This window comes from Triticum aestivum, chromosome 6B (genome assembly GCF_018294505.1).
Source record: "Triticum aestivum cultivar Chinese Spring chromosome 6B, IWGSC CS RefSeq v2.1, whole genome shotgun sequence".
Taxonomy (NCBI): Eukaryota; Viridiplantae; Streptophyta; class Magnoliopsida; order Poales; family Poaceae; genus Triticum; species Triticum aestivum.
The window spans coordinates 445,396,971-445,469,059 of NC_057810.1; the positions used below are offsets into that span (position 1 = coordinate 445,396,971).

Below are 72,089 nucleotides of genomic sequence, written 5' to 3' on the forward strand. Positions count from 1 at the left end.
GCGGAGTCCCGAGGAATAAGCCAAAGGTTTCCATTCTGGTGCAACAAGACCAAGAGCGCCAAGACGGTAGGATAAAGGTCATCGACGAGCCCACCGCAGCGTCACGACCAGAGGCTTTTCGCAGGCGAAGACTACTTTTGTCAGGATAAGTTGTACTACTTGTCCCCTTTCAAATCCGGCTGTTGTAGGATCCCTTCCCAGCAACATTTGGGAAGAGGACCAAGGCCACTATAAATAGGACTAGCCACCACCATAGAGACGGGCCGAACTAGCCCACACCTCACCAACTCCCACAAGCTCAATAACACCTCTCCTCCTGAGGCCAGTTCATCCACTATACTAGTTCATCCTCAGCCCTCCGAGGCAATCCACCAAAACACTGGAGTAGGGTATTACACCTCAAGGTGGCCCGAACCAGGATAAACTACTTTGTCCCTTTGAGCTCGATGCGCTAGGCTTAGGAGGATCACGAGTAGGCAGACCGGGTAGGTTGGGATCTCTGCACGCACCCCAGAGTTTGAACCTCTCAAGGGATTGTGGATCCCTTAATCCGACAGACTCTCCACAACTTAATTGGAGTCTCCCAACACCACCATGAAGCTTCACCACAATAAAATGTGGATCTAAGGTGACCTTTTCAGTCTAGGGTGCCTAAACACCCAAGAGTAATAAGATCCACAAGGGATTAGTGGGGGAAATCAAACATCTCTTGGTCGAAATGTAGATTGAGGCGCTCTCTTCCTAACCCTAGAGAATCAACTAGTTTTGATGGCTAGGGAGAGAGATCGGGCGAAAATGAGCTTAGGGCAACAATGGAGATTTGGTGATGAGAGGTAAGTATTCTGGAGGAAAAATACCCCCTTTATATAGTGGGGCTCAAATCCAACCGTTATGCCCTCAGCCCGCACTCAAGTGCTACTACTACTCGAAGGAGTGGTACTACCCTTGGGCAGTAATTGCTTCCGTAGTAGGAGAGTACAGGAGTACAACAATAGTAGTGCTGTCGGAGTGGCACTACCGTCCCACTAAGCGGTACTACCGCCTCAGTTCTCAGGCCACAGAGGAACGATGGTATGACACAAAGCCAGAACGGAAGTACATCATGAGGCAGTACTACCGTGGAACTACCGTTCAACAACCGCTTATGCTGAACTGGGCAACAGAAGCTCAAAAACAAGCAGAAGTGGCAACGGTAGTATCAAGCGGCAGTACCGCATAAGTGTTACTATTGTGTTACTGCCGCTAAATGTCATAAGCTACAGAGAATTAGCGGTAGTGAGGCAGCACTAGCGTGGAAGTACCACACGAGCGATACTACCGTGCTACTACTGCCTAACTACTGTTAGTTATCCAAGAGACAACAAAAGCAAGTTCTCAAGTGGAAGTACCTGTGGCACTGGTCTGCAGAAGTACCACCTAAGTGGTACTACAGTGGGTCAGGGTTATACTACCGCCTGGGTGCTTCAAAGTTGCCCAAGCAGTATAATTTGGATCTTCCAAGTTGCGGGAATGCTATGTGGGTGCATAGAGTTGTGTACGTGCAAACTCCACCCAAATCTTTCCCAAGTGAATCCCTCTTAATAGTATGGATTTCCTATGACTTAGGTCCAAAGCAAAGTACTACTATGCATGCCCCTAGGGGGAGGTTGGTAGGAGTTAACAATCGTGCGCCCCCGACCTCTACGCAAATGAAGGCAATTAATAATAAATCATACTCCAACTTCATCGCATAATGAGAGACTATACGTGCATGCTTTGGGAATCACAAACCTTAACACCATTGTCTTACTAAACACGATCATCCACTAGTACCTCCCACAAATTATCATCTCTATATCGCAAAACTATTGCAAGGAATCAAACATATCTTATTCAGTGATTCACAAGTTTTATGTAGGCTTTTATGACTAACCATGCAATTGACCAATCCCTGTTGACTCTCTAAATAGATATAAGTGATGCATGAGTGTTTAATTCTTTCTACAAAAGACCATTTTCTATCTGAAGAGAAACAGGCAATCTAAACTTCAAATGATATAAGTGAAGCACATGAAGCATTCTATAAAGCCATACTCAAAAGATATAAGTGAAGTGTAATGAGCATTCTATAAATCAACCACGGACTGTCTCATACTAGCATGCTGCATAAAAGAAAAGTGAAAACTAAACACAAAAGACGCTCCAAGATTTTACGCATATCACGTGAAAGAAATGAAAACCGAAACACACCAATACTTGTTGAAGAAAGATGGGATGCCTTCTGGGGTATCCCCAAGCTTACACGCTTGAGTCTCCTTGAATATTTATCTGGGGTGCCTTGGGCATCCCCAAGCTTGAACCCTTGCCTCTCCTCCTTCTCCTCATGTCGAGACCTCCTCGATCTTTGACCACTTCACCCACACAAAACTTAACAGAAAACTCGGTGAGATCTGTTAGTATAGTAAGGCAAATAACTACTTTAAGTACTGTTGCAAACCCATCCATATTTTGTTTTTGCATTATAACTGTTGTATTATAACTTCTCCATGGCTTATACTACCAATATAATTGATAGTTTCATCAAAACAAGCAAAACAATGCATCAAAAACAGAATCTGCCAAAAACAGGACAATCTGTAGCAATTTGTACATTGACCATACTTATGTAACTCTAAAAATTCTGAAAAATAGGACAAAATAAACAGTTTTCATAGCAGTACTTTGTAAAATTTTCAAAAACTTTTGTCCTTCCAGTAAAAAGTGTAAATTCGTGCAGTACAACCAAAGTTTCTGTTTCTACATCGCACATACCAACAGGCAATCTAATCACCCTAAAGGCTAATATTGGCACATTATTTTTATAATACAATCAATTTGTACAAGGGGATAATTATTATTTTTGAAAATTTTCTGTAACTCAAGATTCACCAAGTTTCCATGAGCATGAACAAAGTTCAACGGTGCTCATCTTTCTTACTTTCACTTTTCTTTTTGAAAAATTTGAAGTTCCCCTCTATTTTTTTTGTTTTCAAACTTTATAAAAGCACATAACGGAATAGAATGACTCCTAAAACTTCCGGTTTGTCTCCCTGGCAACGCTTTCGTTAAAGCCATTAAGCTAGGCATAGAGTGCTCAAGTAATGGATCCACCCGGATCCCAAGGTATATCAAAGACAATTTTAATTAGCAATAATTTGTAATTTAGTAGTGACCACAAAGCAACATATATCATGCAATGACGAAGTAAAACTCTCTTCCTATGCATCGACATGTCATAAAAGAACAATTCATGCACATCAAGTAAAGGCCAATACATAGCATAAGCAGTTTCTTGCAATTTTATCGTGTTGGAAACATAGAGGCGGAGATGTAGTCCCTCTCTCATAATAATTGCAAGTAGGAGTAGAAAGCACCTGCATATTATATTCATCAAAATTATCATGTGAAATAGTAAAACGCAACCCATCAATATAGTCCTTAATAAGAGCAAACTTCCCCGATATAGTGTAGTTGTGAGAATTCAAAAAGATAATAGAACTATCATGTGTGAGTGCAATAGCAACAATTTCATTCGTAACATAAGGAACTATAGTAAGTTCATCTCCATAAGCATAATTCATATTGGCATCTTGGCCACAAGCATAGCAAGCATCAAGTTCATCAAAAAGGGATATTTCAAAAGAATCAATGGGATCATAGCAATCATAATAGAATTCATCCTTCAGTAAGCACGAAGAGAAATTAAACAATGTATGAGTTGAATAGTTACTCTCATTAGAAGGTGGGCACGAGTAGCTAATCCACTCTTCCTCCTTTTGTTCCCCGCTCTCCTCATCATATTTTTCATCTTATGAGCTCACAGTTTCATCAATTTCTTCTTCCATAGTTTCCAGCAAAATATTATTCTCTTCTTGGACAGTGGAGACTTTCTCAATAAAGTCATTAATATCGGCATAATATTCATAATTCTCATAGCAATATTTAAGTATAGCAAAAAATTTAGGTTTGTAAACAACATCATCATAATCCTCATACTTCTCAAACAGAGATTCAATTTCATAAGCACCCTTAAAAGCAAAAAATTCTTCTATTTGTTCCACATCACAGTAATTGTATCTACAATTAGCATAAGAAGCCAAGGTTTCAATACCATTAAATTCACATGAAAAAGGAAGGTGTCGATCCTTCATCCTAGAGCAACAAGTATAATCATATCTCGAGCATAAATTCCAAGCATACGATTGCAAATAATCAATTTGATCCTGAAAGAGAGTTCTCCTTTTTGAGTGAAGCAATAATCCATAAAGTATTCACGTTGATCCAACGTGTCTCCCATTACCAAGTTGAATGGGGTTTTCTAAGTATTATCAAAGTAGTGTTTAATATTTTTCACATAACGAGCATCTAGGGTTTTAGGTGGTCCCCCATCTCCATGAGTAGCAAGTACAACTAATTTTTTGGTATTTCATATTCCATACCCATAACTAAAGATAGAGAACAACTCACAATAGAAAATAAAATCTACTTAGTGATAAAGCAAACAAGCACACATGAGAATATTCACCCCACGCTATTGCTCCCTGGCAACGGTGCCACAAAAAGGTCTTGATAGCCCACAAGTATAGGAGGTCGTTTGTAGCCTTTTTAGATAAATAAGAGTGTCGAACCCAATGAGGAGCTAAAGGTAGAATAAATATTCTGTCAAGTTCTATCAACCATCGATACAACTCTACGCACACTTAACGTTTGCTTTACCTAAAACAAGAATAAAACTAGTTTTGTAGGTATGAAGGGATAAGGTTGCAAGATAATAAAGAATGTAAAAATAAAAAGTAGGTTCTATTCTAATTAAAGTACAATTAAATTAGTATAGCGAATATGGATTAGTAGTGGTAGGATTCGCGGAATTGTCCATAAGTAATTGACTACGTTACTAGACCGATAGCAAGTTTTTATGCTGGAGGGGCCACTGCTAGCATGTCATCCCTTACTTGGAATTCTATGCATTTATGATTGGAACGCAAGCATCCACAACTATTAACGTTCATTAAGTCAAACCCCAACTATAACATTAAGATATATATTGGCCCCCCCTCAATCCCGTATGCATCAAATTCTATGTTAGGAAGAAGCTTCTGTCCCTCTTGCCCTCCAATGCATAGTCCTATCAACATACAACTAACCCTATGGTGTGATCCACACGCGCACTCATATGATGGGCACCAAAGGACAACAACATAACCACAAGCAAATTAGACCAATCATAGCAATTCACAAATCACCCAATAGGACAAGAAAAATCTACTCAAGCATCATAGGATGGCAACATATCATTGGATAATAATATGAAGCATAAAGCACCATGTTCAAGTAGAGGGTGCAGTGGGTTGCGGGAGAGTGGGCCGCTGAATATAGATGGGGGAAGGTGATGGAGTTGTTGGTGAAGATGACAGAGTTCTTGGAGTAGATCGTCGTCACACGATGTCGGTGGGAAACGACACCTATGGCATCACAAGAATCCCTACTACGGTTGCGGGGCGCGGGGTTGTGAGGAGAGCAGGATTAGTCGTTGACATGGGGATCGTTTACCTAGGTTTGGGCCACGAGAATGTGTAAAACCATAGTCCTGCTTGGTGGATGTATTGAGTGTTCTTGAGCTCTCGAACTAGCTATGGATGCTGCGTGGTTCGAAAGAGCCGAATCCTTTCTCTGTATGCCATGGGCCTCCTTTTAAAGGCGAAAGGGGCTGCCACGGTGGCACACAGGAGGTGGAAAGGCTTACAGTAGTGTGAGCTTATCGCCTGTATTACAGGACAAGATGCATTTAACGCATGGCTTAGGTGCCCCTTCACTTTATCGGGGACGGGAGCGAGGCCCGTCCCGTCCGTCGCCGTTCCTCCTTGCTTCCACACGCGCCCTGGCCAGCGATGCATGTGGTGCCATGTAGGCAGGCAAGCAGCTGAGGTGGCGCGGTGGTGGAGCCTCCATGAAGATCTGCTTGCTGCCACGCAGGTGTGTGCTGAGTTGGCCTGGAAGCTGCATGTTGCCACACAGGCGCCTGGCCAGCTGGTTGGGCTGGTAGCTACATGCAAATGGCGGCGGGAAGTTGGTTGGTGCGGGCCTGGCAGTGGCCCTGCTGTCGCCTTTGTCAAGGGTCTTGTCGGGTGGCTCGGCAAGGATCCTGCCGGGTGGCCCGGCAAAGGTCTTGCCGTGGCGTGCTGGCGTCCCCGGCAAGGATCTTGCCGGGAGTCTTGTGGATTTCCTCGGTAAGGATCTTGACCGGGAGTGTTTCCCTTCAATCATCATCTGATCTTGAGCATTCTATGTCTTCACAAAGATCTGCATGCCACCATGGAGGTGCCTCCCGAGCCCTGGTCCAACGTGGTTGTTGACATTGGAAGCCGTGGGTCCAAGGGTGGCTCGCTCTGCTGGTGTGGGCGAGCTTCCTCGGCAAGGGGCTTGCCGGGGCCACTACAAAAAAGACACATCCGTGACATTTTGGGCCAAACGAATTTTTTTTCTATCATACATATGAAACTTCTATGACAATAATTGTGACAAAACCCGGTATCATCATAGATGTGGTGGGCTCCTACTTCTATGACAAAACATCATGACAGAAAATGGGCTTTTTGTCCTGGGCGGGCCGGAGACGCAGCTGCATGACATTCTTTGGGCCGTCCATGACGGAAAAAACCATGGTAGAAGCGAGGGAGAGGAAAATTTGGGGAGTTCCCGGTTACGGTGGGCGGTCGGGGGCCGAGCGATGCGCGTTTCTCTCGTACACGTACGCGCGTGTGTGCGAGGCGTTGGCTCTCACTGAACCCGAGCGAGGCGTTGGGTTCTAACTGAACCCGAGCGATTTCACTGCAGGCTACGCGTTACTGGACCCGAGCGATCGATCGATGGTTGTTAACTAAACCCGATCGAGCGATTCCTTCGCTACTGCTGCTAACTGAAGCTGATCGATGATGCCTCTCTGGATGAACAGTGAGCATTGCGGGGGGGGGGTGGGGGTTGGATGAATAGCGAGCGGTGGCATTGCCTCTGGATGAACAAGACCCCATGGTGTGGAGGGCTGGATGAACAGTAGATGGTGGAGGGGTGCCCGTGGAGGGGTGGTTGAACTATAGCCGGTGGAGTAGCGCACGGTGGGGCTGGATGAACAGGAGCCCGTGGAGGCTGGAGGAGGTCAACGGTAGCCCGTGGAGGCTGGAGGAGGTCGATGGTGGAGATGAACAGTATGCCGTGGAGTCCCGTTTTGCGGTACGCCACACCCATCCCGATGAACAGGACCCTTGTTTCGACCGTAGCGCTCCAACACAAGTCTGTTTCATCCGTTTTGCAGTACGCCACACCCCTCCCGATCAACAGGACCCTGTTTCGACCGTAGGAGGTCCGTTTCCTCCGTTTTGCGGTACGCCACACCCCTCCCGATCAACAGGACCCCCGTTTCAACCGTAGGAGGTCCGTTTCCTCGGTTTTGCGGTACGCCAGACCCCTCCCGATGAACAGGATCCTGTTTCGAACGTGGCCGGTCAAACACAAGGTCGTTTCTTCTGTTCTGCGGTACGCCAGGCCTCGTTTCAATCACTTGTTCCATCCAAGCCCTCCCGATGAACATGACGACGCATTCCGTTCCGACCCAGCCGGTTGGCTCCCCATGAACACGACAACGACGTAGTTTCTCCGTTCCGACCCAGCCATGTACACGAGCCCTGGCCGTACGTATGCGCGAGTAGGCGTTTGAGACCCTGCCCTTATGTACACATACGTGGCCGTATTTTCTTTCTTGCACCCTGGCCGTCGTACGTACGTGTACATGCTATGTGTGCGCCTCTACTACGACACGTGCGCGCCTCTACAACGACCAGTATGTACGTACATGTTCGCGACCAGAATGACAACGCTACATACGCTTCGACCAGGTGGGTCCTGACTGTCAGGCACTTCCTTGCCTAAGAAGATGTAGCTGGTGGGTCCCAGGAGTCAGGGGCGAATCGTTTTTTTTTTGCCCGGACGCACTTCCTTGCGTGCGAAGATGTAGCTGTTGGGTCCCAGCAGTCAGGGGGGCGAATTGTTTTTTTTTTTGCCCGGACGCACTTCCTTGCGAGCGAAGGTGTAGCTGGTGGGTCCCAGCAGTCAGGGGGGAAACATTTTTTTCGTGAAATACGGTGGCCCGTCCGGTGGGTTCCCGCTATCAGGTGGAGGAATAATTATTTTGTGCATAATAAGGAGGCACTTCCATGCTGCGGCCGTGGACCCAGCTGTCAGCCTCTCCACCTACAGTCGATGTTCGATGGAAGCCATTCCTTGACCATGTTGACCATGCCGCGCCGAGAGCACCAGGGCGGTGGACGACGACGAGGCTAGGATGGGGATGACACGGAGCCGGGGAAGACGCGGCAGTGGATGCCCACGCGTAGAGGGGTACGAGGGTTCACTGGTTCGCTGCGGTGTGAGGCTGCCGTTGCCGCAGAATAACAGGGGGTGTGGGTGAGTAAAGGGATGGCCTGGCCAGCGGTGGGAGTAGTAGGCGGCGGTGAGGCCTCCGCCGCATCGCAGCCGGCCACGGGAGGCAGGAGCATGAGGCACGACCGGCGCTGGTTTGGGCGGCTGGAGCAAGAAGACCAGAGGTTGAAGAAGCACTACGGCCGTTGGATGGACATCGTATGGTCAGTGGAGCTAGAATCGTACATATTGACTAAGTTGACAAAGCCCTCCGTCCCTGTCAACTTAGTAGGCCCACAAGTCTGCTTCCCACTATACTGGGTCCCAGCTAACAGGGGAGTATTCATTTTATTGTGCGTAATAAGGAGGCACTTCCTTGCGTGCGAAGATATAGCTGGTGGGTCCGAGTTGTCAGTGGTGGTAACTTTTTTTCGTGAAATACAGAGGCCCTTTCGGTGGGTCCCTGATGTGAGGTGGAGGAATCATTATTTTGCGTGTAATAAGGAGGCATTTCCTTGCGTGCGGCCTTGGACCCAGCTGTTAGCCTCTCCACATACAGTCCACTTCAGATGCATGTCGGTCGTTGACCATGTTGACCAGGCCGCGTCGAGAGCACTAGGGCGATGGACGACGGCAAGGCCTAGGAAGGGAATGACACGGAGGCAGGGAAGACTCAGCAGTTGTTTCCCACGCGGAGGGGAGTACGACTGTATGAGGGTTTACTGGTTCGTCTGCCGTCGCCGGAGAATAACAGCAGGTGTGGGTGAGTAGAGGGATGACTAGGCCAGCGATGGGAGCACAGAGGGGCGGTGAGGCCTGCGCGGCAGCACAGCCAGCCGCGGGGAGGAGGGAGCAGGCAGTCCCACCGGCGCTTGTTTGAGCGGTTGGAGCAGGAAGACCAGAGATTGAAGAAGCACGACGGCCGTTGGATGGACATCCAACAGTCACTGCTTGTGCGTCAACCTTTTTTTAGGAAAGCCTCAAATCTGTGGAAAACAGCATACATCCCATCTGCCATTATTTCTAATAATTTACAGCCCATTTGCTAATTCTTAAGGGTTTTTTTGGAGCCCATATTCTTTTTGTTAGCATTACAGCCCATATTGTGGCCACGGTTAAAAAATTATACGAAATTTTGCATATTTCGGTGTGGTCCGAACTGTTTTTAATCCCAAAATTTCGACTCACATTCAAATTGATTTTAAAAATAAATGTATATCAATATAAAATCCAACAAATTGTCCACACATAAAAATTAATGTAATTTAAAATCTCGAAATGAAATAAAGATATTTGAAACTAATTGCTGGTTTGATGTGTTTTGAAAATGTACAGCCCATTTCTCATTACTGATAGGCCATTTTCTCGGCCAGCCGAATGAAGCTCTCCTCGTCTTGAAAGATTTGCAGCCCAACAGGCCTGACAAAGAGACGTACTTGGCAAATCACAAAAAAACTAGGTTGTGGCCGTGGACCCAGCTGTCAGCCTCTCCATGTACAGTACTCTTCCGATGGAAGTCGGTCGTTGACCACATTGACCACGCCACGCCGAGAACCGAGAGCACCAAGGCGGTGGACGACGGTGAGGCCTAGGAAGGGGACGACGCGGAGCTGGGGAAGACGCGGCAGTGGATGCCCATGCGGAGAGGAGTACGAGGGTTCACTGGTTCGGCTGCGGCGTGAGGCTGCAATCGCCGCAGAATAACAGGGGGTGTAGGTGAGTAGAGGGATGCCATGGGCCAGTGGTAGGAGTAGTAGGGGGCGGTGAGGCCTCCGCGGCATCACAGCCGGCCAGGAGAGGCAGGAGCATGCGACACAACCGGCTCTGCATTGGGTGGCTGGAGCAAGAAGGCCAGAGGTTGAATAAGCACTATGGCCGTTAGATGGACATCGTATGGTCACTGGAGCTAGAATCGTTCATATTGACTAAGTTGACAAAGCCCTCCGTCCTCGTCAACTTAGTAGGCCCACAAGTCAGCCACCCACTATGGTGGGTCCCACCTAGCAGGGGGTATTCATTTTTTGTGAGTAATAAGGAGGCACTTTCTTGCGTGCGAAGATATAGCTGGTGGGTCCGACCTGTCAGTGGGGGGAATGTTTTTTTCGCGAAATACAGAAGCCCTTCCCACGTACAGTCCACGTACAGTGCATAATAAGGAGGAACTTTCCTTGTGTGCGACCGTGGACCTCGTGGGTCCCAGCCATCAGGCTCTCCACGTACAGTCCTCTTCCGATGACTCTCGTATGTTGACCACGCCACGCCGAGCGCACCGAGGCGGTGGACGATGGCGAGGCCCCAGACTGGAACGACCCGGAGATGGGGAAGATGCGGCAGTGGAGGCGTAGACGGAGAGGAGTGGGAAACTTGACTGGTTCGGGTGTGGGGTGGGCCTACACTCGGTAGAGAATAACAGGAGGTGTGGAGTGGAGGGATGGCCTGTCCATCGGCGGGGTAGCGTTTCGCTGAGGAGCGCAAAACAACGTCATTGGACGCCGAAGGCTGGAGCAGACGGTTCCGGCAGCGCTGGGGGAAGAAGACGAGAAATTGAAGAAGAATGCGGGCCGTTGGATGTAAATCCTACGCCTTCTTAGGCTTCAACCTACTGGCCCACATGTCAGCCAATCCATTTGTTTTTTTAGTCCATTATTCGGCTGGGTGAAACAATGATGTAGCATCTATGCAGCCCGTTTAAATCCCATTTGCATTTTTCTCGAAATCCACGGATTTGCTAGGCCGGGTGAAAATATCATGTTGGGCTAGACAGAGAAATGTTATAAAAACATAAACACATGATTGCACGTCTATTACTGCATTGGTCAGTAAAATCTTTGCAAGCTTATGTATGCAATCACTACGAGTTAACTTGCCAAGTTATATATAAACAATTATTATTATTATTTTTCAAGAACTTTCAACTTACGAAATAAAATATCATTTTAATTTGATGAGTTAGTAGTACGTGGGGTATTATTATTTTTAGGATAGACGTGGGACAGTTGAGTTGGTTCTAGGGAAAAGTACCGGGAGAAAACTCAGTTTACATCAAAAAACAAAGTGGGAGAAAATTCAGAGACCTGCTGGGTCCACCTGAGGAGGGGAATATGTTGGGAGGAAGGAGATTCAAAGCATGGCAGCTGAGTGAACTAGTTTTTCTAACAGACAAGTGAACTAGTTACATACATAAGCAAATAGCCACTAAAAAAGCAATCAGGTTAATGGGTTCTTAAAAGAAATATTTCAGAAAAAACAGATAATTACGACACATAGGCTAATGCATGAAACACTCAAATGATAATGGTGCTTATAAACAGATAACGTACAACATCTAGACCTTTCTGGCACGCTTGATCATGACGCTGCGGCTGTCCGTGTACTCGTCGGTTACGGGAAGTAGACACGCCCTCATGTCCAAGATCTTCCTGTACATGTCATAGCATGCGTATGAGTCCTTGGCCACGTAGGTTATGTAGGCTAGATTCAGAGGTAGCTCCCACGTGTTCAGGTCGTCTTCTTTCATGTTGGCGTATCAGGGATCGATGATGGCCTCAGCGAGGTCAACCATGGAGTCCTTCTCCTGCCCGTTGTTGATGATCTTGTATTGCTTCTGGATGTCGACAAGCTTGTTGCACCAGACAGCCGAATCGTCGCGTTCTTCCTTATCTCCACCATAACAAAGGTGCAGTCGGCGCTGCCAATGAAATGGGCGAATGCTCCAGAACCTGGTGCAGCCATAGGACTGAGGCGAGGCAGACCTTCACCGAGTATGTATCATTGGTGTACATCACATTCAACTTGGTGCAGCCATAGGACTGAACGGCGAACTCAAAGGGGAACTCCTTGCTGAAGTCCATATCCAGCAGGCTCACCCCTCGGATCACGATTGGAGTCTCTTCGAGTGAACGAGTGTGTAGGCGGTGGCAGCAGTTTGTTTTTCAACTCTTGGGGAACTGCATTAAACAGTAAGCTAAGTGTGTACAGGCAACAACAGTTACTACCCCTCCCTTGTCCAATGTATGCCCGGCAGAAGATGCACCCTCGGCGCATTCAAACGCCTCCATTAAGAAACCTACTCCGGCCACACGTCGGTTCATGAGCGGGTCTGTATTGGTACAGTAATGACAGGAGTTAGTGGTCACTTTACTTAAATTTAATTAGCTTTAATAAAAATTTATACTTAAAACAAGCAATGCATTGGCTCGTTCTATCACTGACACAGGATCAACATGCACAACAATTAGAATAATTATTCTCAGGACGCACACGATCATCACATTTGTCGCACTTTCACAAAGATAATACTACCAAGTTTGAACTGTTTGTTATGGTTGTTGTCCTCTGCTTCATCATGACGTGTTTCCCAGCTTGCAAGATTAAGAACCAACAAATAAGATCCAAATAATAAGTACAACAAAGATGCCTACACATCTCATTGATTCCCAGCTTGCAAGATTCAGAACCAACAAATAAGATCCAAATAATAAGTACAACAAAGATGCCTACACATCTCATTGATTCCCAGCTTACAAGATTCAGAACCAACAAATAAGATTCAAATAATAAGTACAACAAAGATGCCTACACATCTCATTGATTCCCAGCTTGCAAGATTCAGAACCAACCCATTAGAGCCTTTTGATAAAGTGAATATCGGGATTAAATCCATCTTGGCTATCCATGTCATACAATCGAAGAACTTGGCGAATGCTCTTGACCGTCACAACATCTGTAGTTGAGTATGTTGGGGAACGTAGCAGAAATTCAAAATTTTCCTACGTGTCACCAAGATCTATCTATTGAGAAACCAGCAACGCGGGGAAGGAGAGTGCATCTACATACCCTTGTAGATCGCTAAGCGGAAGCGTTCAAGAGAATGGGGTTGATGGAGTCGTACTCGTCGTGATTCAAATCACCGATGATCCTAGCGCCGAACGGACGGCACCTCCGCGTTCAACACACGTACGGAGCAGCGACGTCTCCTCCTTCTTGATCCAGCAAGGGGGGAGGAGAGGTTAATGGAGATCCAGCAGCACGACGGCGTGGTGGTGGAAGTAGCGGGATTCCAACAGGGCTTCGCTAAGCGCTGCGGGAGGAGGGAGATGTGTCACGGGAGGGAGAGGGAGGCGCCAGGCCTTAGGTATGGATGCCCTCCCTTCCCCCACTATATATAGGGTCAAGGGAGAGGGGGAGGGCGCCGCCTTGCCCCTTCCTCCAAGGAAAGGGTGCGGCCAAGGGGGGAGGAGGAGTCCATCCTCCCCAAGGCACCTCGGAGGTGCCTTCCCCCCTTAGGACTCTCCCCTCCTCTTGTCCCTTTGGCACATGGGCCTCTAGGGGCTGGTGCCCTTGGCCCATGTAGGCCAAGGCACACCCCCTACAGCCCATGTGGCCCCCCGGGGCAGGTGGCCCCACCCGGTGGACCCCCGGGACCCTTCTGGTGGTCCCGGTACAATACCGGTGACCCCGAAACTTGTCCCGATGGCCGAAATAGCACTTCCTATATATAATTCTTTACCTCCGGACCATTCCGGAACTCCTCGTGACGTCCGGGATCTCATCCGAGACTCCGAACAACATTCGGTAACCACATACAAACTTCCTTTATAACCCTAGCGTCATCGAACCTTAAGTGTGTAGACCCTACGGGTTCGGGAGACATGCAGACATGACCGAGACGTTCTCCGGTCAATAACCAACAGCGGGATCTGGATACCATGTTGGCTCCCACATGTTCCACGATGATCTCATCGGATGAACCACGATGTCAAGGACTTAATCGATCCCGTATACAATTCCCTTTGTCTAACGGTATTTGTACTTGCCCGAGATTTGATCGTCGGTATCCGGATACCTTGTTCAATCTCGTTACCGGCAAGTCTCTTTACTCGTTCCGTAACACATCATCCCGTGATCAACTCCTTGATCACATTGTGCACATTATGATGATGTCCTACCGAGTGGGCCCAGAGATACCTCTCCGTTTACACGGAGTGACAAATCCCAGTCTCGATTCGTGCCAACCCAACAGACACTTTCGGAGATACCTGTAGTGTACCTTTATAGCCACCCAGTTACGTTGTGACGTTTGGCACACCCAAAGCACTCCTACGGTATCCGGGAGTTGCACAATCTCATGGTCTAAGGAAATGATACTTGACATTAGAAAAGCTTTAGCATACGAACTACACGATCTAGTACTATGCTTAGGATTGGGTCTTGTCCATCACATCATTCTCCTAATGATGTGATCCCGTTATCAATGACATCCAATGTCCATGGTCAGGAAACCGTAACCATCTATTGATCAACGAGCTAGTCAACTAGAGGCTTACTAGGGACATGGTGTTGTCTATGTATCCACACATGTATCTGAGTTTCCTATCAATACAATTCTAGCATGGATAATAAACGATTATCATGAACAAGGAAATATAATAATAATAAATTTATTATTGCCTCTAGGGCATATTTCCAACAGTCTCCCACTTGCACTAGAGTCAATAATCCAGTTCACATCGATATGTGATTAACACTCAAGGTCACATCCCCATGTGACTAACACCCAAAGAGTTCACTAGAGTCAATAATCTAGTTCACATTTACCATGTGATTAACACTCGATGAGTTCTGGGTTTGATCATGTTATGCTTGTGAGAGAGGTTATAGTCAGCAGGTCTGAACCTTTCAGATCCGTGTGTGCTTTACAAATCTCTATGTCATCTCCTAGATGCAGCTACCACGTTCTATTTGGAGCTATTCCAAATAACTGTTCTACTTGGAGCTATTCTAAATTGTTGCTCCATTATACGTATCCGATATCTCTACTCAGAGCTATCCGGATAGGTGTTAAGCTTGCATCGACGTAACCCTTTACGATGAACTCTTTTACCACCTCCATAATCGAGAAAAATTCCTTAGTCCACTAGTTACTAAGGATAACTTTGACCGCTGTCATGTGATCCATTCTTGGATCACTCTTGTACCCCTTGACTAACTCATGGCAAGGCACACTTCAGGTGCGGTACACAGCACAGCATACTGTAGAGCCTATGTCTTAAGCATAGGGGACGACCTTCGTCCTTTCTCTCTATTCTGCTGTGGTCGAGCTTTAAGTCTTAACTTCATACCTTACAACTCAGGCAAGAACTCCTTCTTTGACTGATCCATCTTGAACACCTTCAAGATCATGTCAAGGTATGTGCTCATTTGAAAATACCATTAAGCGTTTTGATCTATCCTTATAGATCTTGATGCTCAATGTTCAAGTAGCTTAATCCAGGCTTTCCATTGAAAAATACTTTCCAAATAACCCTATATGCTTTCCAGAAATTCTACGTCATTTCTGATCAACAATATGTCAACATATACTTATCAGAAATTCTATAGTGCTCCCACTCACTTCTTTGGAAATACAAGTTTCTCATAAACTTTGTATACACCCAAAATCTTTGATCATCTCATCAAAGCATACATTCCAACTCCGAGATGCTTACTCCAGTCCTCAGAAGGATTGTTGGAGCTTTGCATACTTATTAGCATCTTTCAGGATTGACAAAACCTTCCGGTTGTATCACATACAACCTTTCCTCAAGAAAATCGTCGAGGAAACAATGTTTTGACATCTTATCTACAAGATTTCATAATAAAGCAGTAATCGCTAATATAATTCCAACAGACTCTTAGCATCGCTACGAGTGAGAAAGTCTCATCGTAGTCAACTCTTTGAACTTGTCGGAAAACATCTTAACGACAAGTCGAGCTTTCTTAATGGTGACATTTACCATCATTGTCTGTCTTCCTTTTAAAATCCATCTGCACTCAACAGCCTTATGACCATCGAGTTGTTCTGTCAAAGTCTACACTTTGTTTCCATACATGGATTCTCTCTCGGATTTTATGGCCTCGAGCCATTTATCGGAATCTGGGCCCACCATCGCTTCTCCATAGCTTGTAGGTTATTGTTGTCTAGCAACATGACTTCCAAGACAGGATTATGTACCACTCTGAAGTAGTATGCATCCTTGTCATCCCACGAGGTTTGGTAGTGACTTGATCTGAAGTTTCATGATCACTATCATAAGCTTCCACTTCAATTGGTGTAGGTGCCACAGGAACAACTTCCTGTGCCCTGCTATACACTAGTTGAAGTGACGGTTCAATAACCTCATCAAGTCTCCACCATCCTCCCACTCAATTCCTTCGAGAGAAAGCTTTCCTCGAGAAAGGACCCGATTCAAGAAACAATCCATATTGCTTTCGGATCTGAATTAGGAGGTATACCCAACTGTTTTTGGGTGTCCTATGAAGATGTATTTTATCCGCTTTGGGTTTGAGCTTATCAATCCTGAAACTTTTCACATAAGCGTCGCAGCCCCAAACCTTTAAGAAATGACAGCTTAGGTTTCTCTAAACCATAGTTCATACGGTGTCATCTCATCGGAATTAAGTGGTGCCCCTTTTAAAGTGAATGTGGTTGTCTCTAATGCCTAACCCATAAACTATCATGGTAATTCGATAAGAGACATCATGGTATGCATCATATCCAATAGGGTGCAGTTATGATGTTCGGACACACCATCACACTATGGTGTTCTAGGCTGTATTAGTTGTGAAACAATTTCCACAATGTCTTAATTCTGTGCCAAACTCGTAATTCAGATATTCATCTCTATGATCATATCATAGACATTTTATCCTCTTGTCACGACGATCTTTCAACTTCACCCTGAAATTACTTGAACCTTTCAATAATTCAGACTCGTGATTCATCAAGTAAATATACTCAACATCTACTCAAATCATCTGTGAAGTAAGAACATAACGATATCCACTACATGCCTCAGCACTCATTGGACTGCACACATCAAAATGTATTACTTCCAACAAGTTGCTTTCTAGTTCCATTTTACTGAAAACGAGGCTTTCAGTCATCTTGCCCATGTGGTATGATTTGCATGTCTCAAGTGATTCAAAATCAAGTGAGTTCAAACGGTCCATTTGCATGGAGTTTCATGCATATACACCAATAGACATGGTTTGCATGTCTCAAACTTTTCAAAAATGAGTGAGCCCAAAGATCCATCAACATGGAGCTTCTTCATGCGTTTTATACCGATATGACTTACGTGGCAGTGCCACAAGTAGGTGGTACTATCATTACTATCTTATATCTTTTGGCATGAACATGTGTATCACTATATATGATCGAGATTCAATGAACCATTCATTTTAGGTGCAAGACCATTGAAGGTATTATTCAAATAAATAGAGTAACCATTATTCTCCTTAAATGAATAACCGTATTGTGATAGACATAACCCAATCATGTCTATGCTCAACGCAAACACCAAATAACAATTATTTAGGTTTTAATACCAATCTCGATGGTAGAGGGAGCGTACGATATTTGATCAACCTTGGAAATACTTCCAACACATATCGTCATCTCACCTTTAGCTAGTCTCCGTTTATTTCGTAGCTTTTATTTCGAGTTACTAACACTTAGCAACTGAACCGGTATCTAATACCCTAGTGCTACTAGGAGTACTAGTAAAGTACACATTAACACAATGTATATCCAATATACTTCTATCGACCTTGCCAGCCTTCTCATCTACCAAGTATCTAGGGTAGTTCTGCTCCAGTGGCTGTTCCCCTTATTATAGAAGCACTCAGTCTCGGGTTTGGGTTCAACCTTGGGTTTCTTCACTAGAGCAGCAGCTGAATTGCCGTTTCATGAAGTATCCCTTTGTGCCCTTGCCCTTCTTGAAACTAGTGGTTTCACCAACCATCAACAATTGATGCTACTTCTTGATTTCTACTTTCGCGGTGTCAAACATTGCGAATATCTCAAGGATCATCATATATGTCCCTGATATATCATAGTTCATCACGAAGCTCTAGCAGCTTGGTGGTAATGACTTTGGAGAAACATCACTATCTCATTTGGAAGATCAACTCCCACTTGATTCAAGTGATTGTTGCACTCAGACAATCTGAGCACAAGCTCAACGATTGAGCTTTTCTCCCTTAGTTTGCAGGCTAAGAAAATCGTCGGAGGTCTCATACCTCTTGACGTGGGCACGAGCCTGAAATCCCAATTTCAGCCCTTGAAACATCTCATATGTTTTGCAATGTTTCGAAAACGTCTTTAGTGCCTCGACTCTAAACCGTTTAACTGAACTATCACGTAGTTATCAAAACGTGTATGTCTGATGTTCGCAACATCCACAAACGACGTTTGGGGTTCAGTACACTGAGCAGTGCATTAAGGAAATAAGCTTTCTAGTGTCCGCATAATTGCTACTATCAACTTTCAACTATATTTTCTCTAGGAACATATCTAAAAAGTGGAACTAAAGCGTGAGCTTACGACATAATTTGCGAAGACCTTTTGACTATGTTCAGGATAATTAAGTTCATCTTATGAACTCCCACTCAGATAGACATCCCTCTAGTCATCTAAGTGATTACATGATCCAAGTCAACTAGGCCGTGTCCGATCATCACGTGAGACGGACTAGTCATCATCGGTGAACAACTTCATGTTGATCGTATCTACTATACGACTCATGCTCGACCTTTCGGTCTCTGTGTTCCAAGGCCATGTCTGTACATGCTAGGCTCGTCAAGTTAACCTTAAGTGTATTGCATGTGTTCCGAGGCCATGTCTGTACATGCTAGGCTCGTCAACACCCGTTGTATTTGAACGTAAGAATCTATCACACCCGATCATCACGTGGTGCTTAGAAGCGACGAACTTTAGCAACGGTCCACAGTTAGGGGAGAACACTTCTTGAAATTGTTGTAAGGGATCATCTTATTTACTACCGTCGTTCTAAGTAAACAAGATGCAAAAACATGATAAACATCAAATGCAATCAAATAGTGACATGATATGGCCAATATCATATTGCTCCTTTTGATCTTCATCTTCGGGGCTCCATGATCATCATCGTCACCGGCATGACACCATGATCTCCATCATCATGATCTCCATCATCGTGTCTTCATGAAGTTGTCTCGCCAACTATTACTTCTACTACTATGGCTACCGGTTAGCAATAAAGTAAAGTAATTACATGGCGTTGTTCAATGACATGCAGGTCATACAATAAATTTAAGACAACTCCTATGGCTCCTGCCGGTTGTCATACTCATCGACATGCAAGTCGTGAATCCTATTACAAGCACATGATCAATCTCATACATCACATATCATTCATCACATTCTTGTTGGCCATATCACATCACATAGCATACCCTGCAAAAACAAGTTAGACATCCTCTAATTGTTGTTTGCATGTTTTACGTGGCTGCTATGGGTTTCTAGCAAGAACGTTTCTTACCTACGCAAAACCACAACGTGATATGACAATTGCTATTTACCCTTCATAAGGACCCTTTTCATCAAATCTGTTCCGACTAAAGTGGGAGAGACTGGCACCCGCTAGCCACCTTATGCACAAAGTGCATGTTAGTCGGTGGAACCTGTCTCACGTAAGAGTACGTGTAGGGTCGGTCCGGGCCGCTTCATCCCACAATACCGTCGAAACAAGATTGGACTAGTAACGGTAAGCATATTGAACAAAATAAACGCCCACAACTACTTTGTGTTCTACTCGTGCATAGAAACTACGCATAGACCTAGCTCATGATGCCACTGTTGGGGAACGTAGCAGAAATTCAAAATTTTCCTACGTGTCACCAAGATCTATCTATGTACAAACCAGCAATGAGGGGAAGGAGAGTGCATCTACATACCCTTGTAGATCGCTAAGCAGAAGCGTTCAAGAGAACGGGGTTGATGGAGTCGTACTCGTCGTGATTCAAATCACCGATGATCCTAGCGCCGAACGGACGGCACCTCCGCGTTCAACACACGTACGGAGCAGCAACGTCTCCTCCTTCTTGATCCAGCAAGGGGGGAGGAGAGGTTAATGGAGATCCAGCAGCACGACGGCGTGGTGGTGGAAGTAGCGGGATTCCAACAGGGCTTCGCTAGGCGCTGCGGGAGGAGGGAGATGTGTCACGGGAGGGAGAGGGAGGCGCCAGGCCTTAGGTATGGTTGCCCTCCCTTCCCCCCACTATATATAGGGCCAAGGGAGAGGGGGAGGGCGCAGCCTTGCCCCTTCCTCCAAGGAAAGGGTGCGGCCAAGGGGGGGGGAGGAGTCCATCCTCCCCAAGGCACCTCGGAGGTGCCTTCCCCCCTTAGGACTCTCCCCTCCTCTTGTCCCTTTGGCGCATGGGCCTCTAGGGGCTGGTGCCCTTGGCCCATGTAGGCCAAGGCACACCCCCTACAGCCCATGTGGCCCCTCGGGGCAGGTGGCCCCACCCGGTGGACCCCCGGGACCCTTCCGGTGGTCCCGGTACAATACCGGTGACCCTGAAACTTGTCCCGATGGCCGAAATAGCACTTCCTATATATAATTATTTACCTCCGGACCATTCCGGAACTCCTCGTGACGTCCGGGATCTCATCCTAGACTCCGAACAACATTCGGTAACCACATACAAACTTCCTTTATAACCCTAGCGTCATCGAACCTTAAGTGTGTAGACCCTACGGGTTCGGGAGACATGCAGACATGACCGAGACGTTCTCCAGTCAATAACCAACAGCGGGATCTGGATACCCATGTTGGCTCCCACATGTTCCACGATGATCTCATCGGATGAACCACGATGTCAAGGACTCAATCGATCCCGTATACAATTCCCTTTGTCTAACGGTATTTGTACTTGCCCGAGATTCGATCGTCGGTATCCCGATACCTTGTTCAATCTCGTTACTAGCAAGTCTCTTTACTCGTTCCGTAACACATCATCCCGTGATCAACTCCTTGATCACATTTTGCACATTATGATGATGTCCTACCGAGTGGGCCCAGAGATACCTCTCCGTTTACACGGAGTGACAAATCCCAGTCTCGATTCGTGCCAACCCAACAGACACTTTCGGAGATACCTGTAGTGTACCTTTATAGCCACCCAGTTACGTTGTGACGTTTGGCACACCCAAAGCACTCCTACGGTATCCGGGAGTTGCACAATCTCATGGTCTAAGGAAATGATACTTGACATTAGAAAAGCTTTAGCATACGAACTACATGATCTAGTACTATGCTTAGGATTGGGTCTTGTCCATCACATCATTCTCCTAATGATGTGATCCCGTTATCAATGACATCCAATGTCCATGGTCAGGAAACCATAACCATCTATTGATCAACGAGCTAGTCAACTAGAGGCTTACTAGGGACATGGTGTTGTCTATGTATCCACACTGTATTTGAGTTTCCTATCAATACATATCTAGCATGGATAATAAACGATTATCATGAACAAGGAAATATAATAATAATCAATTTATTATTGCCTCTAGGGCATATTTCCAATAGAGTATTCCTGTTTGCACAACACAAACAACGAGACAGGAGAGCATGATTTCGCTTTAATAGCGGCCTCCTTGAACTCAACTTGCAGCTCCACTAGGATGAGGTCTGCCTGGAGTTCCATGATTCAATTCATGCGCCTTTTTCTGCAGTTCACCTGAAATGAAGCAAAGATTGCATCATTCAGCTAGCAAGAAGTACTTGCTCTCGTGAGCTGGCAGGTTCTTCTTTAGTAGTTGCACTAAAATTGAGGAACATTAAGGTTTGTTGTCCGGCTCATGTAAGGTGCAACTATAATTTTCTTATCCTTTTGTGCAGTTCCACTAAAATAAAGTGCGATTGTGGTGACAGTGACGGCTCCATCTTGCAAAGGCTAATAAAATGTTGCACGAGATTACCAGCAGAACTTGATGGAGATTTTGGAAACTCCAATCACCATTTTGTGCAGTTCCACCAAAATTGAGAGATGTTGCCCACGTCACATTTTAGTTGTACTGCACAAGACACTCATTCCAAAAAAGGGTTTTGTCCAGTTCACCAAAAGGTCACAATAGCAACAAGGTGAAATGGATATCCCTATCTGCACAAAAAGATAGAAAGTAAACAGTTGCTGGCCAATAAGAATATACGAAACTTATAAAAAGTGAAAAGAAGCATCTTAATTATGTTCATCGCAATCACGCAAGGACAATAGAAATTTTAAAATGTCAGCAATGCTTCATGTTACCAGAAGCATTACGATCAACAATGAGATTCCTTAAATATGGGATTACTTTAATGTTGGCATTGCTTGCTTACCAGACACAGTAAATCAACAACAGCTAAAGAGTTGGTTTAAGGGCATGGGACCGTGGGGACACCGGGACACTCAGTAGTGTAAAGGAGCAACTTACTTATGATATTGGGGAAAACAGCAGGAGTGCCATTTGTAACACAGTTTAATTGCATCTTATCACTTGAGGCATTAGATTAACAATAACACTGGTTAGACATGTCCCTAAGGTAACAGTGTAATCGCTTCATTTTACATGCGCCCTTACATTAACAATAGCAAAAGGTTGGTATAAAGACATGCGACAGTGGACGCATCAGCACAATGTACCTACAAGGAGGCATAAAGTGGTGATGTCGAGTTTGTTCATGCTATGTGAGGGCAGCAAACCTAATCCTGGAGACCTTGTACTATGTGAGGGTAGCAAATCTAATCCTAGAGATCTTTTACTATGTGAGGGCAACAAATCTAATCGTGGAGAACTTTTACTATGTGAGGGCAGCAAATCTAATCCTGGAGACCTTTTACTATGTGAGGGAAGCAAATCTAATCCTGGGACCTTTTACTATGTGAGGGCAGCAAATCTAATCCTGAGACCTTTTACTATGTGAGGGCAGCAAATATAATCCTCGAGACCTTTTACTATGTGATGGCAGCAAATCTAATCCTGGACATACTCTGTTCACTTGTCCACCAGCCGCCACTTTCTATCCTTTTTTCAACCAATAATAGATATGTTCCTTATCCAGTTTGTACTGCGTTTTCCCATTATTTCCCTTTTCAACCAAGAGACCGGTTAGGTATCCGGTCTCTACTACTTTCACCATATTATCTCCTCTTTGAATCAAGTCCTAGATTCATGCTACAACGTTCCCCCCTTTCTTCGTTGTTTGAACAAAGCCCTAGATTCGAATGCATGAAGTAGCTTTACCTCTAATAATACTAAAAATTTAGGTGGCTTTGGAAGAGCTGATGGGAGTAGAAAAAGATGCACATGCAGACACGTGGGGAGCTGGGGCAGTAGAGCAAGGCCGCTTTTGAAGAACTTATACCTGAGGGTCGCCGGGATGTCGGCGGCGGCAGGTCGGATCAAAAACAATACGGCGGGGAGGAAGAAGGGTCGGAGGACCTCCCGAGCCAGCGTTGTGTCGGAGAGAACGGCATGGGCAGAGGATCAGGCCCCTCCGGCAGCTGTGGGTTTCCTACCTCGGCGGCGATGACCACATGAACGTTTTAACTTTTAGTCCTCTAACACACCGGCTAAAGGGATCCAGCCGGATCTATGACCAGCGGTGAGCAGACATAAAATGTCACTACCGCTGTCTTGTTTATATTTGGAGAGGATGAGAGAATGAAGAGAGCAACCCTAGTAAAGCAAGCGCTCAGGCCCCTGCGTCCATATATAGTGGAGTGATTATATTTTTTTTTCCACAACAAGTGTTTCAATTTGTGTACGTGGCATTAAAGAAAAGAAACTCTCTATTTAAGGTGACTATTGTACGACTCCTACTTACTACTAGTAGTACTATAGTATTGTTCACTTGTGCTCCCCGCCCCACCATTCATTGAACAACCCCACGGGTGAATAAACATATAGTAAGTACTGTATTTATATAGAATGAACAAGCTCGAACTATTTTCGCGTAGTTAAAAGTTGAGGGCGGGGCTTTTCCTGGGCAGTACGCGCGGCAGTTTTTGGGTAGGCGGTTTGACAGAGAGGCAAGGAGGGTGAGTGAGTGGCGGATTCTCAAACATACTGCTGGAAAGGTCGGGTTGTGCGATTTGACGTTGCCTTACTGCTGGAAAGACTTGTGATATGACACTCACAATGATGCTCCGACCGGGGTGATGCCCCCCTCCCGTTTCGCGCTCTAATCTGGTGCATGACACATCGACCCGGATGCTGGCTCTCCCACATGTCGGAGTAGTAAGAAGGAGCAAAGAATGATGCGGTATATACTAGTACTATACTACTCCCTCCGTTCCTAAATATAAGTCTTTGGAGAGATTTCACTATGGACCACATACGGAGAAAAATGAGTGAATCTACACATAAAATGCATCTATATACATCCGTATGTGGTCCACAGTGAAATATCTATGAAGACTTATATTTAGGAACGGAGGGAGTACTACTCAGGTCAGAGGAGTGCGAACCACGGCAGCCCAGTGAACCAGCAATGCGAACCACGGCAGCCCAGTGAACCAGCAGTGCGAACCACGGTAGCCCAGTGAACCAGCAGTAGAAAACAATGTGGTGATATGGCCATAAAAAACAATGTGCTACGGTCCACACTGTAGCATGTACAGTAACACTCATCTTTGTTTGGATCCCTGAGTTACAACTAGTTTGGGTTGAAATAGCCTCAAATTATCGAAACAAGAGGGGTTAGTTTGAGCTAGTTTGCTCTAACTCAGCTAAAAAAACTAGCCCGGTTGAGAGGTTCTAATTGGGTTAGTTATCCTCGGGCCCACTAAAAGAGAACTAAAAAAATCTCCCGTGCCCGCACCAGATCGCTCCCACCCCCCCCCCCCGCTCGCCCTCTCTCTCCTCTGTCCGCCCTCTCCTTTCGGCCTCCGTGCCCTACTCCGGCTGCCCTCTCCCTCCGGCCTTCGAAGGTCGCCCCGCTGCCCCTTCACCAGTCGTTTTTCTCCCTATGTCATGCGCGGCGGCGGCGCATCTACCAGGGAGGTCGCGAGAGGGGTGAGTTTGTTTGTTCCTTCTCTGTCTCACGGCCATATCATTGATCTTGCTTGCTCTAGCGCTAATTCTAATTTGGAAAAGTATATCCTGATCAAATTTGGTATAGATTTGTGGTGCACACATGGAATTGTTTGATGCTGCTTGAGGAGGTAATAAATATTTCTAGAGGCCCAAAGATTCAGTTCACCTTTCTAGGTATTTCAGTTTCACGCTTGCATTATTTCTAGAGGCCCAAAGATTCAGTTCACCTTTCTAGGTAATTCAATTTCAGGCTTGCATTATTTCTAGAGGCCCAAAGATTCAGTTCACCTTTCTAGGTATTTCGATTTCAGGCTTGCATTATTTCTAGAGGCCCAAAGATTCAGTACACCTTTCTAGGTATTTTAGTTACAGGCTTGCATTATTTCTAGAGGCCCAAAGATTAAGTTCCCAGTCGGCAGCAAGCGGCCTTGCTACCCATGCCGGTGTCGACCTCAACTCACAAGGGCCAGCGTCAGAGGGGTTCCCAGGGCTTGGGCTCTATAGAGCCTTCCTCCAGAGCGACGATGGCGAGCTTCTCCCTCGGTGCGTGAGGGGCTCCAGGCTCCCTCCCTATCGTGAATGACTTCCGTGATGAGTTAGCTCATGCTTTGTTTCATGAAGTGTTTTTTTATTTTGTGAAGCTTGATTGACGACTTGTATGTTTAAGTGGGATATCTCATTTGTATGGACAAAGTAAAAATTATCATGTTTTGCATGCTTGATTTGTATAGATGGTTCATTTATGTCAATTGTGAGCGGGAGGAGGTCACATAAGAGCCGGCCACACCAAATTCAGCAGGGAATAGGGTCCAAAGTAGTCAAATGATTGAGAAGGAGCATTTATTGTCAATCTAACCCTGCCATCCAATACACCTCTTTGGTTTAGAGTTAGTTCAGGGTTAGACTCTAACTCTAACCTCTAACTGAGTTAAAGTTCTCCTCGTCTCGGTTCATCGCCATCATACTTTCCCCATTCCTGTGTTTTCAGTATCCTGCAAATCAAAGAGGCCCTTTTTTTGAGGGAAAAATCAAAGAGGCCCTTAGACTGGTTTAGGTCCGGTCATTTTTTATAAACGTGTTATGTCCAAAATTTAATGAACGTGCTCCGATTTCCACGAAAATAATCCGGTTTCATGTAGTAATTCATTCGTTTATTTATTCTTCTGCGGGGGGTTTGCATGTAATTTGTGAGGTCTGAAATGTAAAGTACCCCGGCATATGCTCCGAGTCGTGCATGCACTACGACCCAGATGCTCTATGTCCCACATGTCGGCGAATGGGAGCACGTGGAAATAGCCTAGGAGTACATATAGGAGGATAAATGCGTGAAAAATATGTACTGTGAAGCGTAGCCGCGGTTCAAAAAGGAGACCTAAAGTGATGACAGCTATAGGTCGCACGCACCCAACTAGTGGTACTAGACATACGACTAATTTTTCCCTCAAAAAAAGCGGCACGAGTGCTCAGTACTCCTCTTCTATAAACATGAGTCCCATCTGACAACAGCGTCCGTGCTACAGCTAGCTCTCCTCTCTCGTTTCTCTCTTCTAATTCTAAACTCGGCCGACGCCCGGTGGGCGGGTTGGGTTTGCTCAACTGTGGCCCCACCTCACAGTGAAAACGTTACGACTGGAATAAAAATGCCATATACTACCTCCGTTCATAAATATAAGCCTTTTTAGATACTATTTCAAATGGAATACAATATACAGATGTATGTAGACATAGTTTAGACTGTAGATTCACTCATTTTGCTCTATATGTAGTAGTCACTTGCTGGAATCTTTAGAAAGACTTATATTTGGGAACGGAGGGAGTACTATACTAATAAAACATTAAGGCCACGAGGCGATGCAGTGCTGGTTACAGGAGGCAAGAAGAAGAGATGCATCCATCGACGACGTCCACCTCCTCGACTCAGGGCGCTGGCCCACCAAACGACGCCCAAGTAGCAGCAACTTTCGTGGCCAGGTCAATGTGCTTTTGAACAATGGCGTCCAAACATTCCAGCCATTGGAAGAAGGCCAACGTCTTTCTGTCCTCGCTTGCCTTGTAGTGGCCTATGTAGACGATTTTCTCATAGACGTGGATGTGCAGGTCGACGGTTTCTTGCATGGCGAGGCGCTGCGCGGCGAGCGTGGCCTCGAGGTGCACATTCTTCGTCGCAACCTCCGGCACCTGCAGGGCCACCAGGGCTTGAAAGAGTTGGCCACCATGGTGGCCGATGAGGGTGGCAGGCAATGAGGAGCCTGGGCGCGCGGGCTGAAGCATTACGGCAAGGTCGTCCGCGCGCTTCTTGACGGCGGTGAACTTGCGTATGGAGTTGACCATCATGTCATCCATGCGAGAGGCAAAGCCAGCATCGGCGAGGGCTATGATGCCTGCATTCGCCAGCATCGTCCGGAAATGCTACGCGGTGCGGGGCAGCAGGCCAGCGCCTTGGATGATTTGGCATAGCCGACTGCCGCTCGGGTCCATCGCCTCCATAGGTGCTTGTGGCTTCTGGTCACTTGGTCTTGGATTGGAGTGAGCAGTGTTGCGCAGAAACTTGGGAGTAGATGGATTGGAGTGGTGGGGTGCCTTTATTATATGAGAGTCCAAACTCTGTTTCATTCACATCGTGCTGGCTCTATTCTGCTTCTCCAATTAATTCCCTCTGCATGTAATTGAGGATGCATCATTGACCGTTCAACGTCTCAGGAACCGCTACCCTCTCCCTCCTTGGCATTCAAGCACCTATGGACCCGTCGACGACGAGGTGCCTATGGTGACTTCGTAAATTTCAAGATGATAGTGCCGTGCATGTGTGCGTTCATAGGGGTGAGTGTATGCGCGTGTATATGAGCGCTTGCGTCTGTACTGTGTCAAAAAAACTTAAATGCGTGTCAAAAAGAGACTAGTCTTTATACTCAATATTGTGCACCTCGGAGAGGAAAATGATAGAACTAGTACGTACTTATTTACGGTGCAGATTCACTCAGTTTGCTCCATATGTACTCCGTCTCGGTGTAGTCTAGTCACTTGTTGAAATCTCTAGAAGGGCAAATACTCATTTTTGGTTTACAGGTCTATACTAGCAAGTAGTTGTACGTACTAGTACAATAGTGGGCTCACATAGCAATTTTGTCTCATGCAAGAGCCTGGCTATATGCGTGCTACAATGTTCGCAACTCCAACGTTCGGTTTGCGCTTGGCTCTTCGCCTCTTTGAGAAGACGAACAATGATGTTACTACTACTGCTTCTACAGTGTCGAATCCACTGATGCATGTCCGTCCACCACGAGCGGGACGGATAGCTTGTTGTAGAAGTACTACTAAGCAAAAGTCTGTCCTCGTTTGCGAGCAACCGCGCGCATGGGTGAGGGAGAAGGCGTGTAGTAGTAAAATCAAGCTTCTCCTCGTTATACGAGTTGACACGACACATCATAGCACTGGCCCTGCATGCTTGTCTCTAAACTTGGCTGAAATACCCGCAGTGTACAATATATTTGCTGCAACCTCTAACATTTACCCACCACAAACTAAAATATATGTGGCCGTATGCATCTTTCTGATGCAGAGGCCGGGGAGTCCCCCCCCCCTTTCGAAAAAAAAAATTTAAAATATATATTCCTGTCTTGACCAGATGAGCGTGCAAACTACAATCACCAGGGTTACAGGTAGGGCCAGAAGACTATTTTAATTTTTTTTTAAACTTTGAGACGGCCACATAGCATCCTAGACTAGTAGTACTCTACACATGAAACTGCCACACGAGCGTCCGGGCTGCGCTTGGCTCTTCGCCTGTTCGGGAAGTCGAACAATGATGGAGTACTACTGCACTAGAGGAGTACTACAGTATGCTTCTGGCCATCTGATACCGATTGAACTGCTGCATGTCCACCGTGTGCGGGAGGGAGAGCGTGTAGCGAAAGCTTCTCCTAGTCTTGCCAGCCACCACGCTCATGGGCGAGGGAGGGACGCTCCTGCCTTTGCGTGTATGACAGGTGGACCTGACACGTGTGTGGCCAACCTGTCATACAGCCAAAGGCAGGTGCAGTTAAGTCCGCGAGGGAGAGGATAATCAAACTTCTCGTTGATGTACGAGTTGACGCGACACATCAAAGCACTGCACTCGATATATTTAAATAATTTGCGTTTACCGATGCATAAAAAACTCATATCTACTATCCATACTACAATTTTATCACCATCTCTTCGCCGAACTAGTGCACCTATACAATTTGCCATTGTATTGGGTGTGTTGGGGACACAAGAGATTTCTCGTATTTGATTGCAGGGTTGCTTGAGAGAGACTATCTTAATCCTACGCCTCCCATGGATTAATAAACCTTAGGTCATCCACTTGAGGGAAAATTGCTACAAAACTCTGCGCTTGGAGGCCCAACACGAGTCTACAAGAATAAAGTTGCGTAGTAGACATTAGTATCCGGAGTAGGCGTTGAGGAAGCACAGTGAGTCGTGTCCGGCGGTGGCGTTGATGATCTGGTCTATGGGAGGTAAAGGGAAGGGATCCTTAGGGCAGGCTTTATTTATGTCTTTAAAATCGACGCACAGCCGCCAGGATTTGTCCTTGTTGGGCACCATGACCTGATTTGCCAACCACTCGTGGTGTTTGATTTCTTGGATGAATCCGGCTTCGAGTAATTTTGCTATTCTTCCCCCATAGCTTGACACGTGGGTTTGGAAAATCGGCACTGCTTCTGTTTGACTAGCTTAAAGCCCTTGATTATGTTCAGGCTATGCTCTGCTAGTCTTTGTGGGATTCCTGGCATGTCTGAGGGGTGCTAGACAAATATGTCCCATTTTTTGAGCAAGAATGTGCGCAATGCTTCATCAACTGCGTGGTCCAGCTGAGCTCTAATGGACGTTGTTTTGTTGGGGTCCGTTGGATGTACTTGGAATTTCATGATTTCATTTTTTGGCTTGAAGGATGTGGATTTGGGCCTTTTACTGAGGATTACATCGTCCCTATCCACCATTGAGCGGTGTGTGGTTAATTCCTCGGCTGTGAGCGCCTCGGATAGTGCTTTGAGGGTGAGCGATGATGTTTTGTTTTCGGCTCGAAGAGCTCTATCCGGATCGCTTGCAATTGTGATCAGGCCATTGATCCTAGGCATTTGAGTTTCTTATACCGTAAAGTGGTATAGCCTAAAACCTTGCGAATGCGTCACACCCCAATGGAGCGTGGTAACCTCTATGGAAGGGCACAAAGTGGAAGAGTAGTTCTCCAGACCTGTAGTTCTCGGGAGTGCCGAATACTACTTTGAGAGTGACTTGTCTAGAGTAGCGTGCTTCTTTGCCGGGGATAATTCCTCGAAAGGTAGTGTAACTTTGTTCAATGCGAGATCTGTCGAATTGCATTTTGTCAAGGGTGTCCTCATAGATGAGGTTTAAACCGCTGCCCTCGTCCATTAGCACCATGTGAAGTCTAAAGCCGTCCACTATGGGATCGAGGACTAGGGCGGCGGGTGCTCGGATGGGTGGGCCCTTGGCTCGTCTTCCTTGTCAAAGGTGATTGGTGTGTCCATCCATGAATTTGATGTTGTCACCTGGTGGATTTGACTGAGATCTTGAAGGGCTCTCTTCCTCTTGTTCTTTGAGGAAAACGTCTTGTAGATCATCGGGATCCGAGTGTCATTGTCCGAGGGTGTTTCTGATCGTCTGGTGGAGGGTGAGAGTCCAAGGATAGCCTCTCCACTCATTGCGACTTGCCTGGCCACCTAGCAATCTCGAAGGTTGTGGGTTGGGTCTATGTTCAGCAGGACCGAGCGTATGGCACATGCATTGTCCAGTAGCTTGTCGAGGACTGTTCTGGCTCCTGTAAGATGTTTGTTGTTTTTCTCTCCGGGCTCATGTTCGGCCAAACATCGCGAGTGCACGCGCTTTGCCCGACCTTGTCTGGGTTCTTTGGCATGGATTGACTCCACGTGCATTTGCTGAGCCTGTCAGGCACTTTCCATGGCGCAATATTTGTGTACCAGATCTGATAGTTCAACAAAGTTTTGAACATGGCGACGGGCGAGGGAATTCAAGATTCCTTCTTCCCACTAGTCATGCTGAAAAGTCGCTATGATTTCCCGGCCGCTGCAGTCTGTCATTCTATTTTTTACAAGGAGGAATCTGGCCTAGAAGTGATGGACTGTTTCTCCGGGCTATTGCTTTATTTACATTAGATCCCATATGCTGGGTTTCCCTGAGTTACTTGGAGAGTACTCAATGGGGGGTGGGTGGCAAAAAACTTGTATCCCAATGGGTTGTGGGTCCCGGGATTTGGCGGTGGTGTCCTGCACCATCGCGGCATCTGGCACGCCAGGCTCGGTATCCAGACTGTCAACCGGGTACTGTTGCGCAGACTCGAGGTCAAGCTTGGAGTCGTGGCTTGATTCCGGGCTCCTTCCAGGATGAACATCGGATTCCGAGATGGATGCCTGGACCAAATAATCAGAAATCCAAACATAATCCATTTTTAGCTCTGGTGACTGTGAGCCTTCGGCCAAATCCTCGATGGTGGTGATGAGGTGTGTGACAGGTGGGACGTAAATTTCCCTGTTATCAAGTTTAAGCCCGATCTGATCATAGACTGAGGATTGGCCGTCAGAAATTCCCATGGACTGATTCCGGTCTAATAGCTCATTCAAAGATGAGAGGTCCATTGGGTCCATGCTCCTGGCATATCCAGGATCGATCCAAAGTGTCGCTACTCCAGGGGCGTTCGAAGTCGCACCTGGGCTGCATTCGGCCGGATCCAATCCAAACGTATCGACGGGGTCGGGCTTTAAGGCTGGACCTAGGGTGACAATAGTCCCAATGAAGTTTACTTCTCTCGGAGTTAAAGCGTCGGGATTTGCAAGCTCTTTAAGGGGCGCGGAAGATTTTGTCATAATAAGATCTCCCCGGGAGTCGGCAACGAACTCTAGGTTTCCAAACTTGATCTCCTGATTAGGGCAAAATTTCTGACCTAGCCGAGGCGGCCATTCTGATCGGCGTGCAGCATGGTACAGCCAAACACGAAGGTCTGCCCGGGGATGAAGGTGTCCCCGCTGCGGATGCCGTTGTTGACACTACTAGGAAAAGGGCTATAGATGAAATGGACACTAATGGCGCACCAGACATGTGGTGCGCCACTACAATATACTAATGGCGCACCATGTGTTGGTGCACCATTAGTGTTCAAATACTAATGGCGCACCACATCCACAGTGCGCCATTAGTAACAAAATTTTTTAATTTTTTTTCAAAACTAGTAATGGCGCATCAGGGGATAGTGTGCCATTACTAGTTAAACTAGTAATGGCGCACCACATCCATGGTGCGCCATTAGTAAAAAAATCATTTTTTTTATTTTTTTTATTTTTTTTTCAAAACTAGTAATGGCGCACCAGCGGATGGCACACCACATCCACGGTGCGCCACTAGTAATTTTTTTTCAATTTTCAAAACTAGTATTGGCGCACCGTGGGAGTGGTGTGCCATTACTAGTTGAACTAGTAATGGCGCACCACTCCGACGGTGCGCCATTACTAATTTGGCCCAAAAATTCCCCTGAATGCACCCCATGGACTGCCTTTTCAGTTTAAAAAAAAGAAAATGATGAAAATGTCAAAAAAAATAAAAGAAAATAAGTTTCTCATGTGATATGTGGTGTAGTTGTTGGGAAAATTTACAAATATGAATTTTGACTTTATTTGCAAAATCTCTCTGGATTTTGTAAAATGGGCATAACTTTTGCATACAAACTCGGATTAAAAAGTTTTCTATATGAAAAATCATCTACTCGAAAAGTTACATCCGAATTTAACGGGGGAACCCCGTTAAACATTTTCAAAATCCTCAAAAACCTAACAGAAAAAAGTTACGGAGCTTTTAAAATCTGGAGGCACAAAAATTCAAACTTACTAGTGGCGCACCGTTTGCTAGGTGCGCCACTAGTAACAGAAAAAAATTAGTTTCGATTTTTTTTGGATTTTTTTTCCAATATATGATACGTAATATGAATGGAAGTTTGAAATATTTTTTCAAAATTTCATCATACTCATGAACATAAACAAAGTCCTAAACATCAACAATGTTTAATAGGATTGATATGCTAGATATATCAACAAGTGCCTGTGAAGTGAGCTGGTGCTGGGGTTCGATAGAACTCTAAACTTAAGCGTGCTTGGGCTGGAGTAGTGTGAGGATGGGTGACCTTTCGGGAAGTTTGACCACGGAGTGCGATTTGACCCGAGATTAAGAAAAAACGAAAAAAATAAAAAAATGATTTTTTTTTTAAAAAAATTATTACTAATGGCGCACTTCTATGTGGTGCGCCATTACTAAGTCAGATAGTAATAGCGCACCTCTAGGCATACTAATGGCGCACTACAGGTGCGCCATTAGTATCTGGTAGTAAAAAATACTAGTGGTGTGGTACTAGTGACGCACCAGTAGTGCGCCATTAGTAGGCAAAACTGATGCGCCACTAGTAGGCCTTTTCCTAGTAGTGTGATGACTAGGCGAGCCATCGATCCTTCGGTGATCCAACAACGGAACTTTCCATTAAAGCACCAATGTCGGTGTCAGGGCCGGCTCCAGGAATTCGGGGGCCCGGTGCGAAAAGAAAAATGGGGCCCTAAATTTTAAAAAATATACAATTACGCAAGCATAATCACCTAATTATGTAATTAAAATTTATATTATTTCATACAATGCTTAGAATATTCTGAAGTATCAATGCGAAATACTAAAACCAATAAACTGACCTCATTCTCTATTGAAAAGTGTCATCCGTCTTGTGTTTCTTGAAATGAAATCTTCAATTACATCTTCATAATTAATCTTCTCCAAGACATCATTTTCAAGTGCTATTGTCGCCAAACCATTGAGTCTTTCTTGTGTCATAGTTGAACGCAAATATGATTTCAACAACTTGAGTTTAGAGAAGCTCCTTTCCGCAGTTGCAACAGTTACAGGAATGGTTAACAAAATCATGTACGCAATAATAGCATTAGGATAGAAGGGGCGCTTCATCAGAATCTCAAGAATATCAACGGGGCCCATAGATTTCTTAACTAAATCCTAGATGAAAATTAACTCGTAAAACAATTCAGCTCCATCAATGTCTTTGTGTTCTCCACTCTTAAGTGCATCCTCAAGATTAACACAAGCAGCCAGGAAACTCTTATCATCCATAGATCGCAGCCTATCTGAAGTAAATAAGAAACCAAAAGTTTTTTCATACCCCTGATATTGCTCAAACCTCCTGGTAAGTGAAACTATAGCTTGATCAACCACTTGCAGAAAATAATTGACCCTAAATGACTCCTCTGCAGATTGTGAAGCAATAGATACATCATCTGCACCCTCATCGAATTGTCTTCTTCTTTTGATTTTCCGCTTGGTGCGGAACTCTGGATGAATATCCATCTCCAGTGCAATTTCTTTTGCATCTTCCAATGCTTTTGAAAAGCCAGTTTCTCTATACTTCTTGAAAAAGGAAAGCAGACCCTGTATACACTCAATTGCAATATCAATAAGCATGTCCTTTGATTGTAGTTGCTTGCTGACCAAATTAACAGCGGATAATATATCATACCAGATAATTATTAACACTAAAAATTCAAAACCACCTAGTTCATTTTCTGCCAATGATTGTGCTTCACTACTTGTCAATGGATCCTTATCAGTTTCAGCCACTTGTAGTAAAGCCTCCCTTATTTCTGGTATTTGAATCCGTATACCTTAACACTCTCAACATGACTCTCCCAACGAGTAGATGACAATGACTTGACAGTCAACTTCTTTAAGTTATCTTTGAGAATTTGCCATTGTTAAGTTATATTTGAGAATTAGTTGGGCGGCACCGCGGCAGTGTCGGCCGGCCATCGGCGCGACGGCGTCCAGCACTAGAAAGTAGTCCGCTTCTTGCCCGTCGGCCGTCGCCTCGCTGAACCTGCAAGGTTGTAACGCGATCGCCACCGAGCCGCCGATTCAGTCGGAAGCGATGGGGAGATGGAAAGCCTAGCGATCAGGCAGGGAATAGGAAGCAGAAGTTACGGAACATACTGCATTGGGGCTGTCGTTTCGTCTACGATCGATCAATCCACGCGACGGGAAAGCGTATCGCTGAGACTTGACGGGACCAGGCCCAAGAAGGCCTAAACTGAATTTTTTTCGGACTATACATATATGTATATGGACCCTAGTTGGGGGCCCTGTGCGAGCGCACAGCTCGCACAGGCCCTTGGATGGCCCTGGTCGGTGTGAAAACTGACCATCTCGGGAAGGGGGTCCCGAGCTATGGATCTTGGATCAATGGGTAACAAGGGACAAAGGAGACGATGTTTACCCAGGTTCGTGCCATCTCGAAGAGGTAAAACCCTACATCCTTCTCGATTATATTAAAGTGTATATAATGGTTACAGAGTCGATCTACCATGAGATCAGATGAACTAAACCCTATATGAGTAGGATGATGGTTCTTCTTCTAGCCTCTACGAACTAAACCCTCTGGTTTATATAGATACCAGGGGTACTAGAGTTACATAAACCTGGGCAAACGTCGGGCCGGGCCGGGTTTCGGGCCGGGCTTGTAAAAGCCCGACCTTCATTTCTCAAGCCCGAGCCCGGCCCGAAGCCCGAAATACTCCACATTTTCAAGCCCGAGCCTGGACCGAAATCAAGCCCGAAGCCCGAAAGCCCGGCCCGAATGCTATTTTTTAGTACGCGCGCGTGCAAGCCCGGCCCGAAATACGGAAAAAATGAAGCCCGAGCCCGGCCCGAACTATCTTTTGGGCTGCAAAACAAAGCCCGAGCCCGGCCCGAATGTCAAGCCCGGCTCGGCCCGGCCCGGGTTTTTCGGGTCGGGCTCGGGCCGGGTCGTCGGGCCGGGCTGCCCATGCCCGGGTTTAGGGTTACACATGGTCGGTTACAATGAAGGAATACACATGCCGATTCTCTTATCTTGACTTGGAGGACACACCAAGGCTCCAAAGGTTTCCTGTCCGGATACGGAGTCGCCTTATAGCTCAGCCTTATAGTAGTCGGAGTGCAGCCCACCTATCCGGCCCATAAGAGATAGGCCAACAGTCCGAGGACCCCTTAGTCTAGGACTCCCTCACCACCGCCTCCTACATGACCTGACCGCTGGCACGACACCTTTCACCTAAATCCCCACCCTATCCTCCAAAAAATCGCCGCTCAAAGCCATGGTGCACGCAGTATAGCTAGCAGCTCAAGGAGCATTTGGCAGTGGAGAAGCAAATCGCGGTTGCACGTGAGGATCAGGCCGCGATGGCTGCCATGCATGCTGACCCCTAGATCTTGGAGGAGCACCTCGTCGTTGAGGACACCATCAATGCCTCATGCTCGGACGCTGCCATGGCAGTTTGCTGCTTTAAATGAAAGTTCATGGTGTTTTATCAAGGCCACTGTTGGTGCCTCTAATGAAGACTGAGGTGTTTTCTTAGCGTGCCCGTGCTTAGTTACCTCAATTCCAAAGCCAATAGGTTGGTGCCCAGACTGACTCAGACGACTCACCACGACAAGGAGGGCACCCACAATGTGGAGGCTTGGCCCTCTTCCAAGTTTAAGGATCCCATCGTTATCCATATCTTCAATGATGAGGAGTAGCTTATTTGTTTTAGCTTACTAAGGACCTAGGTTCAGCTACCTATGCTAGTTAAGTTTGTTCGGTTTACCTATTGCATGTGTTGCTCCTGTCTTTCCTTTAGAAATTTTAGTCAATTGTCCAATGTAGTGTTACTATGCAATCCGATCTTCTAGTATGTTATATTGTGCAATGTCGTGCTTAGTTAACTGTTTGGTTCATTTATTGTGGTGTTTAGTTAACTGTTTGGTTCAATTCTGCAATGTGTTGTTCAATTATTGTGTCTATAATTTTGTATTGTTATGTATGTGAGAAATAAATCAAATTTGGCTATACTAAATACATGAGAAACATACAATTGCTATATTTTCTACTCCCACCATTCCTAAATATAAGTCTTTCTAGAGATTTTAATATGAACTACATACAGATGTATATACACATAGTTTACAGTGCAGATTCACTCATTTTGCTCTGTATGTTGTCCATATTGAAGTCTTTAAAAAGACTTATATTTAGGAACGGGGGGAGTAGTTGTTAAGCAAACTTGGTTTGGTTTACTGGCTTTTCCATGTGGCTTGAATTAGTCTGTTGGATCTGCAATGTGTTTATTTTTCATTAGCCTATTTTATTGATAGTATGCAACTCTCACTTAACCTGATCAATATCTACCGTATGTTTGTAGGGTAACAAAGGGAGACAATGAGGCTTAACATCCATGTTTGCACATGGTCCTTTGGCTAATAGCACACTATTGTGCAATTTGCAGGAACTGTTCTAATATTTAGGTTTTCAATAGTTTGGTCTTGCATATGTAGGTCCTGCTGTCAGAGATATAGACCCACCGTTCGACCCATTTTGCATACGGGGAAATGAGATGTCCATGAATATCAGTGAAGTCACGAAATTCAAAAAGATTGTTAGGATAAAGAAACTAGCAATGAAAAATGACAAGATCTTTGTCTGCATAATGAAGAAGACACCAGTCAACTATAGGATGGTACTAACTCTTTTACTTTGTTTTTTTTTCTATGCGCCCTTTCAAAATTTAGTAAAGATATTTATGCATATATTTATTTTCAGTCCTTTCCAAAGCAGTTCACTGATGATTACATCTCAAACCACCGGTATGGTCAAGAGGTGAGGAAGGTATTCATACAACATCCACGGTATAATATTGAAGTCTTTCTCAAGAGGACGAAGGATGGGCAGGCAATCATCCACATGGAGTAGCCTAAAGTTGCAAGGACCTTCAACATCATTAAAGGGTCAACATATATTCACCTTCCGCTTCAGCAGATTTCGAGATGAGATTTATCTGACTACTTAGCATCTATGATGCTACTTTTCAAAGGTTTTAGATGTTGCATGTGAAACTTGTTGCTATTATGTAATGGGGTCTGAACTAGCCATATGGTATAACTGAGTGCTGAACTAGCTATGTGATTATGTACTCTGATGTATTTCAATTATGGAATCCGGGTAGACGTCACATGATTATGAAATATATGTGTGCTTGATATGAAATGTCAATTTGATTACTGAATGGATAAGAAATAATAGGCTAATTAGCCTACTTATTGGGTTTTTATACTGCAGACGGGTACTCATACAACTTCGTGGGCGATGATCTTAGAGAACCCCACAGTTTCTAGAAAATACAAATGTGAGATCAATGAACGTCCACACATGACGTTTCCCAGATAAGCGTTTGCGTTAGGCCACCTTGCACAAACATTTTCCCGGAAAAAGTGTGTGTGATGGACAACATTATGTCATATACTCCCTCCGTTCCTAAATGTAAGGTGTATTATTTTTTCAAAAAGTCAAACTTCTCCAACTTTGACCAAGTTTATAGACAAAAACATCAATATCTAGAATACCAAATCATCATCACTAGATTCACCATGAAATATATTTTTGTATTTGATATATTTAGTATTGTAAATCTTTCTATATTTTGCTATAAAGTTGGTCAAACACATACACCGTTTGACTTTTTGAAAAATTAATACACCTTATATTTAGGAATGGAGGGAGTAGTTTCTTCTAGCTAGGCATGTGTGTGATGTACTTGAATAACGCAAACGATATACACGGAAAAAACATTTGCCACCCCTATCATAGACGAGTTTATGCAAAACATTGTGTGTGATGCACCATTCTAAGGAAAAGTTTTATTCGGAATTCATTGTGTGGGAAGCTAAGCACATGTCACATGATTTGTCCCGCACAATTGTTTGCGATAGCTCATCCGATTGCACACGAGCTCTTTTGCTCCGAGTGCGTGACCGATGGACCTATCGCTGATGATTTATCAGGGTCATGTGGGATGGACCTGTTGGGGAACGTAGTAATTTCAAAAAAATTCCTACGCACACGCAAGATCATGGTGATGCATAGCAACGAGGGGAGAGTATGATCTACGTACCCTTGTAGATCACAACGGAAGCTTTGACACAACGCAAAGGAAGTAGTCGTATGTTTTCTTCCCGATCCAACCGATCCAAGCACCGTTACTCCGGCACCTCCGAGTTCTTAGCACACATACAGCTCGATGACGATCCCCGGGCTCCGATCCAGCAAAGCATCGGGGAAGAGTTCCGTCAGCACGACGGCGTGGTGACGATCTTGATGTTCTACCAACGCAGGGCTTCGCCTAAGCACTACAACAATATGATCGAGGTGGAATATGGTGGCAGGGGGCACCGCACACGGCTAAGGAACAATCTCAATGATCAACTTGTGTGTCTAGAGGTGCCCCCCTGCCCCCGTATATAAAGGATCCAAGGGGGAGGGGGCGGACGGCCAGGAGGAGGGCGCAGGAGGAGTCCTACTCCTATCGGGAGTAGGACTCCCCCCCGCCCCCAATCCTATTCCAACTAGGATTCCCAAGGGGGAAAGAGGGAGAGGGGTGGCCGGCCACCTCTCCTAGTCCTAATAGGACTAGGGGAGGGGGGAGGCGCGCGGCCACCTTGGGCTGCCCCTTTCTCCTTTCCACTAAAGCCCATTAAGGCCCATATGGCTCCCGGGGGGTTCCGGTAACCTCCCGGTACTCCGGTAAAATCCCGATTTCACCCGGAACACTTCCGATATCCAAATATAGGCTTCCAATATATCAATCTTTATGTCTCGACCATTTCGAGACTCCTCGTCATGTCCGTGATCACATCCGGGACTCCGAACTAACTTCGGTACATCAAAATGCATAAACTCATAATAATTGTCATCGTAACGTTAAGCGTGCGAACCCTACGGTTTGAGAACAATGTAGACATGACCGAGACACGTCTCAGGTCAATAACCAATAGCGGGACCTGGATGCCCATATTGGCTCCTACATATTCTACGAAGATCTTTATCGGTCAGACCGCATAACAACATACGTTGTTCCCTTTGTCATTGGTATGTTACTTGCCCGAGATTCGATCGTCGGTATCCAATACCTAGTTCAATCTCGTTACCGGAAAGTCTCTTTACTCGTTCCGTAATACATCATCTCACAACTACCATATTAGTTGTAATGCTTGCAAGGCTTATGTGATGTGCATTACCGAGAGGGCCCAGAGATACATCTCCGATAATCAGAGTGACAAAACCTAATCTCGAAATACGCCAACCCAACATGTACCTTTGGAGACACCTGTAGTACTCCTTTATAATCACCCAGTTACGTTATGACATTTGGTAGTACCCAAAGTGTTCCTTCGGTAAACGGGAGTTGCATAATCTCATAGTTATAGGAACATGTATAAGTCATGAAGGAAGCAATAGCAACATACTAAACGATCGGGTGCTAAGCTAATGGAATGGGTCATGTCAATCAGATCATTCAACTAATGATGTGACCACGTTAATCAAATAACAACTCATTGTTCATGGTTAGGAAACATAACCATCTTTGATTAATGAGCTAGTCAAGTAGAGGCATACTAGTGACACTTTGTTTGTCTATTTATTCACATATGTATTATGTTTCCGGTTAATACAATTCTAGCATGAATAATAAACATTTATCATGATTATAAGGAAATAAATAATAACTTTATTATTGCCTCTAGGGCATATTTCCTTCAGTCTCCCACTTGCACTAGAGTCAATAATCTAGATTACACTGTAATGATTCTAACACCCATGGAGCCTTGGTGCTGATCATGTTTTGCTCGTGGAAGAGGCTTAGTCAACGGGTCTGCAACATTCAGATCCGTATGTATCTTGCAAATCTCTATGTCTCCCACCTGGACTAGATCCCGGATGGAGTTGAAGCGTCTCTTGATGTGCTCGGTCCTTTTGTGAAATCTGGATTCCTTTGCCAAGGCAATTGCACCAGTATTGTCACAAAAGATTTTCATTGGACCCGATGCACTAGGTATGACACCTAGATCGGATATGAACTCCTTCATCCAGACTCCTTCGTTTGCTGCTTCCGAAGTAGCTATGTACTCCGCTTCACATGTAGATCCCGCTACGATGCTTTGTTTAGAACTGCACCAACTGACAGCTCCACCATTCAATGTAAACATGTATCCGGTTTGCGATTTAGAATCGTCCGGATCAGTGTCAAAGCTTGCATCAACGTAACCTTTTACGGTGAGCTCTTTGTCACCTCCATATACGAGAAACATATCCTTAGTCCTTTTCAGGTATTTCAGGATGTTCTTGACCGCTGTCCAGTGATCCACTCCTGGATTACTTTGGTACCTCCCTGCTAAACTTATAGCAAGGCACACATCAGGTCTGGTACACAGCATTGCATACATGATAGAGCCTATGGCTGAAGCATAGGGAACATCTTTCATTTTCTCTCTATCTTTTGCAGTGGTCGGGCATTGAGTCTGACTCAACTTCATACCTTGTAACACAGGCAAGAACCCTTTCTTTGCTTGATCCATTTTGAACTTTTTCAAAATCTTGTCAAGGTATGTGCTTTGTGAAAGTCCAATTAAGCGTCTTGATCTATCTCTATAGATCTTTATGCCTAATATGTAAGCAGCTTCACCGAGGTCTTTCATTGAAAAACTCTTATTCAAGTATCCCTTTATGCTATCCAGAAATTCTATATCATTTCCAATCAATAATATGTCATCCACATATAATATCAGAAATGCTACAGAGCTCCCACTCACTTTCTTGTAAATACAGGCTTCTCCGAAAGTCTGTATAAACCCAAATGCTTTAATCACACTATCAAAGCGTTTATTCCAACTCCGAGAGGCTTGCACCAGTCCATAAATAGATCGCTGGAGCTTGCACACTTTGTTAGCTCCCTTTGGATCAACAAAACCTTCTGGTTGCATCATATACAACTCTTCTTCCAGAAATCCATTCAGGAATGCAGTTTTGACATCCATCTGCCAAATTTCATAATTATAAAATGCGGCAATTGCTAACATGATTCGGACAGACTTAAGCATCACTACGGGTGAGAAAGTCTCATCGTAGTCAACCCCTTGAACTTGTCGAAAACCTTTTGCGACAAGTCGAGCTTTATAGACAGTAACATTACCGTCAGCGTCAGTCTTTTTCTTGAAGATCCATTTATTCTCAATTGCTTGCCTATCATCGGGCAAGTCAACCAAAGTCCATACTTTGTTCTCATACATGGATCCCATCTCAGATTTCATGGCTTCAAGCCACTTTGCGTAATCTGGGCTCACCATCGCTTCTTCATAGTTTGTAGGTTCATCATGATCTAGTAGCATGACTTCCAAAACTAGATTACCGTACCACTCTGGTGCGGATCTTACTCTGGTTGATCTACGAGGTTCAGTAGTATCTTGTTCTGAAGTTTCATGATCATTATCATTAACTTCCTCACTTATTGGTGTAGGTGTCGCAGAAACAGTTTTCCGTGATGTACTATTTTCCAACAAGGGAGCAGGTACAGTTACCTCGTCAAGTTCTACTTTCCTCCCACTCACTTTTTTCGAGAGAAACTCCTTCTCAAGAAAGTTTCCGAATTTAGCAACAAAAGTCTTGCCTTCGGATCTGTGATAGAAGGTGTATCCAATAGTTTCCTTTGGATATCCTATGAAGACACATTTCTCCGATTTGGGTTCGAGCTTATCAGGTTGAAGCTTTTTCACATAAGCATCGCAGCCCCAAACTTTCAGAAACGACAACTTTGGTTTCTTGCCAAACCATAGTTCATAAGGCGTCGTCTCAACGGATTTTGATGGTGCCCTGTTTAACGTGAATGCGGCCGTCTCTAGAGCGTATCCCCAAAATGTTAGCGGTAAATCAGTAAGAGACATCATAGATCGCACCATATCTAGTAAAGTACGATTACGACGTTCGGACACACCATTACGCTATGGTGTTCCGAGTGGCGTGAGTTGCGAAACTATTCCACAATTTTTCAAATATACACCAAACTCGTAACTCAAATATTCTCCTCCACGATCAGATCGTAGAAACTTTATTTTCTTGTTATGATGATTTTCCACTTCACTCTGAAATTCTTTGAACTTTTCAAATGTTTCAGACTTATGTTTCATTAAGTAGATATAACCATATCTGCTTAAATCATCTGTGAAGGCGAGAAAATAACGATATCCGCCACGAGCCTCAATATTCATTGGACCACATACATCTGTATGTATGATTTCCAACAAATATGTTGCTCTCTCCATAGTACCGGAGAACGGTGTTTTAGTCATCTTGCCCATGAGGCACGGTTCGCAAGTACCAAGTGATTCATAATCAAGTGGTTCCAAAAGTCCATCAGTATGGAGTTTCTTCATGCACTTTACACCGATATGACCTAAACGGCAGTGCCACAAATAAGTTGCACCATCATTATCAACTCTGCATCTTTTGGCTTCAACATTATGAATATGTGTATCACTACTCTCGAGATTCAATAAGAATAGACCACTCTTCAAGGGTGCGTGACCATAAAAGATATTACTCATATAAATAGAACAACCATTATTCTCTGATTTAAATGAATAACCGTCTCGCATTAAACAAGATCCAGATATAATGTTCATGCTTAACGCTGGCACTAAATAACAATTATTTAGGTCTAATACTAATCCCGAAGGTAGATGTAGAGGTAGCGTGCCGACCGCGATCACATCGACTTTGGAACCGTTTCCCACGCGCATCGTCACCTCGTCCTTAGCCAATCTTCGCTTAATCCGTAGCCCCTGTTTCGAGTTGCAAATATTAGCAACAGAACCAGTATCAAATACCCAGGTGCTACTGCGAGCATTAGTAAGGTACACATCAATAACATGTATATCATATATACCTTTGTTCACCTTGCCATCCTTCTTATCCGCCAAATACTTTGGGCAGTTCCGCTTCCAGTGACCAGCCTGCTTGCAGTAGAAGCACTCAGTTTCAGGCTTAGGTCCAGACTTGGGTTTCTTCTTTTGAGCAGCAACTTGCTTGCCGTTCTTCTTGAAGTTCCCCTTCTTCTTCCCTTTGCCCTTTTTCTTGAAACTAGTGGTTTTGTTAACCATCAACACTTGATGCTCCTTTTTGATTTCTACCTCCGCAGCTTTCAGCATTGTGAAGAGCTCGGGAATAGTCTTATTCATCCCTTGCATATTATAGTTCATCACGAAGCTCTTGTGGCTTGGTGGCAGTGATTGGAGAATTCTGTCAATGACGCAATCATCTGGAAGATTAACTCCCAATTGAATCAAGTGATTATTATACCCAGACATTTTGAGTATATGCTCACTGACAGAACTGTTCTCTTCCATCTTGCAGCTATAGAACTTATTGGAGACTTCATATCTCTCAATCCGGGCATTTGCTTGAAATATTAACTTCAACTCCTGAAACATCTCATATGCTCCATGACGTTCAAAACGTCGTTGAAGTCCCGATTCTAAGCCGTAAAGCATGGCACACTGAACTATTGAGTAGTCATCAGCTTTGCTCTGCCAGATGTTCATAACATCTGGTGTTGCTCCAGCAGCAGGCCTGGCACCCAGCGGTGCTTCCAGGACGTAATTCTTCTGTGCAGCAATGAGGATAATCCTCAAGTTACGGACCCAGTCCGTGTAATTGCTACCATCATCTTTCAACTTTGCTTTCTCAAGGAACGCATTAAAATTCAACGGAACAACAGCACGAGCCATCTATCTACAATCAACATAAACAAGCAAGATACTATCAGGTACTAAGTTCATGATAAATTTAAGTTCAATTAATCATATTACTTAAGAACTCCCACTTAGATAGACATCCCTCTAATCCTCTAAGTGATCACGTGATCCAAATCAACTAAACCATGTCCGATCATCACGTGAGATGGAGTAGTTTCATCGGTGAACATCATTATGTTGATCATATCTACTATATGATTCACGCTCGACCTTTCGGTCTCCGTGTTCCGAGGCCATATCTGTATATGCTTGGCTCATCAAGTATAACCTGAGTATTCCGCGTGTGCAACTATTTTGCACCCGTTGTATTTGAACGTAGAGCCTATCACACCCGATCATCACGTGGTGTCTCAGCACGAAGAACTTTCGCAACGGTGCATACTCAGGGAGAACACTTCTTGATAATTTAGTGAGAGATCATCTTATAATGCTACCGTCAATCAAAGCAAGATAAGATGCATAAAAAGATAAACATCACATGCAATCAATATAAGTGATATGATATGGCCATCATCATCTTGTGCCTGTGATCTCCATCTCCGAAGCACCTTCATGATCACCATCGTCACCGGCGCGACACCTTGATCTCCATCGTAGCATCGTTGTCGTCTCGCCAATCTTATGCTTCCACGACTATCGCTACCGCTTAGTGATAAAGTAAAGCATTACATCGCGATTGCATTGCATACAATAAAGCGACAACCATATGGCTCCTGCCAGTTGCCGATAACTCGGTTACAAAACATGATCATCTCATACAATAAAATTCAATATCATGTCTTGACCATATCACATCACAACATGCCCTGCAAAAACAAGTTAGACGTCCTCTACTTTGTTGTTGCAAGTTTTACGTGGCTGCTACGGGCTTAAGCAAGAACCAATCTCACCTACGCATCAAAACCACAACGATAGTTTGTCAAATAGACTCCGTTTTAACCTTCGCAAGGACCGGGCGTAGCCACACTCGGTTCAACTAAAGTTGGAGAGGCAGTCGCCCGCAAGCCATCTCTGTGCAAAGCACGTCGAGGGAACCGGTCTCGCGTAAGCGTACGCGTAAGGTTGGTCTGGGTCGTCTCGTCCAACAATACCGCCGAACCAAAGTATGACATGCTGGTAGGCAGTATGACTTGTATCGTCCACAACTCACTTGTGTTCTACTCGTGCAAATAACATCAAACCATAAAACCTAGGCTCGGATGCCAGTGTTGGGGAACGTAGTAATTTCAAAAAAATTCCTACGCACACGCAAGATCATGGTGATGCATAGCAACGAGGGGAGAGTATGATCTACGTACCCTTGTAGATCACAACGGAAGCGTTGACACAACACAGAGGAAGTAGTCGTACGTCTTCTTCCCGATCCAACCGATCCAAGCACCGTTACTCCGGCACCTCCGAGTTCTTAGCACACGTACAGCTCGATGACGATCCCCGGGCTCCGATCCAGCAAAGCGTCGGGGAAGAGTTCCGTCAGCACGACGGAGTGGTGACGATCTTGATGTTCTACCGACGCACGGCTTCGCCTAAGCACTACAACGATATGATCGAGGTGGAATATGGTGGCAGGGGGCACCGCACACGGCTAAGGAACGATCTCAATGATCAACTTGTGTGTCTAGAGGTGCCCCCCTGCCCCCGTATATAAAGGATCCAAGGGGGAGGGGGCGGCCGGCCAGGAGGAGGGCGCAGGAGGAGTCCTACTCCTACCGGGAGTAGGACTCCCCCCCCCGCCCCCAATCCTATTCCAACTAGGATTCCCAAGGGGGAAAGAGGGAGAGGGGTGGCCGGCCACCTCTCCTAGTCCTAATAGGACTAGGGGAGGGGGAGGCGCGCGGCCACCTTGGGCTGCCCCTTTCTCCTTTCCACTAAAGCCCATTAAGGCCCATATGGCTCCCGGGGGGTTCCGGTACTCCGGTAAAATCCCGATTTCACCAGGAACACTTCCGATATCCAAATATAGGCTTCCAATATATCAATCTTTATGTCTCGACCATTTTCAGACTCCTCGTCATGTCCGTGATCACATCCGGGACTCCGAACTAACTTCGGTACATCAAAATGCATAAACTCATAATAACTGTCATCGTAACGTTAAGCGTGCGGACCCTACGGTTCGAGAACAATGTAGACATGACCGAGACACGTCTCAGGTCAATAACCAATAGCGGGACCTGGATGCCCATATTGGCTCCTACATATTCTATGAAGATCTTTATCGGTCAGACCGCATAACAACATACGTTGTTCCCTTTGTCATTGGTATGTTACTTGCCCGAGATTTGATCGTCGGTATCCAATACCTAGTTCAATCTCGTTACCGGCAAGTCTCTTTACTCGTTCCGTAATACATCATCTCACAACTACCATATTAGTTGTAATGCTTGCAAGGCTTATGTGATGTGCATTACCTAGAGGGCCCAGAGATACATCTCCGATAATCGGAGTGACAAAACCTAATCTCGAAATACGCCAACCCAACATGTACCTTTGGAGACACCTGTAGTACTCCTTTATAATCACCCAGTTACGTTGTGACGTTTGGTAGTACCCAAAGTGTTCCTCCGGTAAACGGGAGTTGCATAATCTCATAGTTATAGGAACATGTATAAGTCATGAAGGAAGCAATGGCAACATACTAAACGATCTGGTGCTAAGCTAATCGAATGGGTCATGTCAATCAGATCATTCAGCTAATGATGTGACCTCGTTAATCAAATAACAACTCATTGTTCATGGTTAGGAAACATAACCATCTTTGATTAATGAGCTAGTCAAGTAGAGGCATACTAGTGACACTTTGTTTGTCTATTTATTCACACATGTATTATGTTTCCGGTTAATACAATTCTAGCATGAATAATAAACATTTATCATGATTATAAGGAAATAAATAATAACTTTATTATTGCCTCTAGGGCATATTTCCTTCAGGACCCCCCCCCCCCCAATTGCCCACGTTAGCAAGCCGACGGTTTAAAATTGTGTCACCGAAAGGGGGTAAAAACCGTTTGCATAGGATGTCCTGCACTAGTGTTGGATGTTTATTTGTTACTTATTTGGGTATTTTAGACCTTTACATCATTATATGCTAAACTATGATCGTGCACTCAATTTTTGGGTTTTCTATTTGTTCTTGCAAAAATGAGTGTATATGATATCTATACTGGCTTTAGTGCGGATCTATCATATTCCATTCTCATCATAAGGCATCCTTTCCAATCTATGCAAGTGCTCCACATGCACCTTTCAAGTAGTATCGGATTTCTTTTGTGATGATATTTAAAAGTGAGATGACCTTGCAGCATGACACTTGGTAAGGATAGCTAGTTCTAACCAGCCATGTGTCATTTCTTGCATCAGTTGTCAAAATTTACAGGACACCCGGTGCTCACGGGCTCTATACCATGCGCACGGGACCCCATGCCCACATGAACTTTAGCCCATGCGCACGGGGTACGGTTCCAGGTGCCTTTTGAGACGGGGCGCGTGGGGGTTAGAGTCCCCACTCCCACCTATTACCCCCACATCCTTGGTGTCTCACGCCACCGTCGTCGTCGCCTCTACCATTTCTCTATCGGTCCGTGCCTTGGAGATCTCTTCCTCTGCTCAGTTGCTCGAAGATGGTTTCCTCCTTTGGTATGCGTCGATCTGATACGATTCTCCTTGTGAAATCATTTAGTTTTTCCATCATATTCTCGATTAAGGTATCTCAACGAGTAGATGACGTTTTCTATTCGTAGAACCTGTGTAGAGTTGCATAGGATCACCTCTGTTTGAACCACCCATTGATCTCTCTTGCGTTTGGTGTTTTTTGCAAGTTGTGTGTGTTGTGGTGGTTTTTTTTTTTTTTTTTTTTTTTTTTTTTTTTTTTTTTGCTTATGACGCCAGGGATGTGGTGGTTTTATGCCTTTCACTTCGCACATGTCTATATGCTACGAAGCGAGCCAATGACTGAATGGTTATTACAAAAAATTGGAATAAAAATTCTCAGCCTCAACAATTAGTACCAAAATTCACGTTCTCGTGGAAACGGGAGAGGTACCTAATCTACCAGCCACCTGCTTTAGGATAATTATGGCCAAAGACTGGAACTAGTTGAAGGGTCCATCAGAACAGCTGCCAGTACCTTGCCGGTTGAGAAAGTATGAACCGTTTAGCTCCATGTACTCATTTAGTATTACCCATGCATGCATGTACATTTCTCTCGTGTAAAGGTGGTGTCATCCTTTGCGTTGTGCTGATCAGTTCTTGGTCCCCTTCAAGGCTTGTTGCAGCAGGTGCATTTGTCCTGCTCGTGCTTCATAGCCTGCAGAGACGGTCGACCAGACGACCAAGCTCTCGTTATCGTTCCATGATCACTGCCAGTGCGATCAACATAACATATTGACGGATGTAGCCTAGCTAGCGCCTAGCACGTCGACGTGACATACCTGCAGCTGGCTCTGGAGGCCCTTGATGTGCTCCACCGCGAGGTCCAACATGTCGGAGGTGCTCGTTTGCTGTTTCACCCACAAAAACTATCAGCACGGTCGCTTCCGCTGTACGTAGTGTGCATATGCGTGTGGTACGTACCTTGTCCATGTTGGGCACTAGGTCCTGCAGCTTCCTGAGCTTGTCGCTGATCCTCGTCCTCCGCTCCCTCTCGGCGATGCTCCTCGGGTGCGTCGCGCAGCCGCGCTTGGCCCGCACCTTGAACGCCACCTGGTCCTGCTGCTGCTGCGCCTGCATGTACTTGTCCATCCCCGCCAGCTCCAGCGACGACGAGCTCGCCATGCCACTGAACTGCACCCACCACCACGAGCTCCAAGGAATTAAACATCACATCCAAAGTTTAAGTGTGAGGGATCGATGAATGATGCTGACCGGCCATGCTGGAATCTGGAGTACGTACCTGAGACTCGTAACCGCCGAGGTCGAGGGTGCCGATGATCTCCCTCGACTCATCCCACGGCCCCACGATAGAGAAGCCCCCGCTACTGCCGCTGGCCGAGAAGGAACGCGACACGGGGTGCTCGCCGCCCGGGTGCGCAGCGGCGCCGGGGAATAAGGAGGCGCCCTCGGAGATACGCGAGAGGTGCGCAGCTGTCTGTGGCCCGCCGGCGGTGAAGCTTAGCTGTGACTTCATCTTCGTGCTGCTACTGGTGTTACGGTGGGCCTCGCCGCCAACGCTGCCACCAGCTACTCCGGCGCCTCTAGAGCCATGATATCCTGCTTTATTTGTTCCAAGGAGCGCGCCCAAACAGAAAAACAGTCAGTGATTGCTAAACTTCTTCATGGCCTCTCTTTTTTTCCATACAACCATGCTGCTTCATTATAACGAGTATTTTGAGTGATCTTGACGAGGAATTATTCCCAAATTAATAACGGGTGTCATTTCCAAGCATTTAATTTGCAGATAAGCTTGATTCCTTTTATAGTTATGCAACCGTCGATCCATCTACACGCCAGGACATGTTATGCTTTAGAATCTTATTCTCCTCATCATAATAAAGAATGGAGTGTGTGATTAATGAAGTCATCGGCCACTAAAGGAAAGGGCACGTCCGTGTGGGGTGCACGCGACGACGCAGGATGCATCTCTAGGTTACTATTTTTAGCAAAATATAATGCGTGACGCACGGTGGATCCGTCAGCTGAACCTGGTCCGAAGACAGCGGCGGGGCCACCACGCCAAGTGGGCGTGCATGCCACGTGGGCCTGCCGTCGACCAAGGCAAGTTGCATTTAGTTTTAGCTAACCTAACCTTGGCTAGGGTTTTGAGCAAGTAACGAACCATTACTTAACGTGCATTAGACGGTGCAACAAGCCATTGAATATGTATAGTGTGTGCAAATGGGGCATGTGGGCCTAGGCTAAGGCATTGACCCTTCACTAAAGTCTTGTTGTCGACCAAGGCTTTTGGCGACATTTTAAGCCATTTCCTATATAGTACTCCCTCCGTTTCAAAATAAATGTCTCAAACTTAATACTCCCTCCGTCACGGTTTAGAAGGCGCGCTTGGAAATTCTCTGGGACCTAGGTGGTTATCTATTGGTTGTGAGATGGGCTAAAAAATAGCATTCACACTACGCATGCTTATAGAAATAGTATATCAGAGTACTAATTAGCTACTAGAAATAAATGCAATGCGTCCTAAACCTTGTCTATTGTGAAAACGCACGCAAATTTAACCGTGCCTTCTAAACTGTGATGGAGGGAGTATAATTTTATACTAAAGCTGGTACAAAGTTGAGACACTTGGGTGGTGTTTGTTTCTCTAGTCCTAGGATTTTTTCTAGTCCCTGGGACTTTTTGAAAAAGACTCTCAAGGAGGTGCTTCTAAGGACTTTTAGCAAAAAGTCCCAAAAAAGTCCCACCCTGTTTGGTTTGCTAGAGACTTTTTCTAGTCCCTACACCTAAAAGTCCCTGAAAAGAAACACCCCCTTATTTTGAGACGGAAGGAGTTTTATTATTAAGGCAATCAAACAGAGTCGAGAAGGTGCACCGATTTAAGTAGAGAGCAAGTGGCCAAACGAAGAAATAATCAAGTGCAACTAGGATTATAGAATCCGTACAAGCTAGAGACAAGTGAATACAAAAGTACATGGAAAATTATAAATGCGAGTTGTTTGAAGAAAACCAGTGATGACTAGCCCTTTGTTTTGCGTCCCTTCTAGGCAGTTCTGACACACACACACACACACACACACACACACACACACACACACACACACACACACACACACACACACACACACACACACGCATCACCCTCTCTCTTGGGAACGACTCAAACTCATCGTGGCCCAACTTCCCCTCCCTTTCTTGCAAACTAAGCAGATTGCTGGTAGGTTTCAACCGCTCTTTCGAAAAAAATATCTAAGCCATGGATCCCATACCATCTGATAATTACATCAACAGAACGAGGATGCCACCATACATACAATCTCCACCACTGCAATAAGACCCCATATTTTTTGCATGTGATCCATATGCACCGATGCCGACAGGATCCAGAGCTCCTCGACGATGCCCCCAAGGAGAAAACGAAGAGGCGCCACCACTCCTTATATGTCATGCCATGCGAGGGTTTTCACAAGGAGCCTTAAGAGGGGAGAAGACCTCGCCACAACCCCTTGCCCTGCCAAAGGGGGTATGCGACATCCATTGGCGTCATCGTCGTAGGTACGGACACACATCGATTTGAGCTTTTGCTCGGTGTCACCTCCGTCTCGCGGTGATAGTTCTTTGGTTGCAGCCACCATGCCGAGATCGGGAGACTAGACTGGTACAACGGTGATGACGAGCCTCACACTAAGACCCTCCTCCACAGCTCACCTCGTTGTCCTCACTGTCAAGACTAACAACCAACACCACCATCACGTAGCCCGCCGAGAGAACCTTGCTTGTCCACCTTCCGTGCCCACTGCCCCAACGTTCAAACCCCAGGCAAGAAGCACGACAGAGGAGGGGGCGGGGACTCACCTTCACCGCCCCGTCGGGTTAAAGATGGCCAAGACGAGAAATTTTGTTCTGCATGGCGAGATCAACCACTGAAGGGCGGCACTCAATCACTAGGCATCACCTTCAACAAGGTAACAACAATTTCGTTGCTACTTCCCAACCAACAAAGACTAGAACATCAGTTTTCACCCTGGATATGAAGCAGTGTTTCAGTCCAAAACTTGATGGAGGATCTTGCGGAAGTCACGCCAGTTAGTACTTCAAGCCAGGTCGAAGTGCCACTAGCGGAATTAGATCGTAAGGGAATTTCTATTTACACTGGGACTATAATATCATATTGAGGAAGGAGACCGGAATTAGCAATTGATAAAAAAAGAAAGGATATGGGCTCGCGTGAGTAGAAAACAAAAGATATCTATTCTAATTCGATCATCAGCTATCGGTTCGAATCTAAGAGAAATTCTGGATAATGTTCCATACCCTGATATTTTCTTGTCTTTCACGGATGCTAAGGAGAAGAAGAGGATTGAGTCAAAAAAAAGCTATTTTGGAGTTTTATCAACAATTTGCTTGTGTAAGTGGGGACCTGGCATTTTGAGTCCTTATGCGAGTAATTACAAAAGAAAAATTTTCAACAAAAATGTGAATTTGGCAAGTGAGATGTGATCCCACCTAAGATCGTCACCACAGCTAATGTTGGGGGGGAGGGGGTTCCATGTTGCGGCGCGGAGCTGGCCGTTGCCACTCCACAGCATAGTGAACCCATCGACAACATCTACAGTGTGCCCTCAGGTCATTACCCTTACGTCCTCCATGTGTTCCATGTGAACAGAATGTAGGAGGGGGGGGGGGGGGGGGTCATTTTAGGTTGGATACGAAATGAGGGCAAGGTGTAAGTCACTTAGGAGTATCTTGTTGGTTCAAAGCAAGTCTAGGGGTTTCCGTAAAAATAAAAGGAGTTGTAACAGCATCATGCATCCTGGCTTTGCAGCGCTATATTCATATATTCACTTAGTAGTACGTATCAGATTAAAAAGCGGCATGTATATATGCAAATGTACATTTATAGCAGAACTAGTTTAACCAAAACAGGCAGGAAGCGCCGGTAAAGCTGCGCAGTCTACTTCACGCACACGGTGCAAGTTGCAGGTGGTGAGCTAGTGGAGCTGCACTTTTGGGGCGCCCCCTGGTAAAAACAGCGCTGCTTTATTCTGTGCTCGATCGGAAGAAAGCGATCGCGCGCGCCGAAATGTTGCTCTTCGTTTCGTTCGCGGCGGTGGGAACAAAAACATGGACCAAGATGGATGTTGCCATTAGACATTTCAGCTTCTCCTTTCCTCGTACAAAAACTATGGAATTACGCGCGCTAAACAGTACAGAAACCACTAGCAAGAAAGGCATTAAATTTAAAACAGGCGGGGATGAATTCAGCTAGTGTCAGCAGCGGCGCTTATTACCGTCATCCACCATGAGGTTGGAGAAGAACCCCGCCGGCGAGCTGCTGTGCCGGGCCAGCATGTCCGCTCCATCGTCCTTCATCTCCCCCTCGCCTCCGCGGAACTGGCCGTGGAGGAGGTCGTTGCCGCGCCCCAGCGAGATGTCTCCCCCTCCGTAGCGCAGACCGCCGCCAGCAGCGGCGGCCTCGCTGCCCTCGTGCTTCCCGTGCGGACCCGACGAGGAGGAGGAGGAGGGCTCCCCTGCTCCCGCCGGCAAGAACCTCCTCATGTCGTGCGGTTAGCAAAAATAAGCCCCCTTCCGGCGCAGCTGCATGCGGCGAGGGGCGACCGGACACGTACTGGTAGATCGGTCGACGGGGTGGCGCGCTTGGGTCGTCGACGGCCGGGGCTATCAGCTATGGCTCGCCGGTCTGCGCGTGTGTTTCGGCGTGGAATATTGGCGTGGCCTATCCTATGCGGGGTGGTGCAAGTGGGAGCTAGGGACCGAGAGTGGTGGGCTTTAAAGGGGGGACGGGTTCGCGCAGCGCAGGGCCCCGTGATTGGTTCTCGGGGCGGGTGTGGCGGCGTGGGGACCGACCGGGTGGGCGCTGCAGCCCCTCTCCAAGTGGAAATTAAGATCGGTTGCGTTTCAACTCTCGCATCGCAGGAGCCAGGCGGTGATGTTTCAAAGGGGAAAGCCGACTGCTTCCTCTTATTCCTTTTTTTATTTTTTTGCGAAAGGCTTCCTCTTATTCCTGCCTCTTGGCACTCCATTTGGAATGCTACAGAATAAGGTTTCGCTCCTCTGTCTGTGCTTGTGGATCTAGTCTAGTCTGTTATCCGGTCTAGCTTTCTATACGTGTCCAAAAATGCAGCGCTTTACCCGTCTATCTGGCGGGCAGGATATGTAAACAAAAGGTTGACTTAGCTAATTAGCTCGGAAATACACTACTAGCGCAGAAATGGTGCAGACTTTAGTGGGTAGGGTACCAATACTATTTCTTCCTCTATTTAAGTACTCCTACTTGTGCACCACAACGTAATAAGCAGGGTACCGCGGAAGAATCTTGACAGCACATCTTGATCGGAATCAATTCAGATGCACGCAACATTTACACACACAAAATTAAAGAATTCTTCGGGGAGAGAGGCTCCGTATAGGCTGCATGCGCATGCGTTCCCTCCAGAAAAGATGCCCGCCCGGGTGCATGCACCTAGCGAGCGCCCCACAAACGACGATGCGCAGTTTATCGCCAAGTTGCACCATTATTTTATCCCCTCATGACGTACCCGAACCTGGTCTCAAGAATATAAAACAAACGTTGCAAAACCTGCCTCTGCCCAAACCAACGTGCCATGAGCTGCCCGGCGCCACGGTCTCCTAGCGCGCGTATAGATGGTTGGTACTTGCTACTGCCTGACCTCGCCGCTGCCAAGCTCGGGAACGGTGGATCGATGTATAAGCTTTCTTGTTGAATATCTGTCGAATATTTTGGTTATTGTTGGACTTTTAATCGTTCGGTATGTGAATAGGATATGAATCGTTTTCTTTTTCTTCAAAAAGGATTATCTCAACATGTGCATAACATGATGCGCACACCCGTTCAACATAGGTTAACTTTAAGTCACAACAAACAAATACGATCACAACCAGTCGGGTATGAGATTACATAGAGTCCAGGTCTTCCTTTTGCTGCTTTCTCACAACAAACAAATGACTAAAAATAACCTAGCTAAAAGAAGCATTGAGAAACGATAGAATATCAGGTGATACCATCACTTGGGTGCTACCATGATACCAGTTTAATTTTTTTAATTTTACATGTGTTTGTGAATGTTCATCACACATGTTTCAACAACCTCTAAAAAGTTCAGATCAAAATCCGAAATGCACAAAGAGAAACAAAAAAGAGAAATCCAGATGTGAATAGTGTTGTTTTTGACACTATTCACCCTTTTGTCTTTATTGCCACTATTCATGTTGGATTTCTCTTTTTTGTTTCTTTTTGTGCATTTCGGATTTTGATCTGAATTTTCTAGAGGTTGTAGAAAAATATGTGATGAACATTCACAAATTTTTTTGAATTTTTTTTGACACATGTAAAATTAAAATTTCAAACTGGTATCATGGTAGCACCCAAGTGATGGTATCACCTGATATCCTCCCATTGAGGAACCTCATGAATGTGTGTATTGCTCTAATAATGAGACCATTGATTATCCTTTCTTCGATTGTGTGGTGGCTAAGCAAATCTGGATCCATGTCTCAGATGTTTTTTCTCCACTTAATTTGGCTCAAATTATTTCTCTATTGCCAGGTTTTGGCCTGCTAATAAGAACCATACTTCTTTAAATTTTGTCTATGCATGCATTCTTTGGACTTTGTGGAGAAATAGAAATCCACATGTCTTTAATAATGCTATATAGACTGATTTGAAATACTAGGAACAATCAGGAGATGGACGATCTTGTTCAAGGATCCTGCCTTGTCCAGGATAGAGGGATTTTCTCAGAAAAATTTCTGGATCCTAGAACCCCCCCTTTCAAATTTTAGTAAGGTAATTCCTCTTAAGAAGAACACTGAAGGTGGATTCGGTCACTTCCTCCTCTCCAAACTGAAGATAGGTGGGTCTCCGGCTCCTGATGAACCAAGCTCTCAAGTTTCTTCTCCAAGGAGCCCTCCAAGTGGCATCAGCAAGTGGCCTTGCTCAACCCAGTTACCCCACTGGAGTTGATGGAATCGCCAGTGCAGCCGTCGAAAAGACTCAGGGGAACAATTGTGGGAGCAGTGACAAGAGGAACTACTACCACCCAGTTCAAAGTGGATATGACTGTTGCGTAACTAAAGCTTGATCATGGACAGGGAGATGACAAAAACAAGACTACAAAGGATCCGCATCAACTACTTTTAATCCTCGCTTAGTAGATTTTCCTTCCGTGATGGGGCTTTATAATAAATCTGTACAAACCTTTTCTATGATCTGTCTATAGTTTTTTTTACTTTTACTGAACCTCCTTTCGTTGAACATGATGAGCATGCTTGCTGTTATCGCCCTCTCTGGTTTCATTAATAAAATGGGGTCGGGGGTTTCAAACCCCCTTTTATGAAAAAAAACTATGAGTTAGTTGCCAACCAAAGTGATTGAATAAACCTCCGTGACTATTTCCAGCCGGCTGCATCTAGAGTCCACAAGCGCTCACAAATGTCCACATGTTGCAGTAATGAGCACATATGAATTGAAGCCATGGCCCTGTAGATAACCTTTAAGAAATTAGGGATAGATGATTTGTTAGAAATGCAGTAATTCCAGTAATTCCATATTGCCCAAAGAATGACACAGACTTCCATGTGAATTTGGCTCTTCAACTTATGATGAGTACCACTTAACTAATTTCCAAACAAATTCGGAATACTCGTTGGCAATGCTAAATTGTAACTAACATGAATCATGCGCCAGATCAAGATAGTAAATGTACATGACAGAATAAATGATGAATTGTCTTGTCCTGATTAGAAAATTAACATTTTTTATATGATTCCATTTACATTTAGCAAGGTTGTCTTTTGTAAGAACTAGCTCCCACATAAAAACTTTTATCTTGGAAGGAACCTTTGTTTTTCAAATGGGAAACATTTGGAAATGGTCTACCGGCCGAATGCTCAGCCGGTCGAACCGCTCACTCGCTTCGCACAGCTTCCATACGCATCTAGCTAGCCGCGATGGATGTGACCTTATATTTTCCCCATCGCCATCGCTGCCCACTCATTCCCTTCCCTCCTTTCTTCATGCGATGAGGCTCCTTCCTTCTCTCTCCACACCTACTATTGTTCCTCCTTCCATCTCCACCTCCTAGTTGTCATACGTCTCACCACTGCCATGGTTGGGTGCTTTCTCACCAAAGAGGAGAGAGGGGGAGGGGCATTGCCTAGCCGAGCATGGTAGGGACTCCTCGCTCGTGTTCGCATATTCTTTCATAGATGCCCGGGGATGCTTGCCCCTGGCCGCCGCCGTGCAGCAATGTCTTTGTTTTGCCATGATGGACGACAATGACACGCATGCTAGAGGGCAGCTGACGGGCATTTGTTTGCTGCAATGGGCGTGCAGATTTGCTGGAACCAGCGAGTGGAATTGTTGGGAACATCGAGAGAGTCAATGAGGGTGGTGGAGCGCAACCGGTGAACAAATTTGCTAATAGTGAAGAGAGTTGTTCCTGGACTGGTCACTGATTTTGCTAGCGACCTCAACTCATGGTGTTTTTTGTTGTGCCAGTGATGATTTTTTTCTGCTGCATCCACTATTGCTGGTGTTTACAGGTGATGGAACCGACATCGTTCGATGCTACGTCCGGCAGCGATGATGCTTCACCGTTGACAATGTTTTTGCTACTACTGGTGCGTGTAGATGCTGGAACCAGCATCCTTCGATGCTACATCTGGCGTTTTGTGCTACTGCCGACGCTTGTGCTACTCGGCGGCTGGCGACGTTTTGCTACTACCATTGTTTTTTGCTACTATTGGTGTATGCAGGTGTTGGAATGGGCGTCCTTAGATGCTACATTAGGCAGCAACAACGGTGGGATGATGACATTTTTGCTCCTACCGTTGATTGCAGGTGCTGGAAGCGGCATTCTTCGATGCTACATCCGGCAAGCGATGATGCTACGACCGATGACTGCACTGGATGTTGCAACAAGCAATCATCAGCGCTGGCGATGGCGCCAAGGGCGCCCGAGACCACGACCGTCGGTATTGCGATGTCCTGCTGCCACCACGACTAGCACCGGTGCTGCTACGATGATGGTGCCATGCTAGAAGTGGCGAGGACGGATGCTGCAAGCTCCAAGGAGGGCGAGGGCGGGGACCGGCGGTGAGGGAGGTGGTGCTTCGAGGTTGGTTGCCTCACTCATCCATGGCGATGTCGAAGGTGGCCGCTGCTCCATGTTTCCCCTTTGTTTTTTGTCGGGGTGTGTTTCTTTTGAGAGCAAAATGGTACAGGCGCGTGATCTGATGACCAGAAGTGTGTGAATCCAATGCTAGCATCGTGATTGGCCGAAAATTGGGTCGGCCGGTGCCTAGCACTGGCCTTTTCAAATGTTTTTTGTGAAAAATAGGACCAGAAACTATAAGATCAGCATACATGGACTTCACGGTGAAAACACTATTAGTGGTAAACCTCAACTAGAAATATCAGGCATTTCAGTTAGATTGATCCGCATCAATCTAGAAACCAAATGGATCTACTTAGTCCATTTGTCGCCTAGTAAAGCCTTATGAAATTAGATATTCAAAGAACTAGCCCAAATAACATATTTCACCGAATTTTATTTTCTAAACAGAATTATACAAGGTCAGGTATTGCAGAGCCAATGGAGTATCACCCAACTAGGTATATTTCAAAAATTTATCGATTGGCTGTCACCAACCTTAAAAGATCCTCTCTTAAAAAAGGATGACTTGACCTTCATCATGTTGGTAAATATGCCCTTGAGGTAATATTAAATATTATTATTTTATTTCACTGGTACGCGTCGATGCTATATAAACGGTTTTTAACCCCTTTCCGCGATGGCATTTGGAACCGTCGCCAAGTGAGTGTGGGTGATAGGGGGGTCCTTCCAGCATGACCCAGAAATTGTCGGGGATAGGCCCTCCTGGGACACCAAATGAGCCCGTGTGCGATCGCGTGACCCATGGAAACCCAATCATTTCTGTAGGTATGTACATCCCACATGGTGAATCCCAGAAAACATTTCCATAGGTATGTACATCCCACATGATGAATCCCAAAAACAACATTTCCGTAGGTATGTATATCACACACAGTCAATCCAAGGAGTACGTTTCCGTTCTTATGTACATCCCACACAGTCAATCCAGGGAAAACGTTTCCGTTCGTATGTATATCCCACACAGGTTTATGTATAGGCTCATGTGTGATACGTGTAACTATCACACCACGCTCTTCCTTGGTTAACCGTTTGCTTTTATCTACTACATCACACACGATTTGATGAAGAAAACTGTGTGGCATTGGGCTATCCATCACAAACGCTTTTACTTCTAGAACCATTTGCAAAGTTCCATGACCCATTTCGCAGATTTATTAGTTTACAATTAATAATTCCAGTATTACGGAAATTCAAATTTCATATCAAACAGTTGTTTGCCAATTTCATACCAGGCACATAGATATATTTTAACACCACAGTGTGATAGCTACCGAAAAACAGCACAGTACAGCATATACATAGTTCAACTTCATAAGAACACTATATTCATTTCCCTGATCGAGATCATCCAGGATCGCCTTATCCACCTCTGCTTTTAGTTCAATAAGAACCTGTTTTGCACTGGCCAACCGGGAAAGTGCCTCCTCCTTCGCCAACACCATCTTAGCAAAGTCTGACTTAAAAAATCTGAGCTCGGTCTCCACCTTCCTCGTTTTATCCCGCATCTTCAAATATTCTTCAGCATTGACAACACTATCTTTGAGCCTACCTCTGTTCTCTTCCTGACACATGCTCTAGAGCTTTGCTAGGCACATTTTCAAAGACTGTGACCACGCTTGATCAACCCACCCCAAGTAAGAACCCTTCCGTTCATCCTATAATATTTAAAACTAGATCAGTAACAATTATAGGGAAAATGGGTTTATAGGAACATAGAAAATTACCAATACTTATTTTGAGAAACTGAAGAAACAGGTTAATTATGACATATCTTCTCAAAAAGATCAATGTACAAATGAATTAATTGCTACTCACACAACAACCAAATTCTGAAACATCAGAAGCTATAATTAACTACAAGAATGCTACAAGTTCTTACTCATGTACTATAAATGATAAATTGAACATTTTAGGAGGAAGGTAAATATAACTGCAACAACATAGCGATAGTGTTTGGATGACAGCAAATTGATACTAACAGGTGTGTACATACACAAATTTAGTAACATAGAACTAAAAGCACTAAGGCGTCCACTATGTATGCGAAAACCGGTGTAAAGACAACTGTTGCTACATCTCGCACCGGTACCCTGCACTGGCGAGCCAATTCAGCGGAAAAAACTCAGGGACCCGAACTCTAGAGCACCTAGTTGTGCTGACGCCCCGTTCCTTCGTGCCATAAAGATTTAGTATTTTACTGCTTGGCTGCTCGGATGTGTGGACAAGTTGGCTCCACAAACTACTAAAGCAGTGCCAAATAATTTTCTAATGGCACCTGAGGGAGTCCTGGACTAGGGGGTGCCCGGATAGCCAAACTATCATCATTGGCCGGACTCCAAGACTATGAAGATACAAGATTGAAGACTTCGTCCCGTGTCCGGATGGGACTTTCCTTGGCGTGGAAGGCAAGCTTGGCGATACGGATATGTAGATCTCCTACCATTGTAACCGACTCTGTGTAACCCTAGCCCTCTCCAGTGTCTATATAAACCGGAGGGTTTTAGTCCGTAGGATGAACAACAATCATACCATAGGCTAGCTTATAGGTTTAGCCTCCTTGATCTCGTGGTAGATCTACTCTTGTACTACCCATATCATCAATATTAATCAAGCAGGAGTAGGGTTTTACCTCCACCGAGAGGGCCCGAACCTGGGTAAAAACATCGTGTCCCTTGTCTCCTATTACCATCCGCCTAGATGCACGGTTCGGGACCCCCTACCCGAGATCCGCCGGTTTTGACACCAACATTGGTGCTTTCATTGAGAGTTCCTCTGTGTCGTCGCCCATAGGCCCGATGGCTACTTCGATCATCAACAACGACGCGGTCCAGGGTGAGACTTTTCTCCCCGGACAGATCTTTGTATTCGGCGGCTTTGCACTACGGGCCAATTCGCTTGGCCATCTGGAGCAGATCGAAAGCTACGCCCCTGGCCATCAGGTCAGATTTGGAAGTTTGAACTATACGGCCGACATCCGCGGAGACTTGATCTTCGACGGATTCGAGCTACAGCCGAGCACGCCGCACTGTTACGATGGGCATGATTTAGCTCTGCTGCCGGACAGTGCCCTGGAGGCCGCACAACAGTCCGCTCCGACCCTTAACTCGGAGCCGACTGCGCTGATCGAGGATAGGTGGCTAGACAGCGCTTCGGGGGCTGCTACCTCTACGGCGATGGAGCCGAATACCGACCCTGTCCCTTGTGAAGCTCGTGACTCCAAGGTGTCGGACTCTTCTCCGGACCCCGAACCTTCCGCACTCCTGCCAATTGAACCCGATTGGGCGCCGATCATGGAGTTCACCGCTGCGGACATCTTTCAGCACTCGCCTTTCGACGACATCCTGAATTCGCTAAAGTGTCTCTCTTTATCAGGAGAGCCTTGGCCAGATTATGGTCAGGACGGTTGGATGCGGACGACGAAGAAATTCAAAACCCACCCACCACCCACTTCGTAGCCACTGTCAATGACTTAACCGACATGCTAGATTTCGACTCCGAAGACATCGGCGGTATGGACGATGATGCCGGAGACGACCAAGAACCAGCGCCCACAGGGCACTGGAAAGGCACCTCGTCATACAACATATACATGGTGGACATCCCAAAGGATGGGAATGGCGATGGAACAGCGGAGGATGACCCCTCCAAAAAACAGCCTAAGCGCCAGCGTCAACGGCGCCGCTCCAAATCCCACCACAGGAGGAATGGAGATTCCAGCACCAGAGATAATAACACCCAGGACAGTGCCGAAAACAACCCCCTCCAGCAAGATTCAGCACAGGAGGATGGAGAAGCCAGCCCTCGTGAGAGAGCGGCAGACAAAGAGGTAGAGGACGATAATTACATGCCTCCCTCCGGAGACGAGGCAAGCCTCGATGACGATGAATTTGTCGTGCCTGAGGATCCTATCGAACAAGAGAGTTTAAAACGCAGGCTTATGGCCACGGCAAGCAGCCTCAAGAAAAAGCAGCAACAACTTAGAGGTGACCAAGACTTGCTAGCAGACAGATGGACTGAAGTCCTTGCGGCCGAAGAGTATGAACTCGAACGCCTCTCCAAAAGCTACCCCAAACGCAAGCTGCTGGCCCGATTAGAGGAGGAAGCACATAAACCTACATCACCAGCGCACAATACGGCCGACCGACCACCTCACGGCCGCGATAGAGAGGCCTCTAGGCCCTCCACTAAAGTCGCACCCCGGCGTCGCTCGAAAAGTACAAAGCCACGGGGGAATGCGCCGGACTTACGAGACATATTGGAGGATAAGGCAAGACAAACAAGATCGATCTACGGATCACGTGGGCGCCCCACCATACGTGACGACAACCGTCACGCCGGATACAGCAATACCGGCCGGGCCGAACACAGTAGGCAAAGCTCGTTTGAGCTGCGTCGTGATATAGCCCAATACAGAGGCGCCGCACACCCACTATGCTTCACAGATGAAGTAATGGATCATCAAATCCTCGAAGGTTTCAAACCCGTAAACATTGAATCCTACGACGGCACTACATATCCTGCGGTTTGGATCGAAGACTATCTTCTTCATATCCACATGGCCCGCGGTGATGATCTCCACGCCATCAAATACCTCCCACTCAAGCTTAAAGGACCAGCTCGGCATTGGCTCAACAGCGTGCCAGCAGAATCAATTGGGTGTTGGGAGGACCTGGAAGCGGAATTCCTTGATAACTTCCAAGGCACATATGTGCGACCACCAGACGCCGATGACCTAAGCCACATAATTCAGCAGCCAGACGAATCGGCCCGACAATTCTGGACATGGTTCTTAACCAAGAAAAATCAAATCGTCGACTGTCCGGATGTAGAGGCCCTTGCAGCTTTCAAACATAACATCCGCGACGAGTGGCTTGCCCGGCACATAGGATAGGAAAAGCCGAAATCAATGGCAGCCCTCACATCACTCATGACCCGCTTCTGTGCGGGAGAGGACACCTGGCTAGCCCGCAGTAACAACCTCAACAAAAATTCTAGTAGTTCGGATACCAAGGACAGCAATGGTAGGTCGCGTCGCAATAAGCACAAGCACCGCATTAACGGCGATAATACTGAAGATACGGCAGTCAACGCCGGATTCAAAGGCTCTAAACCCGGTCAGCGGAAAAAGCCATTCAAAATAACTACTCCGGGCCCGTCTAATTTGGACCGGATACTCGATCGCTCGTGCCAGATACACGGCACCCCCGAGAAGCCAGCTAATCACACCAACAGGGATTGTTGGGTGATCAAGCAGGCAGGCAAGTTAATTGCCGAAAACAATGACAAGGGGCTGCATAGTGATGACGAGGAAGAGACCCGACCACTAAACAATACAGGACAGAAGGGTTTCCCCCCACAAGTACGGACGGTGAACATGATATACGCAATCCACATACCCAAAAGGGAGCGGAAGCGTGTGTCGTGGTTCTAAGTCTGACAGTAGAGTGGGGGGTAGGTATGAAGAGGCAAGGTCCTAGCTATGGAGAGGTTGTAAGCACAAAGGATGTACGAGTTCAGGCCCTTCTCGGAAGAAGTAACAACCCTACGTCTCGGAGCCCGGAGGCGGTCGAGTGGATTATGAATGTATGAATTACAAGATGCCCAACCCTTCTGCCTGTGGAGGGGGGTGGCTTATATAGATTGCGCCAGGACCCCAGCCAGCCCACGTAGGAGAGGGTTTAAGGTGAGTTAAGTCTGGGGTGTTACTGGTAACGCCCCACATAAAGGCCTTTACTATCATAAAGTCTACTTGATTACAGGCCGTTGCAGTGCAGAGTGCCTCTTGACCTCCTGGTGGTCGAGTGAGTCTTCGTGGTCGAGTCCTTCAGGCCAGTCGAGTGAATCCTCGTTGGTCGACTGGAAGGCGACCTCTTCTAAGGATGTCCTGGGGTAAGTTACTTGGATCAGGTCTATGACCCTACCCTAGGTACATAACCCCATCATTAGCCCCCGAATGGATTGAGGCTTCGAGTGAAGAAGGAGTTGATGTCGTTTCCGATTAATCTTTGTGCTCCAGTTGTGCGCTGATCTGGACCAAAGAATCCCTCTGTCGACAGGAAACAACTTGCCTTCAGTCGACTTGATCCATTCTGTTTTTGCGTCGAGTGATCTTTCAGGCTTCGACGATCTCCGAGCGACGTATCGCCGGAAACGCCGCGCCTGACAGACTGATTTGTTGCTCGCGGATTCCGCGAGATGCGAAATTTTGGGGCGCGCGCGAAGCGGGGCGGACCGCGGCGTTCGGATGGGACGGGGCATGGACGCCTCGATCTCCGTGCCGCCTTTTTCGCCACGTATCCTGTCTGCATAACTGTTCCAGATATGATTAGATCGACCGGGCCCACCTGTCACCCACTCGGAAGGGACCTTATAAATGAGCCCGGCGAGGATTTCTGTGCTGCACCTTAGCATTCTCCCCCTCTCTCTGCTTCCTTCCTCCCTGCTCAGCGTGCTCGCTCTCGCCCCCGCATCACTTCCCTTCGCGCATCTCTCCGGCGACCATGGCCAAGGAGAAGACGGCGGCGCTGGAGCGTGCCAAGAAGGCGTCGGCGTCGGAGAAGGCGAAGGGGAGATCCACCAGCCGCGGAGGGTCCTCGTCCAGATCCCGCCTGCCGAAGGGTTGGATCCAAGGAGACTGGATCCAGTCGACCATCACAGAGAAGGACCTCCTCGACATGGCCAACGAGGGCTTGATCCCTCACGGAGCTGCGAGGTTGCCGGGGAATGAGTGGCAGCCACAGCCAGAAGAGGGTGAGTGTGTGCTTTTGGCCACTCATGTCGATCGTGGGTTTTCCTTGCCGCCAAGTATTTTCTTTCGTGGCTTTTTGAACTTCTTCGGAGCGCAGCTCCACCACTTTACCCCAAACTCCATTGCCTATCTTGCTGCGTTCGTGTCCATGTGCGAGGGTTTCTTGGGCTGTCGACCGCACTGGGGTTTGTTCAAACATATATTCACGTGTCGATCTCAGACCGTGAAGAAGGCGAGCCCCGGTGATGAGAGAACCCGAGTCGTCCAAATGTGCGGGGGCCTGGGGATTCAGGTGAGGAATAAGAGCACCTTCCCGCCCATGACCTTTCCCGAGTCCGTTAGAGGCTGGCAGTCGACTTGGTTCTACTGCCAGGTCCAGTCGACGCCAGGGCAGTCGAGTGGACTCCCTCCGTTCACCATGGACCGAGTGAGCAAGCCTTCCCCTCTGAAGCTGATTCCGGAGGAGAGAGCCGACGTGAAGATGTTGATGGAGCGCGTGGTGCAGTTGGTTCGGGAGGGAGTGACAGGCATGGACCTCTTGGAGGTTTTCCTCAGGCGTCGCATCCAGCCTCTCCAGTTCCGGAGCCACTGCATGTGGTTGTACTGTGGGACCGAAGACGAGACCAGAGTCCATCCAGAAGCAGTCGACGATGTCACTCTGGAAAGATGGATGGCGGCCGTCACCGGAAACAAGGACAACCCGCGCGGAGCCAGAAGGATTCCTCCACTCGACCACAACAGTGATCCAGATAAGGTACACTTGCCCTGCTCTCCACTGCGCCCTCGTCGTATTCATTTCTGTTAATCCTGCCGACTGGTCGACTGATTCTTGTCTGGGCATTTGTTAGGCCCTCACCGAGCTGTACTCGATGCCCAATGGGGCACAAGCTTCGACTGAGGAGGGCGAGGCGAGCGGAGGCGAGAGCCAGGAAGAGGAGGAATGGGACTCGGATGTCGCAGAGGACGATGACGACGATGATGATGATGTCGGTGATGAAGACGACGTCGAGGACGAGGAAGAGGAGGAGGAGGAGGTCGTGCCACCGCGCTCGGAAAGGCGGTCGAAGCTCGTCCACGACCCTTCGACTGAACGTGGCAAGGGGGTTGCGACGCAGTCGACCAAGCGCCCTAGGACCACCTCTCCAGCGCCGACTGAAAAGGCGCCGAAGCAGCCCAGGGCGGCCTCGTCGAAGCCGATCAAACTCTTGCCGAAGATGAAGGTGTCCATCCCTACCATATCAGGGTAACCGTGCTGCTCATATTTTCTTATTCTGTGTGAACTTTATTTCTGGTCGACGCTGAAGTTAGTCGACTGATCCTTTGGAGTTGCAGTGCTGCTACTTCTGAGACCTCGGCCCGGGCCGATGACCACGAGATGGAGGATGCGGCAACTTCGAACCCAGGTACTGTATTCTTAACACCGTTTTTAGTCGACTGACTCGCGACCTCTGATCCTGATTCTTCTTCGCAGCTCCGCCCCATACTGTTATCAATCTCCCTGACGACGACGAGGATGAAGAACCACTGGCACGCAGGAAGAGTCGGAAAACGCCCGCCAGCAAGGTGCCTCAGGATGTGACGGCGCCTGAGACTCTGACTGTGGAGGAAGAGAACACCACTCGACACACGGTGTCCTTCGCAAATCCACTGACGAGTGCTCAGCAGCCCTCCCTCTTCACGACTCACCACGTCCCAGAGGACCAAGCTGGTGCAGCGAAGGAGGCAATACGCCAGGCGGGACTCATGATGGAGCAGCTGAAGACCATCCGAGACGCGAGCCAGGCAGCTTATGACGCCAGCTCTGCCCTCCAAAGCAATGTCCAGGTCAGTCGACCGCTGTTTGTTCTGTTGGATATGCTACCAAAAACTTTTCTTTTCCGGAATTTATAGTAATCACCCACTGGGTGTGTCGAATACACTCCGTGTTAGCGGGGGCACGCTGAGTGCACCCGCTGGGTGTAGTCCCCAAGGCTAAGGTCGACTGCTGGCAGTCGGCCTTAGGCTTTATGATGTCAATCTTTCTGCCAGTCGACTGGTCGACTGGATTTCACAAAACGGTGGGGGCACGCTGAGTGCACCCACTGGGTGTAGTCCCCGAGACTGTGGTCGACTGCTTGCAGTTGATCACAGTCTTAGAGAATGCATCTCGCACATTTTTTTTTGAGGTCGACTGGTCGACTTTGTCTTCAACAGGATTAGTGGGGGCACGCTGAGTGCACCCACTGGGTGTAGTCCCCGAGACTACGGTCGAATGCTTGTATTCGGCTGTAGTCTTAGAAACGTGTGTTTTTCCCTTTTTCACTCGGAAGTGAATTATATTTGACATTTAGTCGATTGGTTCTTCGCAGAACTCTTGTGATCTTGTGGCTCGCTACTCAGAGCTGGAACAAAAACATACTCAAGTCGAGCTGAGCTTGAAGCTGGTTCAGGAGAAGCTGACAAAGGCAAAGGAGGAGACCGAAGGTATGTTTGGTGAGACCCTGACGACTGCTTTTCCCTTTGCTTGTTTCAGCATCTGATCTTGCTGTAACTTGCAGGTAAGGTAAGGGAGGCCCAGCAGAAGAAAGAGCTTGAGCTAGCTGAAAAGATCAAGCTTGCTGACGAGAAGTTAGCTTCAGTCACCAAGCTCGAACAAGACAATACCAACCTGAAAACTGCTCTTGGGATTGCCAACAAGGAGGTCAGTCGACTGAGAACTGACAAAGCTGCCCTGACCGACCAAGTCAGCAAATTGACTGAGAAGAAAACTGAACTGGAAGCCTTCCTGAGTGGCCTTGCCAAGAAGCTGTTTCTTATGCTCGAAGGTAAATCTCCATGTTTGGCAAATATTTCCAATTGTGGCTTTTTCCATTCGACTATCACCCTTGCAGAATTTTGTCAAAATTTTGAAGAAGAAGCCAGCCGACTGGAGCCAAACCTTGACCCCGTCAATTCTCCGGTGAACGACGAAGTTGCTATGGATGTTTTCCGACTGGAGTCTCGTGTTGCAGCTGTCGTGGACTATCTCGCAAGGCTGAAGGCTGCCACATCTCGCATCGACTCGACGCTCTGGCCTGAGGAGACACTTCAGAATGACCTTGAGTCGCTGATGGCCCGCTTGAACACGATCCCTGGTCGAGTGCAGGAGTGGAAGAAGTCCTCGGCTCGGTGCGGTGCAGATGTCGCTCTGTGTCTGGCCTGGGTCCACTGCAAAGATGCGTGAGAAGAGAAGCTGGCGGCCCTTCGGGTGGCCAACACCAAGAAGCACGACTTCAGGTCCTTTATGGAAACTTTCCTTGCAGCTGCCACTCGGATCGCCGACGGGATTGACCTTGATGAATTTGTTGCACCTTCCAGCCCTCCACAGGAGGGGTAAAAAACTTCTTCTGGCTCGACGCTTTAAATTTGCCTCGGTATGCCGAGTGAAATTGTAACCGACAAACCTTAACAGGCTTGATGCCTGAGCACTTTCGGTTCCTTTAGATATCGATTCAAACTTGGATTTGGCGCTTGAATATGGCTGTCCTCGGCTCAAAATGTCTTTTGCAGGTTCAAAGCAAGGCGCCTTTTCTGCAATCGACCTATTCTTTGATCCACTTAGGCGAGCACTGGGCTGCAGCTAAGCCTCCGAGTGAGAGGGTTGCTCTTCACTCGGTAGGATTTTATAACTTAGGCGAGCGCGAGGCTGCAGCTAAGCCTCCGAGTGAGAGGGTTGCTCTTCACTCGGTAGGATTTTTGTAACTTAGGCGAGCACAGGGCTGCAGCTAAGCCCCCGAGTGAGAGGGTTGCTCTTCACTCGGTAGGATTTTCATGACTTAGGCGAGTGCTTGGACTGCAGCTAAGCCCCGAGTGAGAGGGTTGCTCTTCACTCGGTAGGATTTTATAACTTAGGCGAGCACAGGGCTGCAGCTAAGCCCCCGAGTGAGAGGGTTGCTCTTCACTCGGTAGGATTTTCACAACTTAGGCGAGTGCTTGGACTGCAGCTAAGCCCCCGAGTGAGAGGGTTGCTCTTCACTCGGTAGGATTTTTATAACTTAGGCGAGCACAGGGCTGCAGCTAAGCCCCCGAGTGAGAGGGTTGCTCTTCACTCGGTAGGATTTTCACAACTTAGGCGAGTGCTTGGACTGCAGCTAAGCCCCCGAGTGAGAGGGTTGCTCTTCACTCGGTAGGATTTTTATAACTTAGGCGAAATGGATTCGCAGCTAAGCCTCCGAGTGAGAAGATTGCTCTTCACTCGGTAGGATTTTGATAAACTTAGGCGAAACGGATTCGCAGCTAAACCCCCGAGTGGAAGGATTGCTCTCCACTAGGTAGGATTTTGATAACTTAGGCGAGTGGCTTGGACTGCAGCTAAGCCCCGAGTGGAAGGCTGGCTTACCACTCGGTAGGATTTTGATAAACTTAGGCGAGTCCTTGGACTGCAGCTAAGCCCCCGAGTGGAAGGCTGGCTCACCACTCGGTAGGATTTTGATAACTTAGGCGAAACGGATTCGCAGCTAAGCCTCCGAGTGGAAGGCTGGCTTACCACTCGGTAGGATTTTGATAACTTAGGCGAAATGGATTCGCAGCTAAGCCTCCGAGTGAGAGTCTGGCTCACCACTCGGTAGGATTTTGATAACTTAGGTGAAACGGATTCGCAGCTAAGCCTCCGAGTGAGAGTCTGGCTCACCACTCGGTAGGATTTTGACAAACTTAGGCGAAACGGATTCGCAGCTAAGTCACCCACTGAGGGGGAATTTTATTGGACAAAAATAAAAAGTGACAAAAATTATGGAGGAACTATGACACTATTATTTTGAGGTCCATGAACTACAAAAGTATTTTATTGCAACTCATCCGAGTGATAAAACTTAAGTGTAGAATGGGCGGAGTAGCTCCGCGTTCCAAGCTCGGGGCTCGTCGATATTATGCTCGACGTTGTAAAGACGGTACGCCCCGTTGTGGAGGACCTTGGTGACGATGAAGGGGCCTTCCCAAGAAGGAGCAAGCTTGTGTGGTTTGTGCTGATCCACTCGGAGAACCAAATCCCCTTCCTGGAAGGCTCGACCTCTCACATTTCGGGCGTGGAAACGGCGCAGATCTTGTTGGTAGATGGTCGACCGGATCAGAGCCATCTCCCTTTCTTCCTCCAAAAGGTCGACTGCGTCCTGCCGCACTTGTTCAGCTTCTGCTTCATTGTAGATTTCAACTCGAGGAGCATTGTGGAGAAGATCACTCGGCAAGACTGCTTCAGCTCCGTAGACCAAGAAGAATGGAGTTCTTCCGATCGACCGATTAGGCGTGGTCCGCAGTCCCCAGAGTACAGATGGAAGTTCGTCGACCCAAGCTCCAGCCGCGTGTTTGAGATCATGCATCAGTCGAGGCTTCAGTCCCTTGAGAATCAGTCCATTAGCTCGCTCTGCTTGTCCATTCGACTGCGGATGGGCGACTGATGCGTAGTCGACCCGTGTGCCCTGGGAGTTGCAGAAGGTTCTGAATTCCTCTGAGTCAATGTTTGACCCATTATCCGTAATGATGCTGTGCGGGACTCCATATCTGAATATTAGTTCCCTGATGAAGCTAACAGCAGTACCGGTGTCAAGGCTCTTGATTGGTTTAGCCTCGATCCACTTGGTGAACTTGTCGACTGCCACCAGTACATGCGTGAAGCCACTTCGTCCTGTTCTCAAAGGGCCGACCATGTCCAGCCCCCAAACTGCAAAAGGCCAGACGAGTGGGATGGTCTTCAAAGCTGACGCAGGTTTGTGCACATATTCGAGTAGAACTGACACCCCTCGCACTTATCCACTATCTCCTTTGCCATCTCATTCGCCTTGGGCCAGTAAAATCCGGCTCGGTATGCTTTGGCCACGATGGTCCGAGAGGACGCATGATGACCACAGGTCCCCGAGTGAATATCATTGAGGATGAGTCGACCTTCTTCTGGTGTTATGCACTTCTGACCGACTCCAGTCGCGCTTTCTCTGTATAATTGTCCTTTGATGACGGTAAAGGCCTTAGATCGACGGACGATCTGTCGAGCCTCTTCCTCATCCTCCGGAAGCTCTTTCCTCAAGATATATGCGACATACGGAATCGTCCAGTCGGGAATGACTACCAAAACCTCCATGATCAAGTTGACCACCGCTGGGACTTCAACTTCAGTCGGATCTGTGGCACTCTTGGGCTGTGGAGTTTCTTCGGTGAAAGGATCTTCTTTGACTGATGGAGTGTGTATATGCTCCAAGAACACACCACTCGGAATGGCTTCTCTCTTGGAACCTATCTTTGCTAGATCATCAGCTGCTTGATTTTTCAGTCGGGGTATATGATGGAGCTCCAACCCCTCGAACTTCTTCTCCAGCTTCCTTACTGCACTGCAGTATCCAGTCATGGCTGGGCTTCTCACGTCCCACTCTTTCATCACCTGATTGACCACTAAATCCGAGTCGCCATAGACCATTAGGCGACGGACGCCGAGTGAAATGGCCATGCGCAACCCATATAGGAGGGCCTCATATTC

At 46.5% G+C, this 72,089-nt stretch overlaps 1 protein-coding gene across 2 annotated transcripts; it reads right to left on the reverse strand.

The window, feature by feature from the left end:
* Positions 1–48,979: 48,979 nt before the first annotated feature.
* On the reverse strand, positions 48,980–54,386 carry LOC123137400 (transcription factor bHLH128). 2 transcript variants are annotated; one of them, XM_044557151.1, is made up of 5 exons: positions 53,932–54,386; positions 49,923–50,239; positions 49,604–49,813; positions 49,462–49,530; positions 48,980–49,337 (listed from the first exon to the last, which is right to left on the reverse strand). In XM_044557151.1, the coding sequence occupies exons 1-5, from the start codon at positions 54,197–54,199 to the stop codon at positions 49,290–49,292; spliced, it is 912 nt and encodes a 303-aa protein (XP_044413086.1). In that variant the 5' UTR covers positions 54,200–54,386; the 3' UTR covers positions 48,980–49,289. The 2 variants fall into 2 exon arrangements, with proteins under 2 accessions (XP_044413086.1, XP_044413085.1); XM_044557150.1 differs by having other exon boundaries at positions 49,923–50,242.
* Between the last annotated feature and the right edge of the window lie 17,703 nt (positions 54,387–72,089).

Coding starts and splice junctions, on each gene's coding strand:
- LOC123137400 (XM_044557150.1), bottom strand. CDS start 54,199: ATGAGGAGGTTCTTGCCGGCGGGAGCAGGGGAGCCCTCCTCCTCCTCC. Junction 49,814..49,922: donor TCGGCGGTTACGAGTCTCAG/GTACGTACTCCA, acceptor TGGTGGGTGCAG/TTCAGTGGCATGGCGAGCTC. Junction 49,531..49,603: donor TAGTGCCCAACATGGACAAG/GTACGTACCACA, acceptor TGGGTGAAACAG/CAAACGAGCACCTCCGACAT.